Consider the following 72,089-nt stretch of genomic DNA (forward strand, 5'->3'; position numbering starts at 1 on the left):
TTGTGGATATGATTGATGTTTATAAGTATGCTCGTACTATGCATATGAAATGGGTAAAAAAAGGGAATGAAACGATAAGTACATAATTGGGATGTATTATGATGTTATAAAAGTTTTAATGTGATAAATAATGTATTTATATGTGAGCAAATTGCTTATGCTATGGATGAATCTACCTATGTCATGGATAAATGCACTAAATTGAGAGTTAATAAGGTTGTTTAGGCTTATGATAAGCATTAGGGACAGAATGGAAAGTAAGTAAATAGAAAGATGTATAATCTTATAAAAGTTTGATGATTATATATTATGTCTCATGAAATCCTATCATGTTATGAATGGTCAATAAATATGCGATATTAATGAACTTATTCATTTGTGAGATGATAATTATGGTTTGATAAATCTTGAGGCATTGGTATAGGTTTATATTTAACCTATAAATTTCATTATGGAAATGAAATATTATGTTTATGGTTTATACGAGCTTACTAAGCATTCATTGCTTACGTAGTTATCTTTCTCTTACTTTACAGATTATCGGAAGCTCGATCAGGTTGGAAGCTAGTCGGAGATCCATCACACTATCCATCGATTTTATCGGTAGATTTTGATGTTTTTAAGTCATGGTTATAATGGCATGTAGGTGTTTTGTGCTTGATGATATGGCCATTATGTTTGGCTTGTAAATATGGTTTATGATTGATGACATTTTAGCATTTTTTGGCTTGATGGCTAATGTTGAAATGGTTTAGTGATGATATATTTTGAATGGCCAAATTGGTATGCTTGTGTGTGATGTTGGCATGAAATGTTGCTTTGAATTGTGAAACTTATGTTATTTTGATGCTTTGATGGTTTGCATGCTTTTGGCATTTTGATGCTTAATGGTTAGTGTTTACAAGATCAAATTGATGTATGGTTTGTGGCCAAAGTGGTAAGTGTTGGCATGGTTGCAAAATGATCATTTATGGCATGTTCTGATATAGAATTTAATCAAATATGTTTGGTTGAATTATGACCATTTGGACATTAATTTGGTACGTATATATGTTGGTTGTTGGAACCATTTGGAAATGGCTAGATTGATAACATTTAAATGGTTTTGATGCATGTGAGAAATGGTCCAAAGGATAAGGCCATTTTGATATGTTTTGATGTGGAAACAAGTTAATGGATAAATGGTTAAATATGCACATGTTTAGGTGTGTTTAATGTATGTGTTTGAGGTGCCTTTATGGAATATTGGTTGAATGGAAATTTGGTCATTTGAAATTGGTCATTTTATGCATGTTTGAACATGTTTTAATACCTTTGTCATATGTACAAATGGCTTATAAGAATGTGCTTGAATTGGGTGAATGAAATGACTTGAATTTAGCCTATTTCTTGTTCATACGGCCGTGTGTCCCCTATAGGTTTTTAAAGGTTGCATTTCGAAAATTACATGGCCTAGCACATGGGCATGTGGTTTGGCCATGTGACCCAAGTCAAAGAGTTACACGGGCACGGACACGGGCTAAAATGACCGTGTGTCCCTATTTTGAGTGTCCACACGGCCTGAGACACGAACGTGTGCCTCAGTCGTGTGATTCACATGGCCGTGTGACCCCTGTCTTCAAATTTTTTGACTTCTTCCTAAACTTTTTGATTGTTTCCAATTTAGTCCCAAATCGTTTATAAAGTGTTTCTAAGGCCTCGAGGGCTCAAAAAAGGGAAGATATGCATGTATTTGAATGAATTATGATATTTTTTATCTAATGTTTGGAAATCAATGTTTTAAGTTAAATTTTTTTTGTAATGCTCTGTAACCGTATTCCGGCGATGGATATGAGTTAAGGGTGTTACAAAACTTCTCACTCTAATGAGACGTACCGAGAAAAAATCACTAGACTTGTGAAAGACGACATCTTAAGTTCACTTAAAGAAGTTGATCTTCCACAAAGTGAATTTTGCTTGGAAGGTAAGATGACTAAGCGATCTTTTAATGTAAAAAGAACCAAGGCCAGAAAACCCCTAAAACTTGTGAACATTGACGTATGTGGTCCCATGAGCGTTAATGCAAGAGGTTGTTACGAGTATTATGTAACCTTTATTATGACTATTCTAGATATGAGTATGTATACCTAATGCACCGCAAGAGTGAAACCTTTGATAAATTCAAAGAGTTTTGTGCAGAAGTGGAGAAACATCTAGGTTTACCCATAAAGGCACTTTGGTCTGATCGAGGTGGGGAATATTTATCTGATAAGTTCTTAGGGTACCTCATAGAGAATGAGATTCTATCCCAATTAACCACATTGAGCACTCTACAACAGAATGGCATTGCAAAGAGAAGAAATCGAACATTGTTAGACTTGGTATGTTCGATGGTAAGTTATTCGAAGCTACCAATCTCTTTTTGGGGATACGTTGTACAAACGACTTGCTATATTCTAAATGATGTGCCAACTGAGGCATTATCAAAAACCCGATATGAATTGTGGCATGACAGTAAACTAAATCTTAATCATTTTAAGATTTGGGGATGCCTGACCCATGTATTGGATAAAGATGCAAGGAAGTTGGTCTCACAGAAAAAATTGTGCATGTTTGTAGGATATCCAAAGGGAACAAAAGGTGGTTTGTTTTATAACCCAAAAGAGAAAACTATTATAGTATCAACTTATGCTACTTTCTTTAAATAAAGTTACATGAATGATTTCAAACCTCAGAGTAAAGAGATACTCGAGGAGCTTTCGAGAAATATACAAAACCTTACGAAAACGGTTCCAGAACCAACTCCTAATAGTAGACCTGCAAATGATTAGCGGCGTAGGGAGCTTTATCATAGTGGGAGGGTCTCTCATAGGCTTGAGTTCTTCCAATGTGGCGGAAGTGTTCTTAACACTAGGTATGCTGAATAGGAAGATGATGACCCACTCACATATGATGAAGCAATGCAGAGTGCTGATTCCAAGCTCTGGGAAATAGCTATGAAAGTTGAGAAAATATATGTATTCCAACTCAGTGTAGGAACTTGTAAACTTACTGGAAGGGATAAAACCCATAAGGTGTAAGTGGATCTACAAGAGAATAAGAAATAAACTTATAAGGTCAGACTTGTAGCAAAAGGTTATACTTAGAAAGAAGATATCGATTATGAAGAAACCTTCTCTCCAGTTGCCATGCTCAAGTCAATCCGCATACTACTATCCATTACGGTGGCTCTTGATTACAATACCTGAAAAATGGATGTCAAGACAGCGTTTTTGAACGACATATTAAAGAGATCATCTACATGATGAAATCCACCGGATATATAACGAAAGGAAATGAGTATAAAGTTTGCAAACTTTTTAGATCCATATATGAACTCAAGCAAACATCTCACTCATGAAATCAAATATTTGATTAAGTGATCAAGACTTTTGGATTTGAGAAAAACATAGATGAACCTTATGTTTACAAATGTTTAAATGATGGAAAGGTGGTCTTTCTCAGTCTATATGTCGATGACATTCTATTAATTGGAAATGATGTATGGACATTGTCATCGGTTAAACTGTGGTTAACCTAACAATTTAGTATAAAGGGCTTGGGAGAAGCTAATTTTGTTCTAGGTATTCGAATCCTAAAGGATCGAAAGAACAAAATGATAGCATTGTCTTAGGCTTCATACATATACAAGATATGGAGCGTTATGGAATGACCGATTCGAAAAAGGAAAATCAACCTTCTGTATAGGTATTTCATCCTCTTTAGAAGACTATCCTAAGACGGCGGAAGAAAGAGAGAACATGAGAAAGGTTTCTTATGCTTCGGTAGTAGGAAGTCTCATGTATGTTATGCTATGCACACGCTCAGATATCTATTTTGTAGTAGGGTTGGTAAGTCGATATCAAGTGAATCTAGGACGAAGACATTGGCAAGCAATTAAACATATACTCAAGTATTTACGGAGAACGATTAATTACATGCTTGTGGATTCCGGAGGAGATCTCACTCCTATCGAATATACTGATTTTTACTTACAAACGTGTTGAGATTCGAGGAAATTGACATTAGGCTGTGTTTTTGTCTTAGATGGCAAGTCAATAGTATGAACAAGTGTCAAGTAGGGTTGCATTGCTAACTTCACTATGGAGGGCCGAATATTAAGTATGGAAAAGCTATGACACTATAATAGTTTGGTGTAACACGCCAAACCCGGCCTAGACGTTATGGCCAAATCTAGAGATGCCACAAGGAAGGGTTTTGAAAACTGAGTCATTTCGATCAATCATTCAAGTTTTATAACCCATATTCATTTATATCAAATATCGAAAACATGATTTAATTAATTAATTTCCTAAAATGTAATTTTCAGCGGAAGTTATAAAAATCATTGTATTAGAAAATCCCATTCGTATTTTTGGAAAACCTTTGTTTTAGTAAAATCGTGTTTTATATAACCGTCGCAAATAAAGTGTTAAAACGAAAATCCAAATCCCAAAATTAAACCAAATAGTCCAGAAAGTCCAATAATTACAAAACTTCTAGAAATAATCCTTAAATTAAAATAAAATCCATTATTTTAAACAGTTTACAACCTCGTGGTCGCCATGAGGCTCCGTCACACCGATCTGTCTAAGCCTGTGGATTACCTTAATAGAACAGACAAATAGATGTGAGTTTTCATAAACTAAATGTGTCACCCAACAGAAATAGACATTCAATACATGCAAAAATCTCATATACAGTCAGATACAGATTTGAACTCATGTCCATTTCAGATACAGATAAGCAATACAGAATTGCAGAATTATACCCTCATCCTCTACACACCATCTTTGACCATCTCAACACATCATGTGGGGTTAAAAACACCCACCCATCCTACACACCATATAGTATCGATGCGACACATTGCAGATAATAATTAGTCAAACTGCCAGAATATAGGCGAAGTGTCACCGTAAAAATCACTTCATCCACATATACAAAACCCACCCCAATCACAGATACAAAAATAACAGATACAGTAATATTATGCGTAACATGTTCATATATAGATTGCATAAGTATATATATACTTTAAACAGAACATACATACACATCGGAATCCTACAGAAGACAACCTATCAGGATATCAAATCACATAACTCAGGATTTGGTTTGCCCTTATCGACCCTCCGATAGGCCCACAGTTGATCGGAACGAACCGTACGACCATAGGGAAGATTTTAGAATTACGAGCCCACGTGCCCGCTTGGCTTGCCCGTGTGGCCAACACGGCCTGGCCCAAAACCCACACGCCCGTGTAGCATGCCCGTTTGGGCTTATACGCCCAACTTGGCCTAGCCCGTGCGACCCACATGCCCACACTCGCACCACCACACGATCATGTCTTGCACGCCGCCATGCCCTCGTCAAACACATGGTCGTGTCTCGCATTCTTTTCGAACCAATTTTTTAGCCACAAAAGCGAAGATCACATTAGACAGATAATCTCGATGCTCATCGATTATAGCCACCTCCCTATCATCCTCGGTCCTCAGAACGACCCTCTTAGTTGCGCAATCCAATCTAACCCGGTGCTCAACTAACCAGTCCATACCCATAATTAAGTCGAACTCCCCAAACGGTAGCTCTATTTGATTTGCTAGAAACACAGTCTCTTGTACTTCTAACGGTACATTCCTATAAAGTCTACTTACTTGAACAGACTGCCCGAACAGACTCAGTACGGTAATTTCACTAGAAGTGCACTTCACAGAAATCCCCAAGTTTCTGGAAACAGTACAAGCTACATAGGAATGTGTAGAACCTATGTCTATCAGAGCAGTATAAGGGACATAAAAATAGGAACCCCCACTCTAACAGGCCCATCAGGTTTGGCCCGTTTCTTAGGCCTCTTAACAGAACTAGAGGGCTCTGAATCCCTCTTATTCTTGCCTCTCTCTCGACCCCTATTTTGGCGCTCCACGCACTTAACCTCTTCGGCGATCTTCACCTTATCTACCAGAACTGCGAACTTTCACTCCTTCTATAGAGCAACTAGTACCCTCAGATTATCCCTCAATCGTCCTTATAACGGACGTATTTTTCATACTCAGATGCCACCATGCCTCAAGCGTAACGCTCAACCTCAAAAACTCGGCCTCATACTCGGCCACAGATCTATCACCTTGCGTGAGATTTATGAACTCACACCTAAGAGCATCCACATAGCTTACCCCCACATACTTCCCTTGGAAAACAGTATTAAAATAGTCCCAATTCAGACGATCTGGCTGAGTACCATTCTCAATCGACAACCACCACTGATACGCCTCGTCGTGAAGCAAAGAGACTGCACCTTTTAGTTTCTGCTTAGAAGTACAGTCAATGTCATTCATGATCCTCTCAGTGGCCTCCAACCAATACTCGGCCACTGTAGGAGCGACTCCAGTGACACCCCTAAACAGCTCAGCTCCATTGAACCAGAGTCGTACAGTTACCGACCCACGGCCCCCAAATAGTATGGGGTCCAATGACCTTCTCCAACACCCTCAACATGGCTTAGGACAGTGCGTCGTCCCCAGCCGAGCGGCTTTCAGACCCAGTCTAAGTAGCAGGTGAAACTGGTGTCTCACTCTTGTCTAAATTTGACATACTGCCAAGAGAGGAAGACTCAGTTCGAGCCCCCTGCAGCCTCTACCGCGCCAACAAATACCACGAGTTCTACGAGCGCTCATTGTAAATTTAAATTTTTATCTACATTATAAAATTTTATATATGATTTCCAGTATTTATTAACAGATATTTTGTGTGTAAATTATCAGAAGTTCAGACGTGCTTCAGAGATTTTAGTCTATAGCTAGCTTAGTATAATTATCAGAAAGTGCAAACTACAGTGTTTCCAGAGTATTCTATCTAAGTTCAGAAATACTTACAGGATCGAAGCCAGAGACTTGGTGTGCCACATACTTTCTCAAATTGTCCAAATTATTAGAAAATCAGCTCTTTTTGAAACACAATTTTAGAACCCAAAATTCTTAGTCCGAGTTTTGCAACTTGACTCTGATACTACTAAATGTAACACCCCAAACTCGGCCTAGACGTTATGGTCGAATCCAGAGATGCCACAAGGAAGGGTTTTAAAAACTGAGTTATTTCGATCAACCATTCAAGTTTTATAACCCATATTCGTTTATATAAATATCAAAAATTTTATTTAATTAATTTATTTCCTAAAACATAATTTGCAGCGGAAGTTATAGAAACCGTTGTATTAGAAAATCCCGTTTGTATTTTTGGAAAACTTTTGTTTTAGTAAAACCATGTTTTAGATAACCGTCACAAATAAAGTGTTAAAATGAAAATCCATATCCCAAAATTAAACCAAATAGTCCGGAGAGTCCAATTATTACAAAACTCCCAGAAATAATCTTTAAATTAAAATAAAAGCCATTATCTTAAATAGTTTACGACCTCGTGGTCACCGTGAGGCTCCGTCACAACGATTCGTCTAAGCCTATGGATTACCTTAATAGAACAGACAAACAGATGTGAGTTTTCATAACCTAAATGTGTCACCCAACAGAAATAGACATTCAATACATGCAAAAATCTCATATACAGTCAGATACATATTCGGACTCATGTCCATTTCAGATACAGATAAACAATATAGATATGAAGAATCCTACCCCTATCCTTTACACACCATCTCCGACCATCCCAACACACCATGTGGGGTTGAAAACACCCACCCATCCATACACACCATATAGTGTCGATGCGACCATTACAGATAAATTACAGATAATACGCAGTCAAGCAGCCTTAATATAAGCGAAGTGTCACCGTATAGATCACTTCCTCCACATATATAAAAACCACCCCAATCACAGATACAGAAATAACATATACAGTAATATTATGCGTAACATGCTCATATACAGATTGCATAAGTATAGATATACTTTAAACACATAGACATACATATCGAAATCTTACATAAGGTAACCTATCAGAATATCGGATCACATAACTCAGGGTTAGGTTTGCCCTTACCAACCTTATGGTAGGCCCATAATCGATCAGAACGAATCGTGCGACCTTAGGAAAGATTTTAGAATTACAGGCCCATATGCCCGTGTGGGCCCACACGCCCAGCCCACATTCCCAACTTGGCCTAGCCTGTGTGGCGCACACGGCCACACTCCCACCACCGCATGGCCGTGTCTTGCTCGCGGCCATGCCCTTGTCAAACACACAGTTGTGTCTTACACATGGCCACCTACACGGCTAGGCACACGTCCGTATGGCGTCGATAGAATGGTTTCTTGGTTTTTGTTAAAGCTCAATTTTCTTTATTTTAGGAACACACCTGATACGGTTTCAATGCAAAAACACTCTTGAACCACACAGCACCTAAGATTACCAATAAAACATCGAATTAGATGCTTAAAACCAAACTAAAATCGAAACCAAGTCGGTTCGTTCATCCCATTAAACAGCCAAACCCTTACCTTCAATCAAACAACAGTAATTCTCATGCAACTAATTCACCGACGGATGATTTCGAGCCCCTTGATCTTCCCATAAACGGAATTAATAAAAATCATAAATAAAGAATTACCAATCGAAAGCCAAACTACTCCTACCCAAACTTACCGAATTAAATAACAATCAAAATTTTGACAGAAGGAAGTAACAATTGCACCATGATGCCAATCAATCAACAAAACACATGATTTAATTGAAAACAAAGTTTGAAGGATTGAGAGAAAAACATGGAGAAGAAAAGGAAAAAGAAAACATTAAACAAAGGGAATTCTTGAAAACAGGAAAAAATAAAATAAAATAAAAATTAAAACTAATTTGATATTCCCAACCCCCCACTGGCACCTCAATCTCAACCACCTAAGAATTTTAGCTCTACCGAAACTCTATTAGACAATCGAGAAAAAATTTACACCCACACTCACGCAGGGATTCGAACATAGGACCTCCAACACATCAACTCCTTACCACTCGAACCAGCAGGCTCATTCTGATACAAGGGTAATGCTTAGATCTAAAATAACAAAATTATCAAATGTGGGACTTGAACCCAAGACCTCATACACACACACCCAGAACACTTAGCCACTGAATCAGATACACATTTGTGCCAGAATTTACAGAAGCATGAATAAATAAATCAAGGCGTTAAATGTGGATATAGCTAAACCTAAATTAACCACATAAGGAAAAAACACATAAGGGAGATAGTGGTGTTTGACGGAATGGTAGACGTAGTCAAAGATCGCCTATGAGGACAAACCTTAGGGATTTATTTAGCCAAGAATCTTATAGCTAGAGATCTCTTTGGGAAATATATGGAGGGGCACAAGAATAAAAAACATGACTCATCTACTTCACTAGGGCAAATGGGAGACTGTTGATCTAGTGCCCTGAGTGTAGTATTTTTGTTTAAGTACACTTGTAATTTTTTCGAACAGATTGGTTAATAAAACCATTCATGAATTACATTAACACTTTGTATATTGTCCTCATATGGATTTTGCACGCAAAACAAAATGAAAGCAAATGTGGCTAACTGGTTTTCTAATGTTTAACTAATACTAAGTGGTATTACATTGTCAGATCATAATACAGAAAGACAATTTGTATTAGTAAACAAACCTAAACATGTCCTTAGTCTAATTAGAAATGAGCAAAGCAATTGTAAGACTAATATGTCATCTATCAAGCCCAATTAATGAGATGCCTTGTATTGGGCATCGGAGTTGATTACTCCTAAAAAATAGAAACATAGATGTAACTGACTAGACTGATAGTACATCAGATAGGACCCAAGTGGAATAGTCCCTAAATCTATTTTTGGATTTATTCACTTTTGATGTTCATAGTGTAGCATACCTAAATCCTGAGTGGATGGCGGACTATGTATGCGTGACTCATACACTTTGATATAAGTAAAAGCTTGAGTTCATATAGATAATGAACTGAAAGCTGGTGCGTTGGGTGTACGACGTCTATAATATGTAGCATCATTCACAATAGTGAAATTCATAACCCAAAACATGGGTAAATGATATATTCTCATTGGTATTACATGGTTAATGAAAAGTAAACATAGTCACGGGTCGTCTTTCTTTGTGATGGATGACTTGATCACTATTTGACAATGATTGACTTTTCACGAAGGAAGATGCAATAGTTACTATGAGATAAAATAGATTCATATTGGGAGAACGAATTTTATCCCAAAGAGATCAAGAATATCCTATGAAGGTAACACACTAATGACAAGGTCATTTGACGAGAACGGAGTAGTTACTTTCCTAATGGTATGTCGTTGAGGAGAGCTCAATCACAATACTATAGTGGAATGACTTCGTGACTAAATGATTTTATAATTAATAGGAGAAAATATGAAACTTAATTATAAATCATTTGAGCATCAACTAAACATGTTCAATCGGTCCTTCCGCTAGTTCGCTGAAACCAAAAATGAAATACGTGTTTGAATAGAAATAGACGGAATGAATAGAAAAAGAGAAATGTGAAACATTCATGAATGGTTATGGTTTTCTTAGAAATGTAGAAATGGAATCATTTGGAAATTACTTTAGGTTTCCAAAAATGGAAAGGAAAATGGAAATAGAAAATTACAATCCTATTTAAGATTACTTAAAAAATGATGGAATAATAAGTTTATGTTTTTGGATTTTTTTGAAGCCTAAAAATGAAAATAAACTATTCGGTCATAGTGAACATGTTGAGTTGTGACATATTGAACAAATTTTCTCGAAATTTTATCGAGGGTAAAATCGTCAAAATTTTATCGAGTGGTAAAATCGTCAAAATTTTGCTAGAGTAAAATTAGGATGAGAAAATTATTTAATATGTAAATATTAAAGTTCATTTTGGAAAATAAAAACAATTGAATTGGATTGGATCACATGACAGAGTACTTGGTTAAAAAGGCCGAAGAAGTACTTGTAATTGGACTCAATATGAGAAAAGCCCAAAACCCCTCATATAACATGAAAAGGGTGGCAACCCTAGTAGAAATACAAGGGTGACTCATCACCCCTCTTTTACTTTAAGTATAATGTTGTTTTTCTATTTAAAATAAACATCTACAACTCTACAAGGGTTCTACCTTCTCTTCCTATAAATAGATGGCACTGATAGAGCTATTAACAAAACTTTTGAGAGATTGTTATTCTGTCGAAAAATAGAGAATTTATTCTCAACTTGTATATATATTTTTCAGAATAATAATTTTACCAGTTTCTATTAAAAAGAGAGAATTTTCATTTTTACCCCAAAAGGAAAACTTTTTCTAGTTCTATGTTTTGATTCAATTGGTCTGAGCCCACACTCGAAGCAGTTCGTGATCGAGAATAGTGAAGAAGATCATTTGGTTGAAACTCAGAAAACATCAATGATCCACTTATCCAAAAAAATAGGTATGAATTCATTTAAGGTTTATTGCTATAAATATCACAAATCGAGTCGATTTTCAAAATTTTAATTTTCTGCTGTGCAAGAAAACCATTTTCAAACTGAGTTTTTTCCAACAGTATACATGTGCTATGTGTATATGGAAGTGATTATAATTGCTTTGCTGATCTTATGCACACCTAAATAAACTATATGGAAAGTGGCTCTATGAGCAAATGTGAAAGCACTTAAGAGTGTAATGAAAGTGATTGTGAATAAGTGATGTTGTTAAGTGAAAGTGTGCAAAAAAAATAAGTGAATGTGTACAAAAGTATGTATGTTGGCATTGTGAACTCTTGAAACCATTGGATCCCCATGGCATGCAATAGGATTGTGAATACTCACCACTTATTGATATTGTTTGGGTACTGAGGCTAAAAATAGTATTGGAGAGATAAGGGAATGTGAGCTTAGCTCTATTCATGAAGATAGTGTGGTGTGTTTGGAGAGTGTTTGCTTCATGCTATACTTAAATAAGATAGCTAATGGACTCTATGAGTCTATTGAAGTGTTTGGAGAACCACTTATCCAATGTGTTATGTTATATGCATGTTTCTTGGTCTTAATTATGACAATATATCAATATGAGTGCTATGAGATATGCTTGATAACTTGCCATGATTGATAGAAATAGTATTCTTTCGTTTAACTATGGATATTGTGTTTACTTGTGGCAATATTTGAGCACTCATTGAGCTTGAAAAAGCTCAAACTCTCTTATGTAAATTATGAAGAGATATAGTTGAAACAAGGAGGAGAAATGAGCTACCAAGTGATCCAAAGCAAGGTAAATTGTCTTGAATATGTGCTGTGTTTTCTACTTCACTAAGGAAGGCAATGTGAGACCAAAACTGAGGGTTATAGAATTTACTAATTACTGGTTGTAATGGACTTTTTAAGGATTTTTTTAAGGATTTTATATCTAGTTTGTGATTGATTGTTTGATTGGATTTAGTGATTGAATATGCATGACATGATTGTTGAAGATGCATGATGAATGGTATGTATGTCTACTAGTGAAATGTTGTTATATATACTCAAAGGGTATACTAAACATTTTGACAAGTTTTAAATGTCATATTGGTATGAAATGTACCTATTTTTCACTTAGAAATGCATGAGCTGCAAATTTGACATGTTAAGTAATTGAATTGTGACTTTAGGATTGCATCCTAGTATAGCAATTTACTTGAGATGTCAAAGTATGTTAATGCATGATCTAGAGTAGTTAAGCATGATTTATATTATCTATGTATGTTATTTGATATGTTAGAATAGGGTAACTGGCATGAAAACACAAAATGGTAGGTGTGTAGTGTTTAAATTTGAAAAGTGCAAATTTTGGGCTGAAATTGCAACTGTCACCTCGACATCATTTGGATGCCGTCTCGACGTGGAATCGTCATTGTGACGTCCTTTGTCACATCACCCCGATGAGAGACCCCTTCCAGAGCTTGTCTTGACATGCTGCATCGCGTTGTCTCGACGTGGCTCCTGACTTGTCCAAGGCATATTTTCATAGCTTTACAATTTAGTCCTTACATTTTTGTGATGCAATTGGAGCCCAAAATGTTAACAAAATGCTTTAAAAATTCGCATGAGTGAGTTTTATCTGATTAATTTCATAAATCTATTTTAAATTTTATAAAAATAAATTTAAGAAATTTTGACAACTTTATGATTTAATATTTAAACCTTCATTTAGAAATTAAAAGAGATTTGCTTGTCGTTTTGAACTGTTTTTTTTAAATATTATCTTAAAATAAATTTTATGATCTGTATGTATAGTAAAGTTGGAAATTTATGAATGTTTCGTGTGATGCATGTTAAATGATATATTTACCCTTGATGTAGTTTTGGTCAAAGTAGCGCTACGGGAGCATTATTTTGGGTTTGCATGTTAATTTGAACTAAATGTTTGACATTTAAGCATGAATTTCGTGGTGTGATTAGTGGTTTTATGGTGTGTTTGGAGGTCGGTAAGGAGATTCACATAAATCGCTAATGTGACGTTTAGGATTTGGGTTGGTCCATCCCGACTAGGTTTAGGGCACCACATTTCTACCAATAATCTAAGTCTTTTACAAAATCCTTTATCCTAAAACCTGAATTATCATTTTAAACCATAAATATTAAATTAAACCTTAAACCCCAAATCAAAATCAAAATCAAAATTAATTAAACCCTAGCCCCAACTACTACCCCTAAATCCCAAATCACACCTTAAAGCTAAATCATTGAACCCTAACCCCCACTATCATCCTTAAACCCAAAATCAAACTTTAAACCCCCTTTATCATCTCATTTCATCAATACCCAAACAAAAAATGCAACAACAATCATACCAATACCCCACATTATTCATTCTTTCTTCCTTTCCCTTTCTATTGCTTTTACTTTCCTTAGCAACCCAACTATAACAATTCGTGCACGAGGACTCATCGGATTATCAAACCAAGCAAAGAAGCAGCAATATCTCCGATCACCATAGTTTTGACACCCAAAGAACCCTCTTTCGAGATTATCGTTTGACCAAGATGTCCATAATGCTGCCATAATTCCACAATAGCATATCGAGTTGGCATGTGCTTCATCCATTTTTGTCTTTCTTCTTTTCCTTGAATTCATGATAGAAAGAAAACAAAACCAAAAAAAAATTAGGGATTTTACCACTAAGGGTACTTTTATAAATGGTAAAAAATTTTAGTTAACGTTAAATGAATTTCTTTTAAATTACTTTAATGACCTATAAAAATATACACACAATTGGCATAACAGTTAGCAATACATGGCATCCTAGTTAACTTTCCGTTTAGATTTACTAAATATTTTATTAATTTAAGCTTCTAGTTTAAAATTATTGAACTTGTGGAGTAAATCATGAATTAACATGAAGAACTCAAATTTACAATCACGATATTATGTATGATATGAAAATTTTAATATTCATAAATATAAAAATCATTTTAATTTTTATTAGTTGCTTGTGCATTTTTAAAATTATTTATTATGAAATTGATAATTATGTTTTCAATCAATGAACATTATTTTATATAACATTTTTATTAATGATTTTATTTTGATAAAGACTTTTAAAACATATTTAGACTTAATTGTCAACTATCCTATTAAACTTTCATAATCTAGAACTAAGTACTAATTATATTATTAAAGTGTAAAATTTTCCTATCTTTTGTATTAATAGCTTATATAAAATTTTAATAATATGTATAATTATTCTATTATATAATTATTTACTATCAATTTATTCACAAATTAGTTTGCATACTTGTGTGATGCATGGGTAAAATGTATACTATCAATTTGATAAAATTTTCATAAAATAATACTATTAAATTATTATATATTTTTAAGAAATTTTTTCAACTTAAAATAAATTTCATAAAATATATTATAACTTAATTTTCATTTTTTATGAATTTTGGTTAATGTGAAATAAAAAGGAACCTTAAAAGCAGCGGCGAATCTAGGGGGGCTGGCATGGGCCCCGACCCCCTAAAATGTAAAATTATTATTTAAGTCCTTAAAATTTTTTAAAAAATTTAAATTAGTAAAGGTAAAATTTTACTTTGCCCCCCCTAAAATTATAAAAAATCGATTTAATCTTTTAAAAATTATAAAGATATAGACTATAAAAAATTAAAATTTCATTCGACCTCCCTAAAAGATTGTTCTGGCTTCGCCCCTGCTTAAAAGCTTAAAATTTAAAGAAAACCTAAAAGTTTAATCTGCTAGCATGAAAAATTATGATTATATAAGCAATTCCAATAAATGAATGAGGTCATTCTTCCATGGTTTAATATCGGCAATGCAATTTAAAAAGAAGAAGAAGAACTATTTATTAAGTTAAAAAATCAACCATGTTATAATATATTTTAGGGTAAACTATATAGGTCACTCAATTATTGCTCATTTAATTTTTTTAGTTACCTAATTATAACTTTTTTAATTTGGTCACCCAATTATTATCCATTTTCTTTTTTTGTCATCCAACTATCAATTTTTTTAAATTGGTCACCCTACTAATCGAGATTGTTTTCTTTTGGGGTTTGGCTCTCCTCTATTACTTTTCCATCCATTAATATCCCATGCATGTTTAATCACCATTCACAAGTTGATTTTCCAATTTAATAGATGGGTCCTACATGGGTCTTACACATTTGAATGATGATGATTATTGTATTGAATATTAATGGAAGAAAAAGCAATGGAGTGGATCTTAACTCGTTTTTTGGTCCATTTTCGTTAAGTGTTGTTAAATCTTGGATAGGAAGGAGACGTGGCAATTAAAAAAATGATAAAATAAAAAAATTAGCTATAACACTCCATACTCGACCTGATTGTTAGGATCGAGCTATAGGATGTCACACTCGTTGTTGGAGAAACTACAATCGATTACACACAAATTGTATATTTATAGATTTAGATATGAGTATTACACGTGTTTAATGTGATATGTAATCATTTTTGGGTCATATACGAGCTTAGCTGAATATTATCCCAAAGTCGAACAAGGACTAAACTGTAAAGTTTTACCTCTCAATCTCAATACGAAAGCTCAATACAATCTCAATTTTACCGACTTAGACGAATTAATCTGATTTATCTCTCGATCTCACCAGTTAATCCGAGAATAATGAATGGGTGCACAACAAGATTACCTCTCGGTCTCACTTGCTTCGATATTCCCTTAGAGGAGTGGCTTCCTAAATTTTTAGGTCTATTTGATTTAGTCCAATTTATTACGATTTAGTCCATTATCCAAAAATCAACTTACCCACATCTCTATCAACCAACCCCCTTTTAGGTTTAGCTACTCATGCTAAAAATAAAGAGAACGAACATGGAAATGAAAAGCAAAGAAGCCATTAAAGTAAAGCTTAAAAAAATATAAAAGTTTGGATTTTTATGCAAGAAAATATAAAGAACATGAAACTAACAACTTCAACAAGAAAATCTAAAGCAATAAACATAAAATGAACAAACTTTAACTGGTTGAAAGTAAAAGAAACTGAAATACATTAATCTACAGCTAGAAATGTCTTACAACCAATGTACAGGGACTGAAAGTGTAAATAAAGCTAAGTTACAATGATAACTAACTTAACTAACATTAAGAACATCAAGAACAAGAAGTAAATATAGAAAAATAAACTCTAAAAGTAAAAAGGAAGAAGAAAAAATGAAAACCCAAGAAAAAATGCAGAAAAACTAAGAGAAAACCTAGAGAAAACTAAGCTAATGTGCCTTTCTCCTCCTCAGCCAAATTTGGCTGTTTTAGGTTGAACTTTGATGAATTTTTGTTGCCAAAATTGCTCCTACACAGGCCTTGGGTTATTGGTGGGTCGAGTGGACAAAGACTACCCTTTTTGTCCAATTTTGTCCCTCTCATGATGTCGATGTCGTGATACCCAAAAAAAGATATTGCGACACCTCGGGGAGTTTCGAGCCTTGAAGTCTTCTTTGAAGGGTGGATATCATGATACCCAAATTGGATATCGCGATACCACTAAAGGGTGGTCTCTAATCTTTCATATTGTTGGAGGCATTGCGATTTCAAGGTGTGGATATTGCGATACCCTTTCCTTTGGTGCCATTTTCACTCATTTTCAACCTCCAACACGTCCCTACACCACTCAACTACATGTTAGGCCCCCCAATGACACTATTGGCCAAATTGGGTCACAAAATGAGTAAAAATGAGACATTTTCACTTATTAACTTAAAATCTAAAAATTACAAAAAAAAAACTATGCAAAAGACGCTACTTTGCTTGAGAATAAACTCCTTAAGTATATTAAGAAAGCCTAATTTTCCATATAAGATTATGGCAAATCAACTTCCTACTCTCCTCTTTTGTTCAACAATTTTACTAAATAGCTTGCCGATGTTGCTTCGCTAATAGATCATTCCTCAAAGCTTTGGCTTATCTAACATTGGCCTGAATTTGATCAATGGTCCTCTCTTAGGAAGTTATTTCATCATCAAGATGTTGTAGCAAATGATGCTTGAAAGCTAATAAACGCCCATGAGTGCCAAGCTTAGTGCCAACTAGAGAAACATTGCTTCTTAAGGTTAAACTTCATCAATAGAAATGATTCCTAGATTGGCCTCTAAATGCTTCCCTCTAGCCAGTTGTAAGAAAATTTCAGTTTTGCAAGCTTCTATTCATATTTTTTAGTGGCGTTGACAAGTTAAGAATTCTTTTTAAAAATATTTTTAAAAGTAAACTAAAGGAAGGGAAGACATAGGTTGGGGTCTCTTTTTTAGCTTGCTTGATTATTTCTTGAAAAATAATCTCCCCAAAATCGAACTAAAAAACATCACATGTCTTCTTTAGTAGTATTTCCATCTTCTTGGTAATTGTATTACTTTGGCTACTTGGAAACCAATTTCGAGTGTTAATAGCAAAGAGTCCAACAGATGTGGGTTCCAGGGTCGATACTTGTAGTTCAGTTGCCTGAGACTAAGTGAGATAAACTCCATTGGTGATAGTCTTTTGGTCATGAAGTGTAAGGACTCATCTAATTCAAAATCTGTAGAGCAAGGTGTTGGACTGAAATTGTACCACCTACCCTTGACATATGCTTTGTGGAATAATTTGTTGCTTGGTTCAGTTACAGTGTTAAGAAGATTTGCATAGAATTCGAAAACCTCCTTCACATAAGGTTGTATAAAATTAACAAATTACAGAAGGTCATTCTTCTCAAGGATTACATCAATTCCTCTATATCCAAAGCTCCACTCATTAATATTTGGTTCCTTAATAAACTTCTTCTTTACAAATAGTAAATACTTGTTAGTGTAGACAATTAAAAGAAAGGTTTGGTCATTTTTCTTATGAAGGTCTTCTTTTACCTTGGTTTGAGAGCCCACTAGCGTAGTAAATTTTTTCTCTATTGTCTTCTTTGATTTTGGATAATGGGAATGTTTGGCCTATTGGTGCGAGCCATGCCTCTAAGATATAGTTTCTTTAAGGGAACATCATCATTTAGCTTTGTTTCACCATGTTGTATCTTCTTTTAGGGGAAAAAGGGAATAAAAGAGGTTTCCTTTTGTCTCACCTTTTGTCTCACACTTTTTCCCTTTGCAGACTTATGAATTTGTTCAATCTCCTTGGTAATCATAGAGCGTGTCTTTCTATGCCCAAGTTGTGCAAAAATAATTTCAGGTACTATAGTCACTCATGTGATCACTACATCTTCCTCCTTAGCCTTAACAGGCACAATAGTTTTCTCAGCATCAACCATAGTGGAAACATTAGTAGTTGTAGGAGTAGGTTCAGAAATATTTGTAATATAATCACCAACTAAAGAAGGGGGACTAGTATCGACCTCTCATTGATCAACATCAACATCAGATACATTGATAGGAACGAATGAGGAATCAAGGTTACCTTGGTGATTGGAAGCTTGAATGAGAGACTCATTTCGATCAAAGGGCAATGGCTCATACTCAGGAAGTGAAGGGTTGGCTAAAAGATCACTAATCTTAGCAACTGGCTTCACAAAGCTAAAAGTATGCACTTTAATGTTAGGGTTATCGAACCCTTTTTTGCTTTTCCCTTGAACTTTTTATTAATGGTTTCATTAACCTTATTGACCTAATCATCACAAAAAATATGAATGGTTGATTGAACTTCCTTATCAGATGGATTTAAAGCACTATTGCTTGTAGCAGTGTCAACTGGTTGTGGCACTGATGTAACAATAAAAGTCTTTGGTTGGTGTGAAAACTCACTAACTTGTTGAGATTTCTCTTATTCTTCATAGGGAGTAAGCTTTACACAAGTCATGGAGTAAAAGAAACGAGATTACCAAAGATCAAGAATGAAACTTAGAAGCAAGAGCTGCTGAAGTAGCAAAAACTTTAATGAAACTAGGTTACTAAAAAATCAGAGGGAAATGGTTGAGTAAAGATACAACTCAAATTAACTATATATAAAACAGTTCTCTTGAAGTACCACCCCTATTAAATTTCCCTCTAAGATAAGGAAAGAAAATCTCCACTAATAAACTTTCCCTCCAAAAATAACAATTGTGTGTGTAAATGAACCAACTATAAAATTGAGATTTCAAATCACAAAAACAACATCAAATATCAATGTTAGGATGTCTTCTATAATGATTTCTATAACACCCTTAACATGTATATATCATCGGAATAGGGTTACGGAGTATTACTAGAGTTTACAGATCTTAAAATAGACATTTCATATCATTAATCATTTAACACAGAAACTAATCAATTTCAATCATAATGTCCCTTATATGAGCCCTCGAGGCCCAAAACATGCATTAGAAACCAGTCAAGACTAAATCGGGAACTCATAGAATTTTTCACAAAATATAAAAAAATTTCCAAGGTGCAGAGGACACATGCCCGTGTCGCCAGGCCATGTGGGCATTCGAATTAGGGCACATGGCCGTGTCCCAGCCCGTGTCCAAATTTGGGAGCATTCTGACTTGGGTCACACGGCCGTGTGATCAATTTTGAGCATTCTGTTTTGAATTTTTTAAGATGCAAGGGACATACGGCCAAAACACACGCCCATGTGCTAGGCCGTGTGTCACACACGACTGAGACACACGCACGTGTCTCTGCCCGTGTAGACAGAAATAAGCCATTTTCAAGCCACACTTCTCACCCTTTTTAGCTTTAACCTAAACACATCAAATAGCACATTTATATGCCATAACCAAGCAACCAAAACAAGCCAAATACATGTCTTAAACATGTCATATTTCCTCATATATCCAAGTATCCAATTTTACTAATTTGATCAATAATATATATAAACTTATTTGTACTAACTATATCAAATCAAACCACGCCTAATAGTTAACTATCATTTAAACATGCCAAAACACATATTAATTACAAATCATACCAATGGCTAGTTCCAACCATACATTTACATGCTATCATTGGCCAAATTTAGCTTATACATGCCATTATAACCAAAATAAAGTTTTCTATATGTATAGAAGTGAGCCGATGGATAGTGTGAGTGATCTCTGCCAAACTTCTAACCCAACGAGCTTCCGAATTACTATAAAATAGGGGAAAATAAAACAGAGTAACCTTTTAAGCTTAGTAAGTTCGTATAACAGGAAATTAACTTACCATTTATTTACATATAAGGTAAGCATACAAAACATATTCCAAACAACTTGGCAAAATGTCTAAACACATATCCTCAACCATCATGTTAGTCATATAATCACATATAATAACCATTGATCATGGATGAACAGGGTCATCAAGCAAGTTCCACTTTCAAGTAATAACCAAGTCATGCTTCAAGTATATCATTTCCATGTATTTCATGTATATACAAGTATTAGTTCGTTTCGAGCTCACATTTTATCTTACGTTAGAACTTTACCCGTTGAATCATTCAAAATATCAATGGATACACAGGTAGTACACAGAAAATGTACAAAATTTAAATTCGTCAATTCATATTCAGGAGTGCTCATAGGAGCACATAAACGGGAAGCTCTCTCTTTAGCCATATAACGGGAAGCTCATGTGAGCCATGTAACAGGAAGCTCATTCGAGCTGTATAACAAGAAGATCATAAGAGCCATAATTAGGAAGCTCATGAATGAGCCTTTAATCAGGAAGCTCCAAAGAGCCATTATATCGGGACGTTCATAAGAGCTGTGGTGTGTCCACAACATATGCAGGATCACAACCAATCGAGATGCTCTAAAGAGCTATTAACGGGAAGCTCGCAAGAACCATATAACTGAAAGCTCGTGAGAGCCAAATATCACGATGCTCATAAGAGCTAATAACGAGACACTCTTTCGAGCTGTGGTGTGTCTACAACACATGCAGGACCACAACTAATTCGGGAACCTTGTATCCATCAAATTTCATTTATTCAAACGGGACTAAATATTTGTCAGACATTGTCAGATATGTGATTAATTTCATATACATGGTAATTGTACAAATCACACACACTAATATTCAATTTAAAACATATAAATGTACAATTTAGTTACACGAACTTACCTCGGCAATTGTTCGTGTACGCAAAATCTACTAATCTGATACTTTTTTTCTTTTCCTCGATCTAACTCCGTATTTGGTCTATCGAATCTATACGGGTAAATTTAGCTCAATTTAATACAATTCATATTCAATTCGATCCAATTCACATCTTAGGAAAAATTACCATTTTGCCCCTATACTTTTAGTTAATTACAATTTCATCCCTAGGCTCGAAAAGTGAAATTCATGCAATTTAATCCTTATTCCAAACCTAGCTGAGCTTTACATGTAATAATAGCAGCCCATATAATTCACAAAATTTAGAATTTTTTCATGAATTTTACAAAATTTAGTCCCAAAATCATGATTTCATCAAAATTTCCTTAACAACAGTTGTTTATCTATCAACAACCTTTCATTTTCTACCATAAAACTTCATAATTCATGCATACTCATCCATGGCAAAACCCTAGTACTTTGTTAACTTTACAAATTAATCCCCGAGATAGCTAGATTAAGTTATTACGATCTCGAAAACATAAAAATCATTAAAAATGGGACTTGAATACTCACCTAATTGAGCCAAAACAAGCTTGTCTATCTTCAAGCTTCAAACTAGGGTTTCCATGTATTTTTTATTTGGGAAAGATGATAATATATGATGTTTTGTCTTATTTTATTACTTATCATCTTTAATTATTTTCACTTTCCAATTTCATCCTTTTCTTTTCTTAATTTTCCATTGATGACTAATCATCCTTATCTACTAACTCTTCTAAATGGTCTATTTGCCATATAACGACCTCAAAATTTGAATTTCATAGCTATTTGACACCTATAGCTACTAGAACTCAACTTTTGCATTTTATGCAATTTGGTCCTTTCCATCTAATTAGACATGTAATCGATAAAATTTCTTAACAAAATTTTTATACGATATTGCTATCATACCGTAAACCATAAAATAATTTTAAAATAAATTTTCTTCTGGACTCGAATTTGTGCACTGTTCCGATTTTACTGAAAACGGGCTGTTACAATTTTCAAGTGTTAAACATGGTATGCTCCCACTAAATTTCTCACTACTTTGAACCTTGTTGAATTCAGGGCCTTTGTAAACAAGTCAACAAGTTGATCGTGCCATTCTCCATAAGTTCAAGAATAAATGGTGCCTAATGTTGATGTGCTTAGTCCTCGAGTGCATCACAAGATTCTTTGATATATTCACACTTGAGTTGTCACAGTAAGTAGTGGCCACTAATAGTGCCACTCCAAAATTAGCCATCATAATAATGTAAAAATATAATATTTTATTAAAAATTAAAAATGTATAAAATTACTTTTAAATGTCTAGAATGAATTACATATGGTTGTCTAGGTTCAAATGTATCTAGATAAACATTTTTCCCATGTTCATTCCTTATGTGTAAAAATTACAAATTTTTTTATAATTCTTATATATTTTATATATATTTTTAAAAATTATTGCCATGTGTTAAAAGTTAGGGTTGCTACGTGTCACCATGTTATTGGTCGTCCATGTTATGTTAATGTATTTTAAGTCTATGATGGAATTGAAGTTTAGGTACCAGTTAGGTCTTAAAAATTTATCTACCATTTAAGTACAAATGGCCTAGTTCTAGTTCATGAGCAAAAGATATATTAATCCTAATAAAATTTATAAACATAATAACTTATTTGACCCTCCAACTTTATATAAAAAAGTCATTTTAATCATCCATTTAATATTTTGCTTTTTTAGCCTTTAAACTTGCATTGTTTGTCAAATCACCCAAAAAAATAGAAAAGTTAGCATTTGTTAACTTTCTTGACGTGACATACAAATGATTTTCTATGTGAATACCATATTAACAATTAATTATTTTTAAAAATTTAAAAAATTATAAAACATATAAAGAAATATTTTTTAATATTTAAAATTAATTAATTATTAATATAGAGTACATATGGCAATCCATGTGTATGCTATATCGATAAAGTTAACAAACATTAACTTTTTTTATCTATTTTGAGATAATTTGACAAATAATACACATTCAAAAACTAAAAGAGACAATATATTAAATGGACGACTAAAATGACTCCAAATAAATTATTATGTAAAAGCTTTTAATTGAATATAATTCGTAATTTGAAAAGTACAATTGGATACCTAACATTTGAAAGCTCAGCAAGCAAATCCCACCCACCTTTAAACGTGGCATTCTTGCAAGTTACCGTCCCACTTGTTCAAGAAACAATACATTTTATTCGAAGAAATCTAGAACATGTGTTGTGTTTAATGAATTGCCAAACAAATAGGAATATGTTTTGAACCTTTGACTATTGCACTACTTAGTAAGGAAAAAAAAGAGCTTAAAACGTAGCAGCATCTCTCGAAAATAATCTCTCTAATACAAGATGAGAAAGGAAACGGCAAACAAACATTGGTATATGGTAATTAATTAAATCCAGCAAGCAGCTAGCTGTGGATTCACATTATGAATCCACCATCATTAGCTCTCTAAACTCTTCCTCTGAAAATATTTTCCATCCATTTTCATTGTCATTACTACTCTCTCCTTCTCCACTCTGCTTCTCTTCTTCCTCTTGCATTTCGTAATCCGATAATGGGAAATTGATCTTGGCTTTATCTCCTCGGAATCTAATAGCGGCCCTGTCATAAGCCCTGGCGGCAGCTTCCGCCGTGTCAAACGTCCCTAGCCAAACCCGAGCCGCCCGTTTCGGGTCTCGGATCTCCGCAGCCCATTTCCCCCATGGCCTTTGCCGTACTCCCCTGTAACGCTTCCTGTTTGTTGTCGTTGGCAGTGGGACCCTGGCTGGTTGGATTGGCGGGAAAAGGCTGTTGAAACAAAACCCATTGGTTGACGTGGCAGGTTGGCCTCCGTTGATTACGTGCAACAGGGTGGACACCATGATCTCATACTCCTGCTCCCGGGTCAAAGTTAAGGCTCTTGATTGGTTTCTGTTGTAATTATCCATAACGTAAAGGGTGTTCTCGGAATCGAATTGTACCCACATTTGTATTCCTGTTTGCTTCTCTCAGCCAGCCAAGAGAAGGGGAAGCAAAGCGAGGCTTATATATAATAATATATGAGATGACAGCTGTGAGTATATCACACGCAGGATTGAGGCACCAGAAACTGAGACACATTTAGTACAGCAATGACACCTGGATCAATGAGCTTATCGCTTGCGTCATCTTCTTCACACCACGCGGCTTGGAGAGAACAAAGCGTGGTGGCTCAGCTTGAGCTTGACAGCGCAGCATCGCCTGTTACATGATGCAAAATCTACCTTCTCAAATTCTGGAATGAATAAGACGTATTTCAGAAATGTAGTGGAAATCAAATTGAACAATTAAGGCCGTCCACTCCAAACAACAATTACCTTTCAATTCATGAAGTAAGTCAAAAGCCCCTACTAATTTTAAATGTCACCATAACCGACTATACAATTAAATTAAAAATAAAATTTAGCGACTCATCATTTTAAGTAAAGACCGAAATATTATTGAAAAACTAGAGAAGAATAATAGTTGACAAGTTTTCTAGCTAAATGCTCAACTTTTCCCCTCATACACATGAGTTTCATCCTAACTCCCTCGCCGTAATGATAGAGATAAAATTAATAAATAAAACCCCAAAAACCTAATATAATAAATATCCATCAAGGAAAATCCTAAGTGATTAAATACAAAACAACTATTAATTTTCTATTTATCCTTATATATAAATATGCAAAAAAAATTTGAATATAAAATATTGATTCATCCGACAAAACTTCTTATTATGCAAAAATAATATTTTTATACCAAAATTAATTTCTCATGCTAGAACATAATTTTGAAAACATACTAAAATTTTAAGGGTATTTCAAAAACTATGAGGAATACCCAAAATTATGATGGAATACCAAAAGTCACGAGGAAATATGAGAATTAAGAAGTACTAAAATTATAAGGAATATAAAAATTACAACGGAATAAAAAAACTTTTAGAATGAAAATGTAATATTTTTATTTCAAAAATTTATTTTTATGTCAAAAGATAATTTTAGAAACATAACAAAAATTCTAAAGTTATACCAAAAAATACGGGGAGTATAAAAATTATGAGGAATAACAAAATTTCTTACTATGCAAAAATAATATTTTATACTAAAATTTATGGATTACAAAATTCTAAGAAAGTATAAAAAGTACGAGGAATTGCAAAAAAAAAAATGATGAGATTACCAATAATTACAGGGACTACAAAATATTGTTTGATCTTATAAAATTTACTTTAATTAGTTAATTTTCCATTTTTTAAATTTATTCTTATAAATAATACTTTTAATACTAAATATTACTATGCAAAAGTAATAAATTTTGTTTCACAAACAGAACCCTAATAAAATTTCTTAATATGTAAAAATTATTTTTAATACGAATACCAATAACTCTGAAGGCATACAAAAGAATATGAAGGAAAACTAAAAACATGGAGTATCAAATTTTAGGAGGAATTATAAAAATTGAGGAAGTGTGTATAAAAATTATAAGGATTATCAAAACATATGAGATAATTCCAAAATTACGAGTCTTATAAAATTGTTTTATTTATTTAATTTTTCAATTTTTAAATTTATCCTTACATATAATATTTTTAGACCAAATATTAATAATTTTAAAAGTATCAAAATTTGGTTTGTCAATAAAAACTTTTAATATGCAAAGTTAATATATTTTTATTCCAAAAATTATTTGAGGGGAGCGATCAATTACACTAAATTATGAGAATAAAAATTTATGAAGAATTATAAAAAGAATTTGTTAAAAAAATTATTACTAACCTGTAATTTATGGAATTTATTAAAACTTTTATATATATATATATGAGTTTACAGCCCGCAAGATACCTTAATCGTAAACATACTTTTCTAGCCGTCATCAGCCGACCAAACCAGCAAGACAAACATAATCGCCCTTTTAAGCTTCAGCTGTCATCGTAAAATGTCGACTGTTGTTTCTTAACCTGGATTTAAAAGGCTATTTTACCCATCTAATTCAAAAAAATTTAATATTTATAAAAATGACCCTAATTCAAAAATATTCACTCAAATTACTTGAAATAAATAGTAAATTTAGGTTATGGCAACCCAATGGCCAGTACCTCCTTATATTTTGACCCCGTGATTGTCTGATAATTGTGTCAGGCTTTAAAAAAATAAATTTTTTTATTTTGAGACATCAATAGCCAACATCAATGTATTTTTTTAAAACCGTACCATATTGGTATACTCAAATATTAGTATTTGAAAAAAATATTTGGGTTCTGGCTATCTAATGGCCGACACCAAAGTAATAAATATTTTTTTGGGGTTTTGGCCAATAGATGGCCAGCGCCAAGACCTTTTTCGGGTCTCAAGAAATTTTTTTTGGGACACTAATGGCCGACACCACCTTTTTCTGGTCCTGAAATTTTTTTTGTTTTAGGCACTGATGTCCGGCACCAACTTTATCAGATTATATTTTTTTAATTTTGGGACATTGATGGCCGGCACCAAGTATTAAAAAATTATTTCTCTTAATTTTAGGAATCAGATGGCTAAAACCCCCCTTACTCTATATATAGGGGCTGGTTTAGGTTCTGAATTGCCATCAAAATGAGAGTGTTTGTAGTGTATCATCAAATGAGTTTTTTTGTAGTGGATTGCAGATGGGAGTGCTTTGTAGTGTAAAACTGAATTTCGGGGTTGGATTATTTCCCATAAAATAAATGTATTAGCATAAAATGTTTAGGCATTTTGTGAACAATATTTAGGCATTTTAGTTAAACTAAAAGATAAAAACAATCAAAAAATAAAGTTCAACTTCTATTATTAATTTCTTTCACGTTTTAATTATGGTTTAAAATTTTACTATTATAATTCTAATGAAAAATAATTTATATAATTTAATTTTATTAAAAGATTAAATAATATTGCTTCATATTAATTACGTAAAATAAAAGAATTATTTGATTGAAAAAATTAAAAATCTTTTTAATGATAATAAATATTATTACAATATTTTTATATAGAATCTTTAAATAAAGAATTAAAATAACTGAGCAACCAACAATCAAATTCAGGATTTATAACCATTTCATCTATATTACATTCAATAAACAATTTTTTCTCTTATCTACATATAATCTAGCTTAATTTAGGTTTAAATAAATAGTCATCCTTAAACTATGGAGTTTTTCCTTTTTCTTTCTTTTCTCTTCCTTCTCTTTTTTTTCATTCGTCTCCTTCCTCTTCTCTTTTCTCCACTTCCAAAGCCTTTACCCCTCAAAAGCCAAACTCTATCCCCTTTCTTACAATTCCAACCCAAAAATCCATAAAAAAATCTCTTGGGGGAAGTCGATAGCCATGAACATTGCAAATTCTAAGGGCCAAGCCCTTTCTCTGCTCACTGTCGTGCTCAACCATTTTGATTTGGCGGTTGTTAAGAGTATAGGTTGTTAACAATAACAACAGTTAAGTTGTTAACAATAGCAGTTATTCAGATACTCTATAAATACCTTTGCTATAGTGTAAAACAAAGGAAAATAAATGTACAGAGAAGTGTTTACTAAATACATTTCATTCTACTTTTTCATTAAATACAATTAGCTTCAAACTTACCGTAGGTGTTAAAATGATACCAGTCGCCTAAGGTGCTGGAGACCTATTCCTAGTTTGTTTTCATGGCCACCGCAACTTCTGATTCTGCCTCGGTTGAACACAGATGTCAGGGGTTCACTAATGCTCAGCTCATACAGTCATTTCCTCGTCACGAGACTGTCAAGTTGGAAGAAGGTACTTTTATTCAATGGCAGCAGCATGTTAGGTTGATCGTTGAAGGCTATGAGTTAATTGGTTTCCTGGACGGAACATTATCTGCTCTACCGCGCTATGTGCCGTCTTTGGAGGGTTCGCTTGTTTCGAATTTTTCGGATGCTTCGGCATTTGTTCAACAAGATCGACTCCTGGCTTCTTGGTTGCTCTCTACGATTAATTCATCACTTTTGTCTTCTTTTATAGAGGCTAGTACGACGTGTGATGTGTGGACTACCGCCACTCGTCTCTTTGCTGCTATTACAGGTACGAAGCTCTCTCGTCTTCGTCATGATCTTCATTACTGGAAAAAGGTAGTCTCTTTGTCAAGGAATATGTTGCGAAAATTCAAAATACAAGTGTATTGATTGAGGCTTCCGGATCTCGAATCTAGGAGGGAGAGAAGGTTGAGATAGTGCTTGCGGGCTTACCTCCAGAGTTTGATGCCGTTTTTACCCTAGCCTTGTTCTCATCAGAGCCTTTGCCACTTCAAAAACTCGTTGATGTTACTTGAGTACGAGAGTCGTCAGATGCATGCCATACAAGATGTGACGCTTCATGCTAATTTGTTGGAGACCATTCTGTCACCGCCTCTGGAGAGCTCTATTTGTGGTGGTCAGTTTTCGTCTGGAGGCCACGGTCGAGGGTTTCAAACCCACATACAATGTCAAATATGTAGGCGGTTTGGTCACTTAGCCCAGAGGTGTTTCTTTCGCTTTAACCGTGAGTATGATGGCTCGTCATCGAATGCTCGAGCGTCGAATCTGGTGGATCGTCGTGGTCATGGTGCGTCGGTTCCTTCGTAGGTATTTGGTCAGCATCATGGGTTTGCTTCGATGGCGCCGCTAGATAGTTTGTTGGGAGGAAATGTTTGGCCGTCTGCTGCGCCTCTTGTAAATCAAAATAATAGGGTTTCTAACTTACATTTTCAAAGTCCTGCAGGTCAATTTGCTTGTGGGCCCCAATTTGGTCTTGGGCATACAATGTATCATGCACCTAGGTGCGCTAGTGGTGGGGCTTATATGCTGATTAGACTTCGTCACTTTGATAGGCCTGCTAATCATAGGCCGATTGGGCTTGAGTTTATTAATGGAAATTTTCCATCTGGCCCAAATTAACAGTTTGGGGGAGCTTCCTTTTCTTTTGGGCCACCGGTTCAACCTCCTCCAAATGGGTTGAATTCGAATTGTGTAGAGTTTGGTGGTCCTCTAGGTCATGAACAAGCTTGTCGGGCTTCAGGTGATGGTAATGTGTCTGGGCCATCCATTCCATGGCGGACCAAACCAAGGGCTCGTGTGTACACTGGGTCCGACCCCTGCATTAGACTTCCTCGTATACCAGACTTGCATGCTTTTGATGTTTCTGACTCCACTGAGTCTCAGATTAATGCTATTAAATTTGGTTCAAAATTTGAAGGCACTGAGTCTTATATTCCTATGCCCATTGGGACTACTACTTGGTATCCAAATTCAGGGGCTACACATCATGTTTGTCGCGATGCCTTTTATAACACCTCTTACCCGTGTTCATCGCCGAAACAGGGTAAAAAGTATTATCAAACATAAAATACATACTTTCATACAATCGAAGTTTTTTTTATAAAATTTTTGACATAATCCCTTTTACAAATGTCTAATCCCTCCTACAAATTTTCAAAACGCAATCTCAAACCAATTAAATATTTCAACTAATACAGCTATATACTTAAACATAATTAAATCATTCACGACATTCAAAGTAACCTCGCTAGCATTTTTAAAAACAACCTATCAATTAATATACATTAACATCTTAAGCTAAGTAGTAATTAGTATATATATACATCACATTAACATTAAGTCTTCTATACATGCCATAATTGAAATATTGATTTCAAAATACCAAAAGATGTAGATAGTGTGGATGATCCCGACTCGTCTCAATTTGAGATGATTTATAACACTATAAAACAAAAAAAAAAAGAAAGAGAAGTAAGCATATAGCTTAGTAAGTATGTATGCAATTGATAAACAAATTTAAAACATGTTTCCATAGATAACATAATTTTAATCAACCATAAATTTGATATTTATTCAAATTCCAGCAAACTGTTTTTCTCGTCATGATACTAAATTATTTTTATTTGGATCTACAGAACTCCAAATTAAGTTCTATAAATTTTACCTGAAACTAGACTTATATATCATCTTATCATAAAATTTTCAGAATTTTTACTTAGTAAATTAGTACAGTTTATTCTTTAAGTCACCCTTTTTCACTGCTCAACATCTCGACCTCTCTTCACTAAAATTAATTATTTCACTGTACAGAATTTGAATGATATTTTGTTTGTTTATTTTGAAAATATACTCATTAAGGATTCTAAGCATTTAAATTATATCTCATAATTAGTTTTTACAATTTTAATGATTTTTCCAAGTCAGAAAAAAGGATTCCGAAATCAATCCGACCCTGCCTCACTAAAATTCAAATATCTCAAAATATACAACTTTTTTGCTTGATTTGCTTCTTTTATTTGAAATTAGACTTGTTAAGCTTTAATTCCATATCTCATTCAACCAATAACTCAATTTCTATAATTTTTGGTGATTTTTCAAACTAACATCACTTCTATTGTTTGAATCTGTTCTGTTTCAATTTCACTCATTTACATAACATTACAACAATTTATTTTGTAAGCATAGTACGAAACTTCATCACTCCAGTTACTCTTTAGCAAATTTTCACAGTTCAATCACATACTCATATTTGTTTATCAATACTCATATCCCGTTGAACACGTCGGTATAATAGCGAATATTTGGTGGTTTGCACATAGTACCACCCGTGTAATTATTATCATTCGATACACGTAGTAGCCTTCACATAGTACTACACACGTGATCAAACTTTTCGATTCACGTAGTAGCCTGCACATAGTACTACACACGTGACCAAAGCCTTCCGGTACACATAGTAGCCTGCACATAGTACTACACATGTGACCATTATCTATCGATACACATAGTAGCCTGCACTTAGTACTACACACGTGTTTATAGGCACTTTATTCAAGCCATTCTTATTCCGATAGTCCCACAAAGATTCTTACTTTTCAAGGATTTACAATTTATCCGTACACAAATCACAATTTCAATATTTTAGTCCAATCCCATAACAAATTTAATAATTCAATTCAACTACTTGACTTGTCAATGATATATCCACAATTCAAGCGATTTTAATCGATTCAACTATAAATTCTAAATTTCTAATTGTTATATAACTATTTCATATTGAACCTTTTCTCATATATTATAACAAAATATCAGAAATAGTTATAAACAAGGTATTAATTACATATTACTTACCTCGGTGCAAATATAGGAATTTTGCAATTCAATCCACAATCTTTTCCTTTCCCTTATCGAGGTTGATTCCACGTCTTTCTTGATCTATAATAACAAATTTAGCTTGTTTAATATTCACATTTATCAAAATAATCCTCGAATCAACTTTTTACAAAATTACAATTTTGTCCCTAAACTTTTGCATATTTACATTTTTGCCCCAAAGTTCGGAAATTAAATTTTATTCCTTATTCTTATGTTTTATAACATGCTGAACACTTTTCCCTTCTATGGTAACATCAAATTCTCACTTTAACGCTTACTTATGAACATTAAATATTTTTATCGATTATGTTATTTTGCTTGGTTTCACTTAAAATTGACTAGCAAAAGTTGTTTGACATAACTTCTAGCTTCATATTCTTCCATAAAACATCAAAATACATACATTTCACACATGGGTGATTTTTCAAATTTCAACCCTAGCTCAAAATAACAGTAGAAATAGATAAATCGAGCTACGGGAATCTCAAAAATGCAAAGAACATTAAAAACGGGGCTAAAATGCACTTACAATCAAGCTTGAAAGTGGCCAAAACCCTAGCTATGGAGTCCTTCAAGTTTCAGCAACAAGCAAATATGATAACACCATTTTTTACATCTTTTTCCCATTTTAATTCTATTTATTTACTAAATGACCAAAATGCCTCTACTTAAAAAAAATCCTATTTCACTTATTTCCTGTCCATTTTTGTCCATCACTAACTAATGATATAATTACCACATAAGGACCCCTAATTTATAATTCCATAACAATTAAATACCTTTAACAAATAAAACTCAACTTTTGCACTTTTTACAATTTAGTCCTTTTGACTAAATTGAGTGCCCAAACGTCAAAATTTTCGAACGAAATTTTCACGAAATATTTCCGTGAAATTTTAGACCATAAAAATATAGTAAAAATAAATTTTTCCTCTTCAGATTTGTGGTCTCAAAACTATTGTTCTGACTAAGCCCTAAATCGGGCTGTTACACCTCTAATTTGCATGATTTTACACCATACTCAGGTACTTCCTCTCTCCTAATGGGTGACAGGACTCCCACCAAGATCTCATCTATTGGTAATTCAGTTTTACCTACACAGTCTAAATTGCTTCGTTTATCTAATATTTTGTGTGTACCGAATATTCGGAAGAATCTCTTGTCTGTGTCTCAGTTTGCCACTGACAATAATGTGTTTTTTGAACTTCATCCAACGTATTGTGTTGTTAAGGACATCGAGACTCAGGAAATTTTACTGAGGGGCCACATTCGTTGTGGGCTCTATCATTTTTCTCCGTCAATTGCGTCTGCTCAGACTGTTGAAGCTTTTTCTACTACCCACGTTGGACATCAGAATAAAGATGATGATGGTGCTATTTTTCTCTGTGGCACAAACATTTTGGTCATCCCTCTGCTTCTGTTGTTAAAACTATGTTAGATAAATGTAAAATTGTTTTTGTAAATTTTGTCTTGATAATGTTTGTACTGCCTGTCAAAAGGGAAAATCTCATAAGTTGCCCTTTCTCAACTCTACTACTGAATATAGTAATCCGTTTTCTTTGGTTGTCTCTGATTTGTGGGGGCTTGCATCAGTTGTCTGTGGTCGTAATTGGTATTATGTATCCTTTATTGATATGTACACTCGTTTTACATGGCTTTATATCATTCATTAAAAAGTCTCAGGCAGTAGATTGCTTTGTTCAGTTTCAGCAGTTAGTTAAAACGTAGTTCGGGAAAACTATAAAATAATTTTAGAGTGATTGGGACAGAGAATTTTGAGCTTTCATATCTGTTTTAGCAACTCAATGGATTATACATCAGTTGTCTTGTCCACATACCTCTGAACAAAATGGTGTGGATGAACGCAAATATCGGCATATTGTTGATTTGGGTATCACGCTTCTTGCTCAAGCGAATCTTTCAATGGAATATTGGGGATATGCATTTTGCTGTGCTGTTCATCTCATCAATCTTCTTCCTACCTTAGGTTTGAAAGGTCAGACTCCATATAGGGCTCTTTACGAAAAATACCCCACCTATGATCATTTACGCATATTCGGGTGTTGTTGTTTTCCATATTTACGTCTATTTCTACGTCATAAGTTAGAGTTTCGTTCTCAACCTTGTACGTTCTTGGGATATAGTCCTCAACACAAAGGTTATCAATGTCTTATGCCGGATGGTAAAATCATTATTTCTTGTCATGTTGTGTTTGATGAGCAAAGATTCTTGTCTCTTTCATCTGCTACAAGGGGAATTATGTCTTTGTCTAGTACTATGTCAACTTTTGTTCCGCTTGTTAAGATGGTTCCTGCATCAACTTCATCTCCTGGTTCCAGCCCTTCACTCTCTTTGTCTGATACTCCTCTGGCTGAGGTCGGCTCTGCTCATGAGACACATAGTTCTTCCTTCTTACCCACTGGTGCTAGTTTTCCTAGTCCTACTGTGCCTACCACTAGTTCTCCATTCTCTCCTCCTCTTCCGTCATTCTGATTGCCTCAGACAAATACTCATGTGATGGTTACTCGGTCTAAAGCCAACATTTTTAAACCCAAAGCTTTTTCTATTGAGGCTATTGAGCCTCACACAATTGAGGAGGCCTTGTCTACTGCAGAATGGAGTACTACCACTCAAGTTGAATATGATGCTCTTATTAATAATTCCACCTGGGATCTTGTTCCTCTACCACCAAATCACCATGTAATCCAGGCTCCACGTGTTTGGTTTGATAAATTGAAGAATTTTTTTTCTTTCTGTTGGTTTTGTTATATCTAAATCTGATACATCTCTGTTTGTTCGAGTTACGACAAGCTCTACTTTATATGTGCTTGTGTATGTGGATGACATTATCATTACCGAAAATGTGTCTGACTGTATAAATAGTTTTTTCAGCAGGTAGATAATGAGTTTTCCCTTAAAAATATTGGTGATCTATACTATTTTCTAGGGATTGAAGTTACTCGTTTCTCAGACGGGTGTCTTTATCTTTGTCAGAAAAAATACATTCACGATCTACTTGACAAGAGTTCTGTCATATGCGTCTACTCTTTCCAAGGATGACGGGGATCGTCTTTGTGATCCTACTGAATACAGAAGTCTTGCAGGTGTTTTACTGTATGTGGTCCTAACTCGTCCTGATATTGCGTATGCGGTGAATCGTATCTGCCAATTCATGCATGTGCCTATTACTGTCCATTTGGTTGCATTAAAACGAATCCTGCGATATTTGTGTGGTACACTTGATTATGGGATTGTTTTTCGTCCATCTGACCGACTTTCTTTAGTTGGTTATGCGGATGCTAACTGGGGGCTGGATTTTGATGATCGACGATCTACGACGGGCTACTGTGTGTATTTTGGTCATACACCTGTCTCCTGGTGTTCCAAGAAACAACAGATTATTTCTCGATCTACGACTGAGGCTGAATATCGGAGTCTTGCTGCAGCTACTAGTGATTTTACTTGGTTAGTCTCGTTGCTACGAGAGTTACACCTTCAGAGCGTTGATCCCCCAACCATTTGGTGTGACAACTCTAGTGCAATTGCCGTCGCTGCTAATCCTGTTTTACATTCCAAATTGAAACATGTTGAGCTTGATTTATTTTTTGTTCGCGAGATGGTAGCTGATGGCTCAGTTATTGTTGGTGAGGTTCCTACCTGTGAACATGTTACTAACGTTCTTACCAAGCCACTCTCTGTATCATATTTTGATCGATTTCGAGGTCTTCTTCGAGTTTTACCTCTTGAGAAGTTATATGAATGCTAAAAGTATAGGTTGTTAGTTTGTTATTTCAGCTGTTAGGTTGTTAACAATAACAACAGTTAAGTTGTTAACAATAGTAGTTATTCAGATACTCTATAAATTCCTTTGCTATAGTGTAAAACAAAGGAAGATAAATGTACAGAAAAGTTTTTAATACTAAATACATTTCATTCTACTTTTTCATTAAATACAATTATTTTCAAACTTACCGTAGGTGTTAACAGCGGTGAAGCTTTCGTCTCTTAAATAAGTCAAGGGCATTCTTTCCTCTATCGATTCTTCGTCCTCCGCCGAACTCTTCCTCTACCTTTCCGACCTCCAGCGTTTTTCCTCATAGCCTCGTTAGGGGATTTCTTGTCGAGTGAGTTTCAAACCCTATTTCTTTCCAATTTTGTATGTTTATATTATTTTATATGCTGTTGATGTATGCTTAACTGCTTCGCTTCTTAGTTTTGATGTTTGTGTGATTAACGAGCTACATTTTTGGGAAATATTTCGTGTTGCATTTATAAAATTTACTGATCTATTGCTTTGTATTTGTTCTCTCTTCGTATGTTTTTGTTTTTTGAAAAAAAATTAAGACTTGGAAGAAACAAAAAAGAGGCTTAGGAAAATTGAGGAAGAGGCGGGAGCTTTACGTGAAATGTAGGCTAAAGTCGAGAAGGAGATGTACGTTGTCCAAGGTTCTTTCTCTTTTTCTCTGAACTTTTATTTTATTTTATTTAGTTTGTATTTGATTTGAGCTTTTGGCTGTATTTTTTAACAAGTTTGACTTTGACTGGGATTTACTTGTCTTGTTTGAAAATGAAATTGAACTTCTTTATTATTGATTTGAATTTTTTTTTGAATTATGAACCGTTTTGTGTATGAATTGTTTGTCTAGCAAATTGATTTTTTTTTGTCTTTTTTTCCTGGATGTCTATGAAGATTCCTCAAGTGCTTCTACAAGTCAAGCTGAAAAGGAGGAAGTGGATTCCTGCTCGATTTATGTTGGTAACGTGAGGTTTATCAACCCTTTCCTATGCCTTATATATGTTTATTTAGTTTATCAACCCTTTCCTATGCCTTATATATGTTTATTTAGTTAAATTGTCTCATTTACCTTACCCGTGGTCCAATTATTATCTTTATGTTAAAATTTTACTTGTAAGTTAGTTGAAAGTATGATTGTGCTTTAGTTGAAAGTACGTTCTTTAGTGACGTTTATGAATAAACGCCACTAACTTTGGCAGATTTGTAACATTCAATTTTCATTCATATACAATCCTTCCTGTAACATGAAATCTAACCAAAAACAGCAAATCCAAATGATACTGCAAATTCAACGAAAGATATATTATATAAATTGATAACTGAAGTATTGTCCTTGGTATTAGATTAAATAGTTGTCAAAGCAGTTGGTTTTCAAGAAGTTCAACCCAACGCAATAAAAAAAAGCTGATGTGCATTATCAAAGGCCAGAATGGCTAAATTCATTAAGGGAAAATAAAAAGGTTCAGCAGTGACTTCCTTCATGGGACAACACTGAAGTAGTCGATGAAAATCTCACATAAAACTAGGACAGACTGATCCCTTAGAGAGGCTGAGATGAACTTCCATGCTGTGGTGCAAGTCCAGCGGCCGAACAGTCTCCGAATCTCGAGGATCTGCAACAAACACCATTAATTTTAAATTTCAGCTAACCCGTAAAATAAACATTACCATGGGATGAATATGTCCAATAGTCACAGGAAAAGAGTGCTTATTTTGATTTTAGTATGTATTGCTATACCATTCAGATAATCCTCGAAGCCAAAATCATCTAAAGTTCCTGTCATCGCTTCCAACCCTAGCATCGAAGATGGTAGCAATGGCCTTTGAAACCAGCATAATTTTCAAAGAATATACATAAAAGATGTTATTCAGCAGTGAATTCTAAATCTAATAATTGCCACTAAAGATGTCACACACTATATACATCTTGGTACTCTTTGTTCACTATAGGAATAATTAGGCATTTCTAATCTGTCTGGTCCAAATCCATGCCCTCTCTAAAACTAGTAAAGGAAATTTTTAATTACCATTTAGATATATGCATGTCCCCTAACATAAAAGAGACACTAACACAAAACACAACACAAAACACAAATGAGTCAAATCTATATAACATGGATCATTAATGCGTCCAGATCAAAATTTTTATAAATATATAACATCTTAAACATGATTATAACATGGAAAATAGATACAAACACTAAGTAAAATAACCAAAAAAATAAAGTACTCCTGTATGAGCGGAGTTGTTGACATTTCTTCCTATTTCAAATAGATGCACAGATCTTTAAGAATAAAAACCATAATACTAGCACATTTTATACACACCATGGTGGAAAGAAAAATCTTCATAAAAGAACTTTCTGATAACCTACAATCATTAATAATGAAAAAGAAAATGGTAAGGTCCACCCGTTTCTTAATTTGGATATGATAAGAAGATGACTGCTTCCATATAAGCCTTCTCTTCCAGAAATGACTTTTCTTCATCATTTGGATTCATTTGTTATATTATTGAATAAGTCTCTTCATCTGTGCCTAAAAAGTACCAAAATCTACCATTTAGAAGTTCTTAAGAGATTCAAGAATACAAGAAAACAAATGCTTATCGTTATAAGATTAAAACTTTGAGAGCACATCAATCCCTCATTTCTACGAATATAAGAAGCAACCTACTAGGAAATAGTCTAGACCCATTTGTAACCTATAAAGTACATGACTAAAAATTATACACACATGACAAAAAGGCTAACCTGCACATATATAAGGCCCAGCTCGAAGCATAGCAAGGAGACCTAGTTTCTGGCAAAGTTTGAGAAATGATACCAAATCTGCAATGCCTTCAAAAACAAGTTTGCCTGCCTCTGGTTCATGCAAATTCCAAGGAATAGATGTTTGAATGGTATTCAACCCCAATGCTTTTGCCCTCAAAAGCCTATCTTCCCAGTACTGCATCCATAAGGTAGTAGGATAGTTATGGATAAAAGGAACAACCAACTCCCTACTTCTAACAATATCAGAACTTACTATTTTTTTATACCCTCTTAATGCTGAAAACCTTACAATCTTCTCAATTCGTTTATCCCGTTAAATTAACAATAGCAAGAACGAATAGTTCTGGAAGATGCTAAGTGCTAACAGAAAGAATAAATACCTCAAGAAGAACCCGGAAATAATGCAAGTCACCAAAAATTATCTGAAAAGGCTTCCCATCTTTCCAAAACTTATCCTCCGCAATTTCAAATTTTCTAACACCAATCTGACTTGCGATCAAACACAAAAAAGAATATCATTCAACATTTAAATCCTAATAAGAATAAAAAAACAGCTACCATGAAAATTTTAAATTTTTTGCTTCCTTAATTTTCATACTGTTCTCATGATTAAGAAAATAAATAAACAACAACGTCAGTAACTAAAATTTCATAACTTCATATCATCATTAATTCTTCCTTCGGAAAGGCAACAGAACTCAACTATTTATACATCTAATTCCCTTCAATTCGGAACAGAAAAGAAGCACACATATAAAAAAATAAATATAAATTTGAAAGCTACTTTGAAGTATAGCTAAAGCATTTGTTTTCAGAAGATACTTTACCTTTTGGCGGCGATGCAGACGCTGATGACGAGGAAGATGAAAGTGAAGATCGTGAGAGTGAGAGTAAGAGGGAAGAGAAGGGAGAGAAGCGAAGACGGGAAGGAAATAAAGGAAAGCTAAAAGGGAAAGCAAAAGGAAGGATATCAACATAGTTTTGCTGCTTCGCTTCCTCGCCATTGCTGTAATTGATTTGGAGGTCACAGCTAGGCTTTTACTTCGATTCATTTACTTTGCCATTTCAGCTATAGTGTCGCTTGCTTCCAAAGTATTGTTCTTCGGGTTAGTGAAATCATTCATTTGACTGTAATATTTTCTTAATAAAATTAAATAAAATCTTTGGGGAAAATCAAATGTAATGCTCCAAAATGGGTTGTCATGTTGAGTTCGGAATGAAGGAAAAGAACAGGCTCACCTAACGGTTTTCAGAATTTCTTATTTGCTACATTTGCCTTATCTATTTATTTTTAAACTACTTTAAAAAAACATTCAGTCATCCTCAAAACTCAAAAAGTAGGTCAGCCAAAATGGTTAAATTAGTATTTAGCACATGCAATTTAGTAAAAAAATTCCAAGTATTTCGATGAAAAAATACTCACTTATCAAAAAAAAAATTTTTGGATGAATTACAAAAGCAGATCAAAGCCTTGTGCCCTGTTAAGTCACAGTGAATATCTTAACCATCAAATTAACATATTAAATTCTATCAAAAAGAATGATTAAAATTGGGATTAACATATTAACCATCAAATTAACATATTATGCAGCCAAGTCTAAAGTAATTTGTTGAACGTCAACAGCTTAAAATTGGGATTAAAAGAGCAGTAATTCGTCATAAAGATAGAAACATACCGCGAGAGAATTTGCCTATCAAGATCCATTTTGAGTGGCACTGCTGTCCCATAAGTATTGGCCCGCACAACATAATGAAATTACAGTTAAAATTAGCATCAATAAGAACATTCTTCTAACACATTCATAGGACAAGTAAAATAGATTTTGAGTAAATATTTTTCTCCATATTAACAATACAAAAGAACAAAACAGATAAAAATTCAAAAGAATAGCAGAACAAGAAGCTAACCTGGTCCAATGTCTGGTAGTTATCATCTATCCTTGAGTATTTCCTCTCCATAGTCCTATGTACACGCCCAGACGTTTGCGGTACATAATTATATGACTGCGGTGGTGCATAACTAGGATGTTGCGGCGTGTAGTAATAATTTTGTTGAGGATATGCAGATTGTGGTGGCGTGGGGGTATCCGTAAGGACTCCATGAATCTGTACCACCTGACCTACTAATTCGAGACCTCCTTCTGCTACAACCCTTTGAGGAGATGCATAGGGCTGCCGATTTGGGGAAATTGGGTGGAAAAAATAAAGGGAATCGGGGTAGGGGAGAAATGGTTGAGAAAAATAAAATGGGGAAAAAAGAAGAAGAGATTTCAGGTGGAATTTCTGGGGGTGGGGGAATCGATTTTTGGAAAAAGAAGGGGAAAAAAAGAAAATATTTCATTTGAAATTTTGGGATAAAAAAATAGAAATACAAACCGACACGTTTTGCAAAAAATATCGTGCGGTTTGGAAGAAAAACGCCACTATTACTCGACTTTTAGTGACGTTTGGACCAAAACCGCCACTACTGCTCAATTTTTTTGCGGCGTTTGCAGCAAAAAACGCCGCTATTGCTTACCTTTTGGAGCATTTTTTCATAAACGTCGCTAACGCTCACAATTTTTATATTGAATTATTGTATCTTTCTTATAAATTTTAAATAAATAATTTTTAAAATTTTAAGTAATATTTAAAAGGAAATCATAAACCAGTTTGCCCTCTCTGGCACGTCTCTGTCTGCCTTCTCTGGTAGGTTTTAGGTTTTATTGTTTGAGTCTATTGGGTTAAGCGGCGGCAGTAAATTCTTTCGTTTTGAGATTTGGTTTCTGGATCGCATATGTCTACAACTATGGAGACAGAATTTGCTGGGTTGACGATCAATGAAGAGGAAGAAGAAATTTTACAGTTTCAATTCGAGCCAAAAACAGAAACAGATGTAGGGAATTTTAAATTAGTGGGATGCTTTTTAACTGCTAGCATTATTCACTTTCCAGCAATGAAAAGTACAATGGCAAATCTATGGCATCCGGTTTGGGGGGTACAAATTCTAGATCTAGGAGGAAAAAGGTATTTATTTCAGTTTTTTCATATAATGGACATGGATAGGGTGTTAAAGGGGTCCCTGTAGACTTTTAATAATCATTTACTACTTTTGCATAAGTTGCAATTGACGGAGGATCCATTAATTGTTCCTTTGATCTATACACCCTTTTAGGTACAGATTCATGACATCCCTGCAGGGTTTTATTCAGAAAGGCTGGCAATTCAATTGGGAAATTTTATAGGTACTTATCTGGAGTACGATGGGTCAAATCTGGGGAAAGAAAATCAAAATTTCATGAGAATCAAAGTTCAAGTTGATGTAAGATATCCTTTGAAAAGAAAGAAACAGATCTTATTTTTTGGCAATTGCTCATACGTCAGATTTAGGTACGAACGATTATCTCTCTTTTTCTTCTATTATGGGCGATTGGGACATAGTGATTCTTTTTGTGAAGCGAAGATGGCATTGGGAGTGGAAGTTGAGGAGATGGGATGGGATTTATCTTTAAGAGCTCAATCTCGAAGAGCTCTAGCGATGAATATCGTTTGGTTGCGAGAGGAGGAAGAAGATTGGGGCGGGAATAAAGAGGAGATTCAAGTATTAGGTCCTAAAACGAGGGATTCAAGGAGGAGCTTGGGACAAAGCAGAAATATAGATCCAATATTAGGATTTAATCTGGAAGGACAATCATCGATCTTCAAAAAGGATGATTTTTCTTATAATTTGATGGATCATGATATAGAAGACAGGGTGTTAACTGTGGAGGAAGGGAATAAGAGAGCAATGGGGAGAGTGAAGATGGTCTTGCAAAGGAAGAGAATAGCAATTTGGCGCAAAGGAACCTGAAAGTGGGGAATGCTAATATTGTTTTATCGGTGGCTACCAAGAGGCAAGCCGACCGGTCACAATGAAAATTTTAATCTGGAACGTCCGGGGTTTGGGGAGTCCACGGACGGTTCATAGACTTCAGCACTGGCTGAGGTTATATAATCCCCATATAGTCTTCTTTATGGAGACAAAAATTGACAGAAGGAGAATGGAATGAATTCGAAGAAGATGTAGTTTTTTCAATGGAATTGATGTGGACGCGACAGGATCTCGAGGTGGATTAAGTTTGGCTTGGCGTTGAGATATCAATATTAGGCTTCAAAGCTATTCAAAAAGTCATATTGATGTGCAAATTGAGGATGCAGAGGAGGAAAAAAATTGGAGATTGACTGGTTTTTATGGCTCTCCTTATTCAAATAAAGAAGAATCATGGAATTTGTTGAGACATTTGCGTAATGGAGGGGAATTGCCTTGGATGGTGTGTGGTGATTTTAACGAAATTTTGTATAGCTTTGAAAAACGGGGAGGTTTACTTCGAGAGGAGGGGAGAATGGAAGCATTTAAAACGGTTTTAGAGAATTGTGATCTAAGGGATTTGGGTTTCTCTGGTAGATGGTTCACTTGGGAAAGAGGAAATCTACCAGAAATGAATATCCAAGAGCAGTTGGATAGGGGAGTGGCTACGGAAGAGTGGATAACTTTATTCCCGAAATTTCAAATTAGACATATGTCTCATTCTTTTTCAGATCATTGTCCGTTGCTCATTACTACCAAACAGGACGAGAAGAGAAGAATTATTAGAAGTTTTAAATTTGAGGCATGGTGGGTTTTGGAGGAGAGTTTTATTTCAGAAGTTAAAGGTATTTGAGAGACTGCCACAAGTGATTTGCTGAGTAAGATGTAAAGTTTGAAGGGGGACTTAAGAAATGGGCTGATAAGATACAAAAAAGCAGGAAGGGAAAGAAGATAGCGTTAATTTCAAAATTGGACAGCTTAGAGGAGAATGAAAGAAATGATGAAAACTTGAAAGAGCTCATTGACATTAAAATTCAACTTAATTTTGAGATTGAAAAAGATGAGCGTTATTGGGAACAAAGGGCGCGGGTTAATTGGCTGAAATTAGGGGATAAAAATACAACATTTTTTCATAAACAGGTAACTCAGAAACGTCAGAAAAATTTTATTAATAGAATGCAATCAGATGATGGTACGGAAACAGAAGATATTTTAGAAATGGAGGATATCACAAGGCTGTCTTTCCAAAATTTATTTTCGACTGGGAGGAGGGGAAATTATGACAGAATTTTGGCAGGAATTAAGCAATGCATTTTTGATGAGGACAATTCGAAACTGAAGGCAAGGTACACAAAAGAAGAGATCTCTGAGGCACTTGCAGAATTAGGCCCAACAAAAGCACCAGGGGAGGATGGATTTCTGGCATTATTCTATAAAAAATGCTGGTCAATTATTGGCAATGAAGTCACATCGTTTTGTCCTAATCTACTGAATGGAGGTATGAATGTCAGCTCAATAAACAAAACGAATATAGTTTTAATTCCTAAAATCCCTAATCCTGTGAACATTACCAATTTTAGGCCAATCAATTTATGTAATGTGCTTTATAAATTGTTGGCTAAAGTTATTGCAAATCGTCTCTGTATTATGATTGATAGATGCATTGACTTAGCTCAAAGTGCTTTTGTTCCTGGGAGACTAATTAGTGATAATGTTTTATTAGCTTATGAAATTCTTCACACTTTGAAGAATAAAAGATTAGGGAAAAAAGGGCTTATGGCAGTAAAACTAGACATGAGTAAAGCATATGATAGAGTTGAATGGGGCTTTATTGAAAAATAATGAAGAAATTAGGGTTTGACTCCGAATGGGTTGACATGTTGATGAAATGTGTTTCACCAGTATCATATTCAGTGGTTCTTAATGGTGTCATTGGAGAAAGATTTTTCTCGTCTAGAGGCCTTAGACAAGGAGATCCGTTGAGCCCATTTTTATTTCTTTTTTGTGGTGAGGGACTTTCTAGTCTTCTAAGGCAAGCAACGGAAGGAAATTTAATTCGAGGAGTAAAGGCTAGTAGAAATGGTCCGCAGATTTCACATTTGTTATTTGCGGATGATTGCATTCTGTTTGGAGAAGCCACAGAGAGAGGTGCTACTGTTTTGAAGAGTATCTTAAAGGAATATGAGCTAAGTTCGGGCCAATGTGTTAATTACAATAAATCCACAATCTTTTTTAGTACAAATACGCTGGAGGAAGGAAAAAGGGTAATTGCTCGGATGCTTAGTGTTCGCAGGTCAAATAATCCGGAAAGGTATTTAGGACTTCCAAATTTAGTGGGTAGAGGCAAGAAGGCAACTTTTCAAAGTCTGAAGGACAGATTAAAACAAAGAATTGACAATTGAAGTGTTAAGTATCTTTCTCAAGGTGGAAAATAGGTTTTCATTAAGGCAGTATTACAGTCCATTCCAACTTATTCTATGGCGTGTTTCTTACTTCCTAAGTCTTTTTGTAACGAGTTGGAAGGTATAATAGCTAAATTCTGGTGGGGGAAAAATCGGAGGAAGAAGGGGATTCATTGGTGTGCGTGGAAGGATGTGTGTGTCTCGAAAGGAGCAGGTGGTCTTAGCTTTAGAAAACTTGATAAATTTAATATTGCATTATTAGCTAAACATGGCTGGTGTCTTATTAATTTTCCAGATTCTTTGCTAGCTCGAGTATTGAAAGCTAAATATTATCCGAATGCGTGCTTTCTAACTGCTCAATTAGGGAATTTACCTTCGCTTACCTGGAAGAGTATCTGGTCGGCAAAAGGCATTCTAGAAGGAGGACTTTGCTGGAGGGTGGGTAAGGGGGATCGTATTTCTGTTTGGAAGGACCTTTGGATTTCGGGCAGTGAAGAAGACAAATTGCAAAATCAACAGAGAGATGGAAATATTTCATTAGTATCAGACTTGATTGATGCAGATAGAAGAAAGTGGAAAGATGATATAATTATTAATACCTTCAATGCGGAAGTTGCTAAAAAGATTTTGCAAATTCCTTTGGCAACGTCAGCAAATGAAGACTTCCAAGTCTGGAGAGGAGAACCATCTGGTAATTTTTCAGTTAGAAGCGCCTACAAACTATTACAGGAGGGTACTCAAAATCCTATTAATTTACAAACCGAAAATAAAGCCTTTTACAAAAAACTATGGAATTTACAAATCCCCTCGAAAGTCAATATTACAATATGAGGAATTTCTTGGAATTACATTCCTACTTTTGCTAATCTGAAGATTAAACGTATAGTTGCTGATGCCCGGTGTCCTCGATGCAACCAAGAAGAGGAGGATTGCAATCATATATTTCGTGGATGTCCTACAACAATAGAAGTTTGGAGACTTTTACAGTTATCTTGGCTACTCAATAATACTCAGGACAGTTTATGGAACTAGCTTACATGGGTTTTTAGTCGAGGGTCAAATGAACAGTGCCAACTTTTCTGTTGTGGGCTTTGGGTAATCTGGACAAGCAGGAACAGATTTATATATGAAAACAGACAAACATCAAGCAGGGACATCTCTTTTAAAATCTCAGATTTTATTTCAGAGTTAAAAGGAATCGAGGAGAGGAAACTTAACTTGGCAGGAAATGGTGGTCCGAGAACTGAAGAAAGAAGAACGAGTGTGTCGGTCTTCTTTGATGCAGCTTTCGATCAGCAACAAGCAAGATCTGCTTTAGGTTTGATTGTTTGAGGTGAGCCAGGGGAGATTTTGGCTTCAAAATCAGTAATCCACACCAATATAGCAACTCCATTCGCGGCAGAGGCACATGCAGGGTTACAAGCCTTAGAGTTAGGAAGGTCTATGGGGCTCAAAGACTTACAAATAATAGGAGATTCGAAAACGATTATCAAAAAGTATGAAAGCTCAGAACAAGACAGATTGACCATCGGAGCTATCATAAAAGATATCCAAGAAATAAAAGTCATTTTTACCAGTATTGGCTTTTGTAATATTCCTAGAACAGAAAATACGTTTGCCCATTTGGTTGCAATAGAAGCTTTAAAGAAGGGAGAAGGACATTACCTGGTTGGGGAGGTTCCGAATATCGTTCGTCGAGTAGTAGAGAGGGAGCGTCTAAGATATCAAAATTGAGAGAAAAGAGACGACTGTTGAAAGGAATAGCAGAAGATTAAAAGATTTGGGGAAATCTGCTAATATTAATGGATGTGTCGGTGATGGGAAATGTAAAGATAATGGAGGCCAGCTATTTCTTGTTCAACTGAGATTTCTAGAAGCTTTCTTTTACTTTACCGTCAGTTTGCTTTTATTTTTTTAAGGCCAACCTTATCAGGTTTCTTTGAATTTATGGGCCATTACATGGGCCTGATTTGTTTATTTCTTAGGATTTGTTTTAGGTTCGTTAAAACTGAACTTTTAAGCCTATTTGGCTTTGTTTTTTATCTCAGTTGAAATTTTCAAAAAAAAAAGTAATATTTAAAAGAATTAGATAAAATTATAATTTTTAGTTTTTGTATTTCATTTTATTTGTTATAATTTGGTCCTATCCAAAATAGATAGTTACTTATCCATATCAATCATTTTTTTTTTATTTATTTATAAATTTTTTATAATCTAATATTTAAATATATCAAATGGTTTAGATTAAATATTTTTAAATATAAAAGCATTAATTGATTGTATAAAATTTCATCATTTAACAAATCTCAAGTAAACCTTAAATCCTAAACCGTTTAATATATATAAAGTTTATCTATTATCTCTTAAATAATTTAAACTATAATCATAATTTTAATATATTAAAATTAATATTACCTCTTTACAATTATATAAAAATTATTTAATATATAAATTAAAAACACTAATTAATCTAAACCCTAAACCCCTAACCCTAAACCTTAAACCCCAACCCTTAAACCATAACCCATAAACCCATAATCTATAAACCTTAAAATAGTAACTCCTAAACTTTAAACCCTAAACCATATACCCTAAATCATAAATCCTAAACTATAATGATAATTAATACTATCTCTTTTAAGATTATATAAGAAATTATTTAATATATAAATTTAAAAACACTAATTAATCTAAACCCAAAACCTCTATCCCCTAAACCTTGAATCATAAAACATAAATCATAAAACCTAAACCCCTAACCCATAACCTCTAACCCTCTAAACCTTAAACCCCAACCCTTAAACCATAAACCATAATCGTTAAACCATAAAGCTCGATCTATAGTGGCGTTTTTCAAAAAGCGTCGCTAATGCCACTAAAGCTCAACAGGCATTGTGCTTAATTTTTTTGTGGCGTTTTTCAAAAAGCGCTGCTAATGGTCGACCTATAGTGGCATTTTCAAAAAGCGTCGCTAATACTCGATCTATAACGGCGTTTTTTAAAAAGCACCGCTAATGCTCAATCTATAGCGGCGTTTCTCAAAAAGTGCCACTACTGCCACTAAAGCTCAACATAAATGACGCGTTATGCTTAATTTTTTTTGCGGCGTTTTCCAAAAAGCGTCACTAATGCCCGATCTATAGCGGCGTTTTTAAAAAAGCGCCGCTAATGCCCGATCTATAGCGGCGTTTTTCAAAAAGCGCCGTTAATGCTCGATCTATAGTGGCGTTTTTTATCCAAACGCCGCAAAAAATGCTGCTAAAAACCTGTTTTGCTGTAGTGACATTTCACTTCAGGTTGGAGCTAATAAACTTTGTTAATTCTTTACTTTTTATATGGTATAGCCGAGACAAGCTGGTGGTGGAACTTGGGTTGGGTCTGTTTGCTGTAAATAATGAGAAATTCATGGACATGTTTTTTTCTCCTGCCGCCATTGAAGTACTGCAACACAAAAGACAATCCCTTCAAAATCGCCAAAAGGTACTTCAATCTTGCTTAACTGAATTAAAAAATGTTGCTCAATCACTCTGAATAAAACACAAGATTTTGGATCTTTCAATCTTTAAGTAAAGTTCCAAGCACAAGGGTTTCACATCGAGTGAAAAAAGAACAATCATTGGGTTTATCTTGTTCCTATTGATCATAGAAATTTGAATTCTGAGATGTCATGTTAATTAATATAAATGTGTGAAATTCAATTTCATTTCTAGGGTTCAGCTGGTTGGCAAATGAAAAAGAATTTTTATTTTCTGTAATTTTAAGTCTAAAATGTTTAAGACTTACAAATTTTTGAGAATGGTAGTATAAAATTCAGTGGAGTGGATGCTTGTGTTAAATGATTCGATGCACGAGAGTTGACAACGTTAAGTATTTTCTGGTTTGTGTTTTGCATTTTATTAGGAACCTTTGAAATAAGTCAATTAATTGCTACAGTTTTGGATATAGCTTTTGTTATTTTAGCTTGGATTTCTTGTTGATTTGCTCAATTGAAGTTGGATAAATGCAATGCCTTTGTGATATGATTATGTATGATATTTCAGATGATGAAGCAAAGGCACAAAGGGGAGAGAAAAGCAAACATTATGCCGAAATTGGATGGTCGAAGAATCAGGAAGCTGCAAAGACTAATCCAAAGCTTGCAGCCATGAACAAGAAATTTGGAATGATTCACGGGTTATCTTCTCTTGCAAGAATTTTCAAACTCATTTGTTTACTTCTGTACATTGGGTTAATATATTAACTTGCTTCCTATGTATGTTAATATATTTACTTTCTTCCTATACATGTTATTAAATATGTTTAATTGCCTTTTTAACTAAGAGAGTTTATGATTTCAGGAGATTCAAAAGATTGTAGTCTTCGAATGTGCATTTGAAAAAAAAAATTAACCTGTATTTTAATTTTAATTTATTAGTTGTATTTAAAGCACCATTTCTATCATTATTTACTGTAAATGTTTATAAAAATATATTAACATTGAAATAATAAAAAATAGAAAAAAATTACCTTAGACGTGTCTATCCCAACCTTTTTAAAGATGTCTTAGACAAGGTCTATCCCAACTTTTTTAAGGTTGCCTTAGACGAGTCTATACCAACCTTTTTTAAAGGTTGCCTTAGACAAGGTTTATCCTAACCTTTTAAAGGTTGTCTTAGACGAGTTTATCCCAACCTTTTTAAAGTTGTCTTAGATGAGTCTATCCCAACTTTTTGTAAGTGTCAGCATTGACTAGGTTTTTGCCAACCCTTCAATAAAGGTAGGCTTATGTTGAATTATGCCGACGTTTCAAAAGTGTCGCGGAGCCTATGCCAATTGCACTATAGGTGACGATTTCAGAAGTGTTGGGAGAAGCGTCGAGATGACCTATGCCAACCTTTTTTGCGTCGTCTAAAGTAAAAGAAAAAGTGTTGCGATAGGCCTGTTTTGTTGTAGTTTTTCTTGTATTAAGAAATTGGTAAATTAATCTATGTACATTAGTTTAAAGAGTAAATTGACCATTTATGTTAAAATTTTCTTCTATTTGTATTGTTAAAAACTAGCGTGACTAACGAAATAACCAAACAGTTATATGTGGTCTGTCAAGTATACCTGATACATGCACGGATGAGATAAAATTTATTAAATTATATTCATTGAAGCTGAAATTTTTAAGTTTTTTCTTGCCAAGTATTTTTCTTAGATGGGAAATTATAGTTGTTTGAAGGGGGTTGTAGATTCATCTAGTTTCCAAGGCTTCTTAGGACTTCTACACATCACTTTCCATCTTTTCCATCTATCTTGTTTTGTTTCTTTGTTATTATATTTTGTTCTTGCTTAATTATTTCTAATCTTTAATTTGGATTCCTTGTTTTTTTTCTATCTTAATTATTTGTTTTAAATACGACCTTTTTTTAATTCTTAGATTTGACTTGGATTTGTTTGCTTTTCAGGTTGTGTCAAACTTTAAGTTTTCCTTCATTCGTCTCGAGCCCTAGGCCAAATCTGCAACTAGGACAAACTTGAGATGCTTTTCTGCACGCGTCTATATCAATACCTTATGTTGATGTAAAGGGCCTCCATGATGCTTTTACCAAGAGCAGGCCGGTCTTTTTATTAAAAATTTCATTTATTAAAAATTGGTCTGCTCTTGGTAAAAATAATATGGAGACCCTTATACTATGAGTTAGATTGCATTTTGCCCACTTTACTAAAAAAATGAGCAAATTAGTCCATGTACATTAGATCAAAGAGCAAAGTGGTCCTTTCTATAAAAAAAATTATTTTTATTGTTAAAAACTGGCTTAACAGGCAGAATAACCAGACAGTTACACATGACCACGTGTGCCTCATTTTGATGTACCGGACCAATTTTTAACAGTAAAAATGGATGAGATTTCTAACAGAAGGACTAATTTATTCTTTTATCTAATATATAAGAATTAATTTATTTATTTTTTAAATAAATAAGAAAAATATAATATAATATTTAATATAGAACCTATGTGATACTTTTACCTCTATATAACCATCTTATCACCTTCAGCGGTCATTTTCTATGTACTTTGGTTTCATAAATGAGTCCTGGGCTAGTTGACCTGCAAGGCAGCACTGTGGTTTGACTTTGTTCGAGAATGTCGGTTGTTTGTTAGCATCTCCATCATGGATTTAAATTATGATTATGGATTTTCTCAGCTAACCATATTGGTTCACATTGGAGCACAGTGGATTGCCTCCGACATGGTCACATGACGTTGTCTACTCCCATTTCATATTCATCTACTGTTACAACATTTGAGTGACTTCAATCTCCAACTTCACTGTAAACAATCGGTACTTGTGTAGACTGGAAAAGGAGAGTCTCAAGAATGAGGTCCGAATGGAGGACGGAACCCAATTAAATCTCGATACATACAACGTTTGAGTTTCCATCATTACAGGTATACCCTCACAAGTTAACATCTAAAGTGTGTTAAGATCTTAGTGATTGAAAATATTCCATAGTACAAATTTAATTTGTTGGGTTTGAACAAACAAAAGCATATGTGACTGAAACTCGTAACCGCGATATTAATGGTACGGTTAAAAAGAGAATACAAGGTAGGTATCGTACTCAGTTTGATGTTCAACAAATTGTCTTTAATTCTGTCATGCATTTAAGCAAATTATAAACATAAAACCTTTCTTACTCCACTTTCACCAAAGCTAATGATTAATTTGTCTGCCCCTGAATGGAAGTTGAGCTCAATTTCGTCAAGATTAAGGTTTTCCATTAAAGAAACAAAAGAAAAAGAAAAGCTGCTAGTACAGGGCTACAACAGAACAGAAACTAAATACCTTAAACAATGCAAAAATTGGGTTTCTTTCATTTTTAAATTTCTAACAAAACATCATAATGATTGTTGTTTTTTTTATGTTCGGTTACATTGAAGACACAACTCTCGTTCTCAGTAGTTAAACATGAAACGAACATCCATGACATACTCATGAACTTTGCCTCACGGAACAAGCAACCACCTGCGCCCATTGCCTTAGCTTTGTCTTCACTATCTGTGGTTTATCACCTTTACCAACAAAAATAAATAAAATCAGAAGAGAAAAAAAAATTCCAACGAAACCAGGCTCATATCTGAGTTAAATTTCAAGTTATTACTTACCAGGGCCAAAGATGGCGTGGGGGCTACCTATAGCGGATGAAATGCTATCACAATCCGATGCAGCCGAAGGAGACGAGGCATACTTTGAGATGGTGTGGTTGTAGTTCTTGTTAACTGCTTGGTAAAGACCAAGAGCTGGCAAAGTATTCGACAAGCGTTGATCTATCTCTAGGGAATCAAACCCAAATCCTAACTCAATACAAGCCCTGAGTTCATCAAGGTCTTCGTCTGTTACACTCTTGCTTCGCCGGTTCTTGCTCTTTCCTTTTCTTCTAAGCCATGCTTCGTTACGGATGATGTCGGGTGACCAGGATCGCTGCTTATAAAGCGGAAGCGGTGGTTGCAGTGCTGCTGGCAAGGGAGGAGGAGGTGGCGGCGCGTGATCAGGATAGGACATGGATTCAGCTGGCCCGAGGAGGTCCACGGGGACCTCGCCCGCCCGGTCGAGGAGCTCTATGGCTGGGGTGGGTTTGGGGTATAGATTTAGAAGTGAAGAAGGGAGGTTAATGGTTGATGAGATATAAATAAGGTGATGAGATGGGTGGCCAAGTGGAGTTGTGGGACAGGTGGTGAAGCTGATAGCCTCCGGATTGGTAGTTAACTGAGTTTCCTCGTAATTTATAAGATACCAACATAATAATATATATAAATTATGTCATACGTTATAGGTGAAAAAATAATTATATAAAAATATATAATTAACTCAAAAGATTGAATTTGGACACAATTGAATTTAAATGTCTTAATGTAATTATATTCATCTAATTTGATTTATATATATATAATTGAAAAACATCACTACACCAAAACAGGCTTTTAGCCGCGTCTATAGCGGCGTTTCAACACAAAACGCTAGAAAAAATCAAGCAATAGCGGCGAGTGTTAAAAAACGCCGCAAATTATAAGCAATAGCGGCGATTTCCCAAAAGCGCCGCAAAAGAGTTAGGTAAACGGTACCGTTTTCTTGGTCAGCTTCAAAGACATTAGTGGCGCTTTAAACAAAACGCCGTAAAAGTCAAGCATTAGCGGCGCTTTCACAAAAGTGCCGCAAAACTGATTAACAGACGGCGCCGTTTTGATTTAGTTTTGGAGACATTAGTGGTGTTTATAAGGAAACGCCGCAAAAGATCATGTATTAGCGGCGCTTTCACGAAGCGCCACAAAAGTTTTTACCAAACGACGTCGTTTTCTTGTTGAGTTTTAGACACAATAGTGGCGATACAAAGAAATCGCCGCTGAAGTCAATCATTAGCGGCGCTTTAGATGAAGCGCCACAAAAAGTTTTAAGCATACGCCGTCGTTTTCTGTTGTGCTTAGGGACATTAGTGGCGCTTCGCGAAAAACGCCGCAAAAGTCAAGCATTATCGGTAATAGTTTTAGGCAAACAACAACGTTTTCTTGTTAAGTTTTAGACACAATAGTGGCATTTCAAAGAAATCGCCGCTGAAGTCAATCATTAGCGGCGCTTTAGAGGAAGCGCCGCAAAAAGTTTTAAGCATACGCCGTTATTTTCTGTTGTGTTTAGGGACATTAGTGGCGCTTCGCGAAAAACGTTGCAAAAGTCAAGCATTATCGGTAATAGTTTTAGGCAAACGACAACGTTTTCTTGTTGAGTTTTAGACACAATAGTGGCGCCTCGAAGAAATCACCGCTGAAGTCAATCATTAGCGGCGCTTTAGAGGAAGCGCCGTAAAAAGTTTTAAGCATACGCCGTCGTTTTCTGTTGTGCTTAAGGACATTAGTGGCGCTTCGCGAAAAATGCCGTAAAATTCAAGCATTATCGATAATAGTTTTAGGCAAATGACAGCGTTTTCTTTTTCAGATTTAGAGACATTAGTGTCTCATTGCCAAAAACGCCACAAAATTCAATAATTATCGGTGCTTTTATAGTAGCGTCGCAAAAAATTTTAAGCAAACGGCAACGTTTTGCTGTTAAGGTTTAGGTACATTAGCGGTGCAACTGTAAAAACGCCGCAGAAATCAAGCATTAGCGGCGCTTTCTGTGAAGCGCCGTAAAAAGATTTAAGCAAACGGCGTCATTTATTTCTGGAGGTGTATAGACATTAGTGGCGCTTTGTAGAAACGCCGTAAATTCAAGCATTAGCGGCGCTTTTTTAAAAACGCCGCAAAAAGTTAAGCAAAATAATTTTTTTTGTTGAGCTTTAAACGCATTGGCGGTTTAGGGATTATGGATTTAGGCCTTACGATTTATTGTTTATTGTTTAAGGGTTGAGGTTTAAGGTTTATAGTTTATATATGTTTTATGATTTAGGGTTTAGAATTTAGGGTTTATATATGTTCTATGATTTAGGGTTTAAGGAATATGGCCGGGTTAAGGGTTTAGGGATTATGGTGCAATAGTTGGGATTTAAGGTTTAAGTGTTTAGGGTTAAGGGCTAGGGGTTTAGGGGTTTACAGTTAATGTTTTATGATTCAAGGTTTAGAGGATATGGGTTAAGGGTTTATGTATTATGGTTTGTGGTTTATCATTTGAGGTTGGGGCTTAGGGTGTAGGTGTTAGGGGTTAAGGGTCATGGTTTATGATTTACAGGTTTAAGATTTAGGGTTGAAGGGATAAGAGGGCCCAGGTCAATTTAGGGTTTTAGGTTTATACATTATTGTTTGGGGTTCATGGGTTTAAGGTTTAAGGGTTAATGGTTTACAATTTAGGGTCTAAGGAATAGAGTTTACGGTTGATGGTTTTCAGGATAGGCGTTATGGTTTAGGGTTTAGGTTATTTAGTATTTTTGAAAAATACAACCTGACTTCACCGAATTAAATTTTTAAATTGAAGTTTTAGAAAAATACAAACATTATATACAGATTAAGTTCCTACCTTAAATTTTAAGAAAAATACCATCACTAAAAATCAAATTTCCCCTTTAATAGAATTAAAAAGAATATTGTCATATTTTTGTATGATATTTTAATTTTTTAAAATTATTAAATATTTGGAAATTTTTACAAGAGTGGCGTTTGGGCGTAAACGCCATAAAAATGTGTTTAAAATTATGTAAAAGCAGCGTGGGTTAGCTCTGAATTTGATTTTTAGTGGCGTTTTTCATAAAAACACCACAGAAGGTATGCAATAGTGGCGTTTTTTATAGAAACGCCACAAATCCATAAGTTATTGTGTGTACAAAAACGGCGTCGTTTTCTTAAATAATTTTAACTATTTAGTCGCGTTTTTATTTAAAACGTCGCAAATTGTAAGCTTTAGCGACGTTTGATCTGAAAACGCCACAACTGTGTATTACAAAATGTTCAGAACGTCGCCGTTTCTTTTGAGGAACAGTTCACTTATTCAAAACGTCGTCGTTCTGCTTGGCGTCACATATTTTTCCCTTTCACTTTTGACCCTAAACTCAGCTTTCTTCCCCTTCCAAATCCCTAATTCCCTTTCGAAATCTCTTCCACTTCCCTAATTCCAGACATTCACTGAGTCTTTTAGTTTATTCGATTCTTAATTTCGTCGATTTAGTTATTCAATTCTTCACAGCATTTAGAGGAAGACGAACAATGGGGATTATGTTTTTTGGGTAAGCATGAACCGGTTTCATTTCCCCCTTTTTTTTCGTGTTTAGGGTTTGGGTTATTCATGTTTGAGTGAGCTTTTTCGTGGAATTTACTTGTTTATATTGTTAACATTGATGTTCGTCCATGGTTTTAGGGTTTCCGAACACATAAAATAATCTCATTTTTTAGTATCGTGGAATCTAATCCGGCCCGATTTACTTTCTCTCCGTCTTCGTAAAGGTAAGAAATTCTTTTCTCTTAATTCTAGCTTTACAAATTTAGTTTGTTTAGGGTTTTAAGCAGTTATCGTCTTACATTTTTACCATAAATTGTATGCTTTCGAATGCCTAAGTAATTTTTGTATTGATATATTTTTTAATTTGTTTGTGGTTAAAGTTATTTTTGAAATTAAAAACAATTTTAAAGCATATTCTAAACCTTGTTTTGTATTTCTAATTGTTTTTGTTTAATGGAGTCAGGACGTTTGTTTTGTCTTTCTATTTAGGGTTTAATCAGTATAATATATTATACGATTAGTACTCATATAATTTAAGAAAATTTTATATATAAAATACGCTATTATAATATTTTGATTTAGATAATTTGATGATTGATTATTCACTTAAGTTCATGTAAATTTGTTTCTTGATGAAGTTGAACAAGTTTAGTTTTTTCTTACTTAATTTTTTCTTTCCTTTGGTTGCAGCAATTTAGTTTTAGCAATCTAGTCTGCAAATTTGGTACCTCTCACTGGTTTGAAGCAATACATAGAAAGGGTAGATAACCAGAAGGTTAGTTTATCCTTTATTTTATTTGTTTTTTCGTTTTATAAATTTACATTTGATTTTGGACTGTTTTTATATTTAGTATATTTGTAGTTGGGACTGTTTTAATTTGATATTTGGGTAATCTTCTTTGCAAGTTCTTTTTTCTTTGGAAGTTCGCTTAATGTTCTTTGGTTAATGTTAGGGTTAATGTTGTTGCAAGTTCTTTTTTTACTGCACGTTGTGGTTAATGTTGTTCTGGTCTTCAAGATGTTTTTTGCTCCATCTTTCTACTAAGTGTTTGAATTAATTTCGGTTATGGAATATAATTGCAAATATTATACAATATTTTTGGATTGTAATTTCAGTTATGAATTGATTTTTTTGCTGGTTTTCCTTTCAAATATTAGATCATTTTACTTACTTAAAATTGCCATCTAGTTTTCTGCCTTATATTTTCTGCTATAATCTGGCATCCAGTTTGCCATGTTTTGGTATTAAATTATTTTGGTCCTTCACAAATCAAAGACAGTATATTAATGTATAGGGACTAATTGATGATACTTTTACTAAAGGAATCTAAATATAATGTTTTCATGTGTCCTGCCATCACCATTGCCGTTAATTACAACATAAGTTACTGCATAGGATTCTAAGGACCCAAATATAATAAATAATTAAATTACATAATTTTATAAAATTGGAAGTATCCTTTTCCAATCTAATTTCTTCTCACATTTAACTTTCATTAATATCAATTATGATACCTGTTTAAATCTTCTTCCATTTCTCAAGTAATTCGTTTCCAAAATCTCATTTTAAATGTGTAAATAATATTAACATGGATAAATAAATTGGTCCAAACTATACAAATATTTATATGTTTTCCTTTTCATTATATATTTTTTATTTTATGCTATTTTAATCACGAAAAATATATTTTGTTTTATTCTCTTTTATTTTTAATTTACCTAATTAAATAAATTGTATTTAAAGTTATATTTTAAATATTTTATTTTATTTTAATCACAATTTTTTAAATATTTAATTTTTTTAAAGTTCAAATTTCATAACTTACGTAATTTACATAACTTACATAATTCATAACTTACATAATAATACATAACCTATATAAATTAAATAAGTTACATAATACACAAAAAACAAAACTTACATAACTTACATAATATCCTACCCTACATAAATTAAATAAGTTACATAATACACAAAAACAAAAACTTACATAACTTACATAATATCCTACATAATAACACATAATAATACATGACCTACATAAATTAAATAAGTTACATAATACACAAAAACAAAACTTACATAACTTACATAATACATAACTTACATAACCTACTTAATACATAACTTACATAATACACAACTTACATAACTTACATAACTTATATAAGACAACTTACATAATTTAATTAATACATAACTTACATAATACATAACTTACATAACCTACATAAGACATAACTTACATAAGTTTCATAATACACAACTTACATAACTTGCATAATACATAACTTACATAATTTACTTAATACATAACTTACATAACTTACATAATACATAACTTACATAATTTACTTAATACATAACTTACATAAATATATGATGTGGCATAACTCACATAACTTAAATACACTTATAAGTTACTGTGATATATATTATATCTTAACTTACATAATAACTTACATACCTTAATACATAACTTATTCCTAAATCCTAAACCCGTGCAATTTATTGTCAACGTCAGACTTCAAGAATTAAGAAATGGACCGGTCTTGGATGAATTTGTCAAGGGTAAGTGACGGTTATCGAAATGGAGTACAAACTTTTCTAAATTTTGCATTTCAATATGCAAGCCAAGAGAACATGATTCTTTGCCCGTGTAAGAAGTGTGTCAACATAAACTGGCATTATCGTGAAGTTGTATACGAGCATCTAATTGTTGATGGGTTTGTTCGGGGTTATAAACAATGGTTTTTTCATGGAGAATGCCCGCCTAGTACTTCCTCTTCAAGGATGGATGTATCTTATGATGGTAATGCTTACCATCATTCTGTTAGAGGGGATGACATGGAAGGGATGGTGCGGGATGCATTTAATATGCACAATCATGGTTTGCAGTAGTTCCTAGCCGACTTTGTAGCATCTGATGATTGTACTAGTACGCAATTTCAATGGGTTCGCCAGGATACGGATGAAGATATTTACGAATAATAATGTAGTAAGAATATACTATTGTTTAATTATATGTAATATCATAATTTAAATCTTGGTCTTATTATATATTTCAACTATTTTATATGTGCTGTTATTGTTGTAGTTAGTTACTAAGTTTTCAACTATTTTATATGTATTGCAGAAAAAATGCCTAGAAGAAAAATGCAAAATGTAAGCATTGTTCAAAATGCTCTAAACTCGACAGAAACAAATAGTGAACAACAGACAACTATTAGATCTTCGAATGTTCCGATTGCACCTGAGGATCCTACAGAAGTTCAAAGTAATTTTATATTTAATTTACATGCGTGTTGACTTCTAATTGATTTAATTTTCAAATCCTTATATTATAATATACCATTTTTCAGCTGAAAATGGTAGGATGCGCAGAGGTCGAGGACGTACGCTACTTAGATATTTATACGAGTTAGATCCAGTCGAGCGTGTAAAAGTATGCAAAAATAGTTTTGGTCAGCCTGTTGGAACAGAAGCTCGATTTTTAGAAGGATACTTTGGCATTTTAGCACAAAATGCGAATATGTTGCCTATCAACTACGAGTCATGGCATCAAATGCCCGATAGTAACAAAAACCAAGCCCTCGATAATATTAAGGTAACAAAACGTTAATGTCATCTGTAATACATGAGAATTAGTTTCATTTATATTTACTTTCTTAACTTGTGTTTTTTGTAGGCGAGGTTTGCTTTAGAGGTCTCGGATACCTATGTAAAGAAGGCATTGAGAAAAAGATAGAGAGACCATAAAAGTACTTTAAAGAGAGATTATTATAAGACAAAAACAACCCTCGATGAGAAATTGTAAAATGTCCCGCCGGGTATGCTGAGGTACCAATGGGAAGATGCGGTTAGATTTTGGCATTCGAAGAAAGGCGAGGTATGACGTACTTCTAAACTCTTGTAATTATTTTGGTTTATTGTATTTAATATTGACGTACTAATAATTCCATAACGTAGGATTGTGAACGAGTTGGAAAAAGTAGCAGGCAGAAACAGAAATTCACTCACACAGCTGGGTCGAAAAGTTTTGCTTGTGTAGCTGAGGCCAAGGTATTTTTAATTTTTTAATACTGTCAAATATGTATTACTTTCCATTAAATAATACCGTAACATCCCTATACTGTAGGAACTGTTGTCCGGTCAAAAAGTTGGACGCCTTCAACTTTTTGATATTACACATAGGAAGAAAGATGGACCTCCTATGACTCCTGAAGCTGCAGAAATTATGGTACGTTTACTTAATACGATTTTCTAATAGTTTAATTCATTGCTTGTAATGCGACTATTGTTATGTTGCATTTGTTTTTTAAATATATATTGCGTTTCTAACTATGTGATTTATTTATTAGGAAAAACTAAAGGATAAAAAGGCGGAGTACGAGGCGATTGCTTCTAGTGATAGTTCTGTTCAACTTGAAGACATTGATAATCGGATTATTACTGAAGTTTTAGGTCCTGAAAGGTATGGTCGGGTTCGATTTCAAGGATCTTTTGTTAGTCCAACCCAAAATTTTGGATCCAGCTCGTAGCAATACATGGCTTCGGGGAGTCAAGCTCAAGCTGAAGTTCAGAGGTTAAAAGACCAGATGGCTCAGATGCAAGCGACCATAGTTGAGGTTCAAAGGAAATATGAAGAACTCCAGCTACAACTTAAAGCAGAGGCGGCAGCAAGGGAAACAGAGGCTGCAGTGAGAGAAGCAGAGGTTCAAAAGAAATATGAAGAACTCCAGCTACAACTTAAAGCAGATGCGACATCAAGAGAAAGCAGACTGCAATGAGGGAAGCAGAAGAAAGAAGAAAGTCTGACGAACTCCAACAAAGACTTGAGAATATGATGAAAATGTTTCAGCAGTCCCAACCTCCGTCGTCATAGTGTATTGTATAAATTTTTTTATCATTTTAACTTTTAACATTTTTGTGAAAATAATATGAATTATATTTTATTTATTGATATTAATATTACATTATTCGTTTAATTTAAAATATTATATAAATTTATTGCTTTTGGCTGGTTTAGATTTGGTTGCTTTTGATTTGTTGCTACAGGAGGGCTAAAAAAATATAAAATTTTATTTTACAAAATTCCCAAAATTAGTGGCGTTTTTAGAAAAAGCGCCGATAAAAGCAACCAAACAAATAGCGACGTTTGTGTAAAAACGCCGCTAAAAGAACATGACCTTTAGTGGCGTTTGAGGAAGAAGCGCTGCTAAAGAACATGATCTTTAGCGGCGTTTGTGGAAAAAGCGCCGCTAAAGAACATGATCTTTAGCGGCGTTTGTGGAAAATGCGCCGCTAAAGAACATGATCTTTAGCGGTGTTTTTAGGAAAAGCGCCGCTAAAGACCCTGACCTTTAGCGGCGTTTTTTTTGTAGCATCGCTAAAGAACATGACCTTTAGCGGCGTTTATAAAAATAAACGCCGCAAATGTTACCGGCGTTGTCAATAGCGGCATTCACAAGCGCCGCAAATACTTTTAGTGGCGCTCAAAAGCGCCGCTAAAGGTCTGAAAAAATGCCGCTAAAAACCTGTTTTGGCGTAGTGCATAAACACTATTATAATAAAATTGATTGTTTTAAACTTTTTTGTTTTTTTAGTAGTTAATTCATGATATCAATTTTATAGAGGGTGTTATAAGTAACAAGATTATGATACATTTACGATGTGGGTGAAAATTTTGTTATGTAAAAATATTTATTAAAATTTTATGTAAGAATTAAAAATGAAGCTTTTCTTGAAATAGTAAAATTGAGTTTCAAAGCTATAATGTTCTAAGTTCAAAAATCACATATGTGTGTTTTTTTATAGATTTTATATAAAAATGAATAAAAGCATCCTTAAATAATATAATTTATTTTGTAAAAAATTGACTTTTTAGTTATTTCTAACTAACTTTGTGCCTGGTTGACTCGTGATACCAAATCAGTGAATGAGTTTTTTTATACATCCAATATTAAGGGTGGGGATGGGGTAACACAATTTGATCCCTTGCCAAATGAGTGTTTGACAAGAACTTTAATTAGCACTCCATATTAGTCAAGACTCAGTGAAGGGTTTTAAATATAACTTAACTAAATTATGTCACATCTACAATGTAGGTGAAATAAATAATAAAAATATATTTAATAATTAAATCATGTATAGAGCGGTAATGTAACCTCTCAAACCCGACCTAGACGTTAAGCTCGAATTCAAAAAATTACATTGGCCACCGAAATGGCCTAACAGAACTATTGGAGTTTAAAATAAGTTGTTTAAAACGTTTGCTTTAATTTCTGAAGAAAACTTAGCATGTTTCAAAAAGATTACAATTTAGTTTCAAAATCGATTGATCTTCATGACTGTTTAGCAAAAGTTGAATTCTAGTTTTTTTTTTATTATAAATATATGTATTGTTCAAACCTCATTTACTTAGTCAAACAGTGGAAAAGTGATATCTAATCATAGTTTTAATAAAACCAAATTTCATGCATAATTAATTAAAATCCTTATTTCAACATCACATAATCAAATTAAATGTCATGCATGCAAAATATAAATCTCAAAACCTAAGTCCTATGTCACAGTTCAAAAATAAAACAATACAGTATCTAAATAATAGAAATTTCAAATAGTAATCTAAAATACTTTTATAAAAAGACAATCCGAGTTGAGACCTTCCGGATGCCGAGTCCATGCCCTAACCTTGCGGGTTATCTGAAAAGATGGAAAATTAAGTGGTTGAGCTATGAAGCTTGGTGTGAGTCCAATCACAAGAAAATTAGTGCAAACAGTAGATGCCACATACAAAATAACAATTCTCATAACAATCACACTCATATAGTGATTTAGAGTATCAGTTCTTTAGATCAACACATCAATGTAATAATATCTCAGCATTCACAACTTACGTATGCACATGCTCATGAATGACAATGAAATTTTAATATATCAAAATAGATCCAACCCAACTTCATTACACACCACAATAAGGGTTTTCCAAAACTCCTCCATTCTTACATCATGTTGTGGATAAACCACTCATTGTTGTGGATGAACCACTCATCGTTGTAGATAAACTACTCATCGGTGTGGATGAACTACTCGTAGTAAAAATAGTAGATGAACCACCGAAGTTTTTAGATAAAAATTTTGCAGACAAGCTATTAGTACGTTGTGGATAAACCACTTATCGTTGCAGATAAACTGGTCACACTTCCTTCGTTCATACCGTCCTACCCCATGCAATGCAATATGGCATGTTTATAACAGATCAATACAGTAGCAATATACATGCTTATAACAGATCAATACGATAACAAAATTCATTCTTATCATGTAACGACCCGATAGTCACAGGTATTGGAAAGTGTACTTTCGAGTCTCCGTTTTCGTAAAACGAATTCATAAATATTTATTAAAAATATTTACGAAGTTAGTTGTGTGGTTAATTAGGTGAATTTGTTTAAATTAAGAGTAATTAGGTGTAAGAACTAGATTGCATATAGGGAGAAAGTTGAATTATAGATTAGAGGAAAAGTGAAGGGACTAAATAAGCAATTAAGCCATAAATTGACAAGTGGATGGTGTTGGTAAATACATGTGTAATAATAATAATAAACATATGTATTTAATAATAAAATATGTATTGCTTATTAATTAAGTAAATATATATTATTATATTATTATTATAATTAAAACAAAACAAATAAAAGAAAAGAAAAAGGAATTGAAAAAGAAACAAAGAATAGAACGAAGCAGGGGAAAAAGAAAGAATGAATTGAAAAAGAAACAAAGAATAGAACGAAACAGGGGAAAAAGAAAGAAAGAAAAAGAGAAAGAGAAAAGGAGAAAAGTTTGGGTTTTAAGGGTTCAAAGCTCAATTGGTTAGTCAATTTAGTCCTTTTTCTTGTAATTTTTATGTTTTTGAAATCCTAGTATTAAATACTACTTAACCTATGCTGAAATTTTAGAAATTATTGGATTTTTAGATGTTGTCTATGTTGAATAATTTGAGTATTAGGGATTAAATTGATAGATTTTAAGCTAGAATAAAGGGATTAAATTGTGGAATAAATTATAAGTTTTGATTAATAGGGACTAAATTGTGAAAATTTTGAAATTTAGGGATTTATGTGAAAATAGGGAGTTGAATTTAGTCTAAAGTGGAATTTGCATGAAAATAAAGAACGAAATGTGAAGAATAAAAGTTAGTCTTGATTTAGTGACTAAATTGAAATTTAGGCAATATTTGAGTAAAAAATGAAATACTAAATATGAAATTGAATTGTGTTGTATTAATGAATTTTAATTGTTTTAATTTCGTAGCTAACATCGTACCGGAATCATCGACTAAAAAGGGAAAAGATAAAGTCGAAGTCGAATAGCTCAGAATTTTCGGTTTGTATTTCTATAATCCGAAACTAGTTATTAATTGTTGTATTTTTAATTTAATGTATATGGTAAGTGTTGAGGTGAGAATTATTGTGTTTTGCAATTGAAATGGATTGATTTAATATGTGATGAATTTATTGAATTTATATTGATTGAATTGGTATATATATTGAATATATTGATTATTTGAATTGAAATGAATATTGGTTGTATTTGAAAAGTGAATTGGAACCCTATTAACTGTACCGGGATGAGTCGGATATAGATGGCATGCCATAGGATTGGAACAGTTCAGGAATTTCTTCGACTTTGAGTCGATGAGACACTGAGTGTCAATTTATTACTTCGGATTAATTTAATAAGGCACTAGGTGCCAATTTACTTCGATTTAGCCGATGAGACACTGGGTGTCAAATTATTACTTTGAATTATCCGATGAGGCACTGGGTGCCAAACTGGTGTGTCTTGGTTGGATCTGTGTATTTGTCCGAGTCCGAGTTGTGTTAATAGGGGTAAACATATAATAAAATTTTATAATTGACATTTAAATGGCATGGTATGAGAAATGAAATTGATATAGTGAATTGAAAATAGAATGTGAAATATGTTGTAAATACATGGAATACATGAGTTAAATACTCATGAATTGAATATGGAATGGATAGTGCCATTGTTTAATTGATATGTGAACAAATTATGGAAAGCTATTATATAGCAAGTGATGAAAATTGAGTATGGTATATAATGATGTATTCATGAATTGAGTATTGCACGACTAATGCCATTGTACGAATAAATATGGTTTGATATGTGAATAACCATTTATATAGCAATTGTGCGAAGAGGATATTGTTTAATAAAAAAAATGATAGTCATGATACTAAACATTAATATGTCATTATAATTTAATTGTGCCTATTATATTATCTTGTCTTTAAATATTCGAATTATAGAAATACCATTGAGTTTTTACTTAGCGTGCACCCGAACGTTAACTTCATAGCTCTATATTGGTATCTTATAGAACTTATTACTTTATTGTCCGGTAAGCCTTTTGTTTTCCGTGCGCAGATTAGGTACAGTGATTTTGAAGAGTTGTAATTGAGGTTATGAGCATCCATCTCATCACATCTCCAAGTGCCAAGAGGGGATGTTTCAAAATTTTGAATAGAATGACTTGTACATTAGGAAGATCAAGTGTGTTCCAAGTAGTAGGGACTAAAGTATAAGTTATAAATTTTTTTTTTAGGTTCAAATATATTAGTGATTAGCCAAAATCACTTTGCACCAAATGTAATATTCCTATATCAGGTTCCTTGGGTCGAACCGGGTATAGGGGTGTTACATATCATGTATTCGGTTTAACTGTATCAAAAGGCATGCTAAACATGCAATCAGTAATACATAGGAAACATGCATGTATTGTTCACATATTATGCATATAACAATAATAATCCAATCACTCAAATCATAGGTTCCAATATACATATTATTAGGGATTCATTTGAGTGAAATAAAACTCTAAAAATAGTATGGGGACTATACAGGGACTAAACAAAAAAATTCATAAATTTCTGGGAAAAATTGTAAAACAGAGGTCACATGGCCATATGGAAGGGTTATACGACCATGTAACAAACTGTGGTTGTGTGGTAAATGTTCAAATTACCCTACAGGAGAGACAAAGTCGGGTGGAAGGTTCTTGGCTGTGTGTAAAGTGAAGTACCCTAAAGTAATAGTAGCACATGGTCGTGTGGCCCACATGCCCGTATGGGAGATTGTGTGGCCTAAAACCTTCACACGGTTTGCCTCGATTCACTTGGTAAAGAACACACACCTTTCATTGGAGATTCGATCTACGTTCCTCATGCTCGATTCTGATCTGATTCACTTAAATTCAATCCTTCAAGTGACATTTACACATAAATTAACGATTAATTTCTAGATTTGTCAAGGTTAACAAAGGATTTGGCATGAACTGTAAATGATTGATTAATCGAATGAAAAATTAGCGTCAGATAGAAATATTAAGGAAATTTAGGACCTAAACATCGGAAACGAGATGTACTTACCAATTCTGGGCAAAAGTAATGATGCTATTGATGACAATTACAAAACCATTAGAAAGAACGATTGAATGGATAATGACTAGATTCGGGAAAGTAAAATATTTATCAACAATTAGAATGAAAATATGATGCAAATATGAGAGAAAAGAAGAGGACAAGAAAAGATAAAAAAAAAAAAGAAATATAGGATGAAGAGGAATTTTACTAAAATTGTGAAAAGAGGTAATCCTAATCAAAATGGGAAAAGGAAAGACTGAATAGATAGGGTTTGTAAACCTAGGGGTGGCAAGGGTAATTATCCCTAGTACTTGGCCGAAATTAAAAAAATATGCATTTGGGAAAGGGGTGGCTTGAACTTAAGATCATAAGGGGAGAAGCTAACTATTAACTATTAGGCTTAAAGCCTATTTCTTATGTAGTCTTTATTCCTAACTGTATATATTTTAGGTGAGGCTTTTTCCCTAAGTTATTGAAAATTAAAGGAAAAGAAATGGGGGAAGGTAGCTTGAACCTAGGACTTTTAAGATAGGAGAGTAACACTTAACCATGGAGCCTTTAGCTCATTTCTTATCTATTCATTACAATTAACTCCCTATATTTCAGGGCATGACCGGTAAAGTACTTATGATTAAAATTTCATCAATTCTAAGTTCAATCTTTAAGCATTTGATATTTAATTATTTTATTTAAACATTTCATATAAAATAATAAAAGATAACAACATTATATTAAAGATAGTTATTTGATATATTGATAGTGAAAATTTTTATTCCACAAATGAAATTGATGTCGAATTGATTTGTGATATTAATTTAATCATTCATATTATATATAATATAGATAGGTAATATATTATATAAAATATTAATATATTTTAATTTATATAAATATAATACACATTATAATTGATAGAATAAATATGTTGCGAATCTAATCAGGATTAGATGTCTTTAATTTGTTTTTAAAGAAGGGTTAAGAGTTTCTTGGAAGATAGAGTAGTAATTTACCTAAAATAATTAAAAGAAAATTTTTTCTAGATGTTAAAAAGTAGGCAATATATGTATATACATGCATAGAAAGATATTATTAGCATAATGTTTTACTTGAGTTAATGTTATGAGTAAATTAAAGACTAATTAAATATAAATTATTTTTAAAAATAATAAATATTATTATAATATTAATTTTGTCTCTTTAAATAAAACAATTCAAAAACACAAAAAATGAGACAAAGTAAACCGGTCTACTTAGTATGAGTTCCATCACAAGTAAACCATTGTATTTTTTCAACCAGGTAGATACCTCCGCAACACTGTTAGTTTGTGATGATGTAACATTGCTAGCTAATTCGATGGTGCCATGTGGCAACCTCTCAATACACCACATAACAAGCATAAATTAAAAATATTAAAAATATATAAATAAATTTAATAGTATGAATTTTTTTAACATCTAGAATGAACATGGACAATTGGTTGTCCAGAGACATCTATATCTGGACAACAGTCTGTCCAGATTCATTCTAAACGTGTTTTTATTGATAATTTTTATATTTTTTATTTTTATAAAATATCAAAATTGTAGGTTATTATTTTGAAATATATATATATATGATAAAAATATAAATTTTATAAATATATAAAAGCTTATAATATATAAATATAAAAAGCATGTAAATTTATAAAAATATAAAATTTATAAAAAAACATAGATTCGAAAATATATATTATATATATTATTTTATATTCTCAAAAGAATAAAATTATAGGCTTCATATATTTAAATATTTCTATAAATTTATAAAGTTTTTTATATATTTTTCAAAATAATAATCGATATTTTGTAAAAATTATTAAAAATAAAATAAAATAACCAAAAACACATCTAGATGTATCTAGACAACTATTATCCAAGTTCATTCTTGATGTGAAAAATTTTATATATTTTTAATTAATTTATATATTTATATATATTTAAATTTTTTATGTATGCTTGCCACTTGGCATACTGAGAGGCAGCGACATGGCACTATTAGATTGACTAGCACAAACTAACGGTGTTAGTGCAAAGTACTAACTTAGCCGACGGAATACAAGTTTAGGGACCAACTAGGTCCCAAGAAACAATTAGGAACTAACTAGGTACAAGTGGACAAGTTCAAGTACCAAAATATAAATTAACCCTTTTCAATTTCACGGTAATCAATTTCACCTATGGGTGTAATAAACCAAGCCTAAATACTGTCATGCTTAAGCTTGAGCTCAACTCCAAATTCAAAGCTTGATACTCAACCCAAGCTCGATTGAACATATATTATTAAGCTCGAGCTCGATTAAGCTCGTTCACCAATTTTTATACTCAAGCTTGAACTCGAGTCAATAATTAAGCTTAGGGTTAATAATATATTGTAACACCCCTAACCCCTCTTCGCTATAGGATTAGGGTCACAAGCATTACTAACAATTCAAAACAAATGATCAATCTTAATTAGACATGTAAGCTAGCCATTTACATTATAATATACATGGAGCAATACATGCTAATTTAATATTTACGTAATAGTGTCTTATTCAATCTAATAATGAATCATGCTATGCAATGCTAAACTTGGTCTTCCACTATCTACACTCTTATCACTATTTATCCTTTATTGAATGCTAGAAGTTGAAATACATAACAAGACTATTCCAATTATTAGCATCAGAGTATAGGTCCATACTTCGACTATTTAATTTCTTTATCTTCAATGATGTTAGTGGAATGAACTTAATTTAGGTTTGCTAATCCATTTCAATTCACAGTAAAAGTTACTTTTACATCCCCTATTTCGAGTCTTCAAGACCCTAAAAATAGTTTAAAAACAGCCAGGGACTAATTTGGAATAATTTTTCCAGTTTAAGGTCAATTTCAAAAAATCCCAAAAATAGGAGACACATGGTTGTGTGGCCAGGCTGTGTGGAATGCCCCAGCCTGTGTGTCTCTCGAAGTTGGGACACACAACTGTGTCTCAGCCCTTGCCCTTACCCTTGTAACTCACTAACTTGAGACACACGACCGTGTCTCAGCCCGTGTAACTCACTAACTTGGGTTACACGCCCGTGTGTGTTGCCTGTGTGTGACACACTGTCACCAAAAGTACCTTAAAACTCAAGTTTACCATTTCCTACTTGCTTCGAAACTAAGCAACTCAATTACCAATCATTTAACCTATTCAAAACACGATTAAACATGCTCAAAATATACCAAACCCACCACCTAATATGCCTAACCAATGTACCCTCATTGGTACCACATTTTATATGCTCAAACATTTCAACAATGCATAAACCATGCAAGACTTTCATCCATACCAAATTTGAAAATATTGAACTAACATCTAGTTACTTAGGATATCAAGCTTTAAAACTAAAAACGCATACCAAAATCTACCTTCAACTACAACCATATATACATATAAACATCATTTAACTAAGAAACCAAAATATCATCATTATAAACATATCAGCAAGGACTCCCTAGGTACATGCCATTACAAAATAAGATATCACCACACTTGAGCTCTGGATTTGTTAATTGATGCTGAGTTGGCGATAAGTTGAATAGTACCTAGCCTGCGCATGGAAACAAAACCATATGCTAAGTAAAACTCAGTGGTATTTCTATAATCCAAATAATATAAACTTGATATAAGTAGTTAAAATGCAAAATGCAACAAGTAAGCTATGTACATGTGTTTTAAAATAAATAATATAATTTTGCTCATTCTTTATTCACATCTACTAAGATTTTCACATGTTCAAACACATATTAATGGCGTTTCATATAGCATTTGCATATTACAACTCATGCAATGGCATGATTCATCTCTTTGTTCAATACTTGAATTCATTTCAAAGTTCCACATCTCATTCCATCATTTCATATTTCATTTCTCATAATGCAATCCATATTCACAACATCATACTATTTAATATTTCATTTCTCATCTTTTCCATTTCAATATTTTCTCATCTCATTTCCATTTCTCAACCATGTTATTTAAATATCGAACACATCAATTTTATCGTTTATTTTTCCTATTAACATGACTTGGATTCGGACAGATACACAGATCCAACCAACACACCAACTTGGCACCCAGTGCCTCATCGGATAAATTCGAAGTAATAATTGTCCCAACGCTATATAAATTGACACCCAGTGTCTCATCGATTAAACCGAAGCAAATTGGCAGCCAGTGCCTCATCGACTCGAGGTCGAAGTAATTCCTGAACTCTTCCTATCCTATCGCATGCTATCTATATCTGACTCAGCCCGAACGATTAATAGGGTTTCATTTCACTTTGCAATACAACCAATGTCTCAATTTCACATATATACACATTATCACATATAGTCAATTCAATATTCATAAAATCAACATATTTCGTAATATACAAAATCAATCCATTTCCAATCCACTTTGAATTCAATTCAATTCAATCTCAAATGACCAAAGTACTCACCTCAAATGCTTAGCATATGTAAACAATTAAATATGTAACAATCTACTATTTAGTTTGGATTATAAAAACACAAACCGTGAATTCTGAGCTATTCGACATCGATTTTATCTTTCCCCTTTTTACTCGAGTATTCTGGTATAACGTTAGCTACAAAATAAAACAATTAAATCAGATTAATATTACACATTTCAATTTCACATTAAATTTCAAATTTTACACTATATTTGCTTAAACTTCAATTTAGTCCCTAAATAGAGACTAGTTTTGAACCTTCGCATTTAACTTTATATTTTTATACTAATTTCACTCTAAACTAAAATTAGCTTCCTCTTTTCCAATTAAAACCCTTAATTTTAAATTTTTCTCAATTTAGTCCCTACTGCTCAAAATCAACAATTTATTCTACAATTTAGTCCTTTTCATTTGAACTTAAAAATTTATCTATTTAATCCCTAATACTTAAACTATTCAACAATGTCAGCATCTAAAATCTTTAACAATACTAAAAATTACAACATAGGTCGGGTAGCCTTAGGTACCAGGATTCCAAAAACGTAAAAATTATAAGATAAGGACTAAATTGCATTAACCAATTTGAGCTTGAACCCCAAAATTTTCTAGCTGTGCGTGTTCTTCTTTTCTTTTCTTTCTATCTTTGTCTAATTTGCATGCATTCATCTCTTTCTTCCCACTTTCATTTCCTTTTCTTTTATTATGTTTCTATTATTATTTAACTTATAAATATAATATATAATATCATTAATGGTACAATTGCTATATTAGTCCCTTTAGTTTATTTCAATTTATAATTCAACTTTTAACACTTAAGCGATTTAGTCATTGTACCTTAACAACTCCTAATTTCACGAATTTTACTTAACCAAAATCTAATTCACTACTAAACTAACCTCATAAATATCTAATAAAAATATTTACGGGTTCGTTTTACGGGACCGAAGTCCCGAGCTTCACTTTCTGAAACCCCTGATCATCGGATCGTTACATATATATTAAGTGCAATAACATAATTTGATAATATAAAATTATGTAAAGCTTGATAAGGCTCACAAGTTGTTCGAGTCAAGTATTACTAAACTCAAATTTAGTTAGGGATGGCAAAACTTGAGCTGCGCCATGAATTCTGAACCATTCTGCTTCATATGGAGTGGGACGTTTCTTAAAAAAAAAGTGGATGTGAGGTGGATTTTTTCTTGTAGGTGGTATCAAGCGACTATGATAATTTCTTGCTGTGCTCCACTTCGCTATATAAAATTACCATTTAATCTTTGTATATATATAACTATAAAAGGGAAAAAATATAATAATATATTATAAAAATAATATATTTTATGTTTAAATATTTAATTTGCTTTAAAAATATTGAATATATTAAAAAGAAGTGGCAAAAATTAAATTGAAGTGGAGTAGGGATGCATGCATCCAACATCCATGGAGGTTGTAGTGGATTTCAAGATTATATATCCAAAGTGGAGAGGGGCAGATGGTGGAGCAAAGCGTGCCAACTGTGGAGTGGTAGTGAACTTAGCAACATCGACTTCACCTCGCTACATTACCATCCTTAAATTGGGCTCAATCAATAGCTCGAGCTTGAGTCAATAATTATGGAATCAAATTTAAATTCTTTTCAAGTCAAACTCCAATAACTTAAAAACACCAATATCTTATTTACATCCCTAATTTCAACACCCCAATCTAAACTAATTCAAATGTTAATGGTCTTAAAATCTTAAGCTCACGAAATGCCTTACCTAATCAAATAATAAAAAAGAAAATGGCTTGAATGCCGGTAGTGCACTTGAAAATTATGAAATTGGGAGGAGACAAATAAAAAAAAAGGTATTTTGGGAGTGGATCCATGACGACAATTTTATGTTTTTTTCTAGTTTCAATGAAATCATGTGTTAGGATCGTCCCG

General features: G+C 33.6%; 3 protein-coding genes and 3 long non-coding RNA genes across 13 annotated transcripts; 1 reads left to right on the top strand and 5 right to left on the bottom strand.

Moving 5' to 3' along the window:
• Positions 1 to 23,591: 23,591 nt before the first annotated feature.
• Positions 23,592 to 24,579, bottom strand: LOC105763360 (ethylene-responsive transcription factor ERF114). Its single transcript, XM_012581581.2, has one exon. The coding sequence runs from the start codon at positions 24,532 to 24,534 to the stop codon at positions 23,992 to 23,994; it is 543 nt and encodes a 180-aa protein (XP_012437035.1). The 5' UTR covers positions 24,535 to 24,579; the 3' UTR covers positions 23,592 to 23,991.
• A 3,026-nt stretch (positions 24,580 to 27,605) lies between these two features.
• LOC128035380 (uncharacterized) lies at positions 27,606 to 29,329 on the bottom strand. Its single transcript, XR_008191808.1, has 2 exons — positions 28,791 to 29,329; positions 27,606 to 28,663 (listed from the first exon to the last, which is right to left on the bottom strand). It is a non-coding gene; the product is annotated as an uncharacterized LOC128035380 (long non-coding RNA).
• A 6,390-nt stretch (positions 29,330 to 35,719) lies between these two features.
• LOC105763362 (uncharacterized) lies at positions 35,720 to 36,798 on the top strand. Its single transcript, XR_001124175.2, has 3 exons — positions 35,720 to 35,857; positions 36,078 to 36,179; positions 36,424 to 36,798. It is a non-coding gene; the product is annotated as an uncharacterized LOC105763362 (long non-coding RNA).
• An 18-nt stretch (positions 36,799 to 36,816) lies between these two features.
• Positions 36,817 to 40,625, bottom strand: LOC105761999 (beta-galactosidase 17). 6 transcript variants are annotated; one of them, XR_008191739.1, is made up of 7 exons: positions 40,212 to 40,620; positions 39,980 to 40,022; positions 39,131 to 39,431; positions 38,684 to 38,788; positions 38,283 to 38,478; positions 37,268 to 38,067; positions 36,817 to 37,142 (listed from the first exon to the last, which is right to left on the bottom strand). XR_008191739.1 is itself a non-coding variant. In XM_052624798.1 (6 exons), exons 3-6 carry the CDS (start codon positions 39,353 to 39,355, stop codon positions 37,042 to 37,044), a joined length of 627 nt encoding a protein of 208 aa, XP_052480758.1. In that variant the 5' UTR covers positions 39,356 to 39,431; positions 39,980 to 40,019; positions 40,212 to 40,619; the 3' UTR covers positions 36,817 to 37,041. The 6 variants fall into 6 exon arrangements, 2 of the variants coding, with proteins under 2 accessions (XP_052480758.1, XP_052480757.1); XR_008191740.1 differs by having other exon boundaries at positions 37,268 to 37,350; positions 40,212 to 40,617; XR_008191742.1 differs by lacking the exon at positions 39,131 to 39,431 and having other exon boundaries at positions 39,980 to 40,019; positions 40,212 to 40,625.
• Positions 40,626 to 45,203: 4,578 nt separating this feature from the next.
• Positions 45,204 to 46,323, bottom strand: LOC128035605 (uncharacterized). 3 transcript variants are annotated; one of them, XR_008192110.1, is made up of 4 exons: positions 46,197 to 46,323; positions 45,750 to 45,918; positions 45,569 to 45,631; positions 45,204 to 45,486 (listed from the first exon to the last, which is right to left on the bottom strand). It is a non-coding gene; the product is annotated as an uncharacterized LOC128035605 (long non-coding RNA). The 3 variants fall into 3 exon arrangements; XR_008192111.1 differs by having other exon boundaries at positions 45,750 to 46,065; positions 46,197 to 46,319; XR_008192109.1 differs by lacking the exon at positions 46,197 to 46,323 and having other exon boundaries at positions 45,750 to 46,106.
• Positions 46,324 to 51,345: 5,022 nt separating this feature from the next.
• On the bottom strand, positions 51,346 to 52,288 carry LOC105763363 (hypothetical protein). Its single transcript, XM_012581584.2, has 2 exons — positions 51,665 to 52,288; positions 51,346 to 51,571 (listed from the first exon to the last, which is right to left on the bottom strand). The coding sequence occupies exons 1-2, from the start codon at positions 52,059 to 52,061 to the stop codon at positions 51,492 to 51,494; spliced, it is 477 nt and encodes a 158-aa protein (XP_012437038.1). The 5' UTR covers positions 52,062 to 52,288; the 3' UTR covers positions 51,346 to 51,491.
• Between the last annotated feature and the right edge of the window lie 19,801 nt (positions 52,289 to 72,089).

The sequence above is a fragment of the Gossypium raimondii genome, chromosome 12 (assembly GCF_025698545.1).
Source record: "Gossypium raimondii isolate GPD5lz chromosome 12, ASM2569854v1, whole genome shotgun sequence".
Taxonomy (NCBI): domain Eukaryota; kingdom Viridiplantae; phylum Streptophyta; class Magnoliopsida; order Malvales; family Malvaceae; genus Gossypium; species Gossypium raimondii.

Excerpts from the sequence above, each read along its gene's own strand:
- LOC105763363 (XM_012581584.2), bottom strand. The coding sequence starts at position 52,061 with ATGTCCTATCCTGATCACGCGCCGCCACCTCCTCCTCCCTTGCCAGCA. Across the intron at positions 51,572-51,664 it reads CCACGCCATCTTTGGCCCTG|GTGATAAACCACAGATAGTG; the intron begins GTAAGTAATAAC and ends TTGTTGGTAAAG.
- LOC105763360 (XM_012581581.2), bottom strand. The coding sequence starts at position 24,534 with ATGTGGGTACAATTCGATTCCGAGAACACCCTTTACGTTATGGATAAT.
- LOC105761999 (XM_052624798.1), bottom strand. The coding sequence starts at position 39,355 with ATGAATCGAAGTAAAAGCCTAGCTGTGACCTCCAAATCAATTACAGCA. Across the intron at positions 38,479-38,683 it reads ATTTCCGGGTTCTTCTTGAG|TACTGGGAAGATAGGCTTTT; the intron begins GTATTTATTCTT and ends TTATGGATGCAG. Across the intron at positions 37,143-38,282 it reads TGGGCCTTATATATGTGCAG|ATCCTCGAGATTCGGAGACT; the intron begins GTTAGCCTTTTT and ends TGTTTGTTGCAG.